The 56714-nt window shown below is 36.1% G+C and overlaps 4 protein-coding genes and 1 pseudogene across 5 annotated transcripts in view; 1 reads left to right on the forward strand and 4 right to left on the reverse strand.

The window, feature by feature from the left end:
• Positions 1–1288: 1288 nt before the first annotated feature.
• On the reverse strand, positions 1289–8303 carry LOC110712329 (haloacid dehalogenase-like hydrolase domain-containing protein 3). The gene is made up of 10 exons (XM_021890779.1): positions 7656–8303; positions 7417–7536; positions 5838–5920; positions 5017–5100; positions 4849–4924; positions 4672–4744; positions 4371–4444; positions 3208–3301; positions 2635–2716; positions 1289–2551 (listed from the first exon to the last, which is right to left on the reverse strand). The coding sequence occupies exons 1-9, from the start codon at positions 7777–7779 to the stop codon at positions 2650–2652; spliced, it is 795 nt and encodes a 264-aa protein (XP_021746471.1). The 5' UTR covers positions 7780–8303; the 3' UTR covers positions 1289–2551; positions 2635–2649.
• Positions 8304–8475: 172 nt separating this feature from the next.
• LOC110712336 lies at positions 8476–31570 on the reverse strand (annotated as a pseudogene).
• A 2434-nt stretch (positions 31571–34004) lies between these two features.
• Positions 34005–40167, reverse strand: LOC110712343 (cullin-3A). Its single transcript, XM_021890792.1, has 2 exons — positions 39281–40167; positions 34005–36601 (listed from the first exon to the last, which is right to left on the reverse strand). Exons 1-2 carry the CDS (start codon positions 39439–39441, stop codon positions 34561–34563), a joined length of 2202 nt encoding a protein of 733 aa, XP_021746484.1. The 5' UTR covers positions 39442–40167; the 3' UTR covers positions 34005–34560.
• Positions 40168–42583: 2416 nt separating this feature from the next.
• On the forward strand, positions 42584–46574 carry LOC110712352 (probable ran guanine nucleotide release factor). Its single transcript, XM_021890805.1, has 8 exons — positions 42584–42705; positions 42800–42889; positions 43002–43037; positions 43172–43309; positions 44207–44293; positions 45440–45487; positions 45593–45669; positions 46237–46574. The coding sequence occupies exons 2-8, from the start codon at positions 42815–42817 to the stop codon at positions 46376–46378; spliced, it is 603 nt and encodes a 200-aa protein (XP_021746497.1). The 5' UTR covers positions 42584–42705; positions 42800–42814; the 3' UTR covers positions 46379–46574.
• Positions 46575–50706: 4132 nt separating this feature from the next.
• The window catches only part of LOC110712362 (UDP-rhamnose/UDP-galactose transporter 6-like), a 10891-nt gene continuing 4883 nt past the window's right edge, over positions 50707–56714 (reverse strand). For both annotated transcript variants that reach the window (XM_021890825.1, XM_021890816.1), the window contains exons 5-6: positions 51886–52047; positions 50707–51294 (exon numbers count right to left, since the gene is read on the reverse strand). In XM_021890825.1, coding sequence (XP_021746517.1) covers positions 50977–51294; positions 51886–52047 — 480 coding nt within the window. In that variant the 3' untranslated portion in view covers positions 50707–50976. The remainder of the gene's footprint in view (positions 51295–51885; positions 52048–56714) is intronic.

Genomic DNA, 56714 nt, shown 5'->3' on the forward strand with positions numbered 1-56714 from the left:
AATGGATAGTCAAAGTAGAGCAGAATCTTCTTCTTCATCTTCCGAAACTCCTGGATTTCTAGTAACTTCAAGAATGACTCTAGGGTGACTTGCCTTAGTTCTTCCGAGATTTTCTGGACAACGCAGTCAAGTCTGAAAGGATATGCATAACCAAACATCTGCATCAGTTCTGCTCCGCGAGGTTCAACAAATAAGCCATTAGGTCCCAAAATGACTATCCTTTCTCCACACTCAAACATATGGTTCAGCATAATGGACGCAGTACTGTTATAGGGTGCAACCCACCAAGGGAGATTCCGCTTTGCTAACACATTGAGAAAATCCTGTTTAGCTGACTGCGGATCATGAGCCGTGTTTATTCCAGGAAAATAAACCAAGACAATCTCCAATTCCTTGCCATTCTGCAAACAGGCTTGTGCAATCTTAGGAAGCATGGGAATCATATGTCCTGAAGTAAAGAGATACAGCCCGACAAGCTTGGATTTGAGTTCTGAAATAGACACATTCTCCTGATGAAATGCCCCATTTCCTAGAGGAATCTTCCTGGAGACAATATCAAAGGTTTTGCAACACAAAAAAGTCCTCGAGAGTTGAGATTCCTCATAGCTTTGGTAGGGACAGTGATAGCACAATCTTGTACGCGTAAGTAACTTTCTTAGAAACAAAGGGAAAAGGGGTGGAGTTTGCCCAATAAATAGGAACGAAGGAAGTAGCATGTATACCGCCGGAAACAGGTGAGTAGAGCAGAACAGTTTGATTGGGGTCAACCATAAAAGTTACATCAGACTGCATCCCACCCAGAGACTTGCACACACGGTGTCGATGAGACTTAGCACGAAACGGGACTGCAAGGCAATTAGGTGGGAACCCGTCTAAGAAAGCAAGGAAGGCATCCTTATCACGAGTCCAACCACGTCTCATCCTGGCAACTATGACCATCTCAAAAACCGCCCTTCAATTTAGAGTAAAGATCATAAGATGCAGCTGCAATACTCCAGGTGGACGAGGAAGAATAACAAACAGGCAAGAAGAAACAGCAAACCATGACAAATTTCCCACTAAGATCCTCCGCTTTAACAACACGACCATCTCTACTAACAAGGTAATCGTTTGGGCGAGAAAACAACAGGGATTCAATATCTACAAACCCCCCGAGCTTGATGTCGCATTTAAATCTATAATTAGCATTACGACATTGATCATAAATAAAGTTTTCCAATTTTTTAGTAGAATCTATAAAATAAAAACAGATAAATATATAAATGGAAAAATGGTAAAAATTCAACTTTTCACCTTTCTTCCCTAACTCATAGGCTCATAACATAGTTGGGATTATTAGATAATAAACTTTAGTTGGAATTATAAGAAGTAATTTTTCCTAAGTTTATAGTATTATTTAGGCTATATATACTACGGAGTATATATATTCACACTTTTTGTATGACTAGGAATTCCGGCGTACGCGATGCGCACTATGGCCAGTGTTTGAAAAGAGCTTTTACAATTGGCCCTAATGTATTTGCATGGTATTTTATTATAATTATTTGCATACAAACAATAAATGTGATAGATGTTATATAATGGTGCAATATTTTTCGAAACTTTCATAGATTTAATTTAGATTTAGTGAGGAAGTGACAAAAATGATCAATTTCTAGAAAAGTAAATGTTTGATATGCTACTATCTTCTTCTTTTTTTTTTTTTTTAGGGATATAAATGTGAAAAGAGTTTTTACTATTGGCCCTAATGTTTGCATTGTATATTATTATACCTATTTGCATATAGCCAATAAATGTGGTAAATGTTGTATAACCGTGTAATATTTTTCGAAACTTTTGTAGAGTTAATTTAGATTTAGTGAAGAAGTGATAAAAATGATCAATTTATAGAAAAGTAAATGTTTGATATGCTACTATATTCTTTTATTGGGATATAAATAGGGACAAATAAGTAAACAAACATTTTTAAGGATATAAACGTCCACACATTATTCATAAGAACTCTCTTATACTTTTTAAAAGGTATGGATAGGGATATAAATGGGAGCAAATAAGTAAACAAACATTTTTAGGAGTATAAACGTCCGCACACTATTCTTAAGAACTCTCTCATACTTATTAAAAGGTAGGTAGGGATTTGAACTCGACACAGAAGCTCACTTAAATAAATTAAGAAATACAGAGTAACAATTTTGCTCTGAATGGTAAAAAAAAAAAAAAAAAAAAAAAAAAAAAAAAAAATATCCATTCCTATGTGAATAGTAAAACCACCCTATCTACACTTCCATCAAACATGGTAAGCTTTGACTAGAGTATACCATAGTTACATAACTAAGTAGCTGCTCAGAGGAAACATAAGGTGCTAGTATTGTGCGCGGGAGCAAGCAAAACTATTGCCTACTAATTTTTACATCAAAAACAAAAAAAAATGATCGCGGTAAGAACTAAGAAAACAACAAGAGGTCCATCAAAATAACAATTTTATGGCACACGAGTTTTCTAAAGCAAGATCTAGCAAAGCCGTATGTGAGGCAGTGAGGGTAGTCTCGTCCTACAATAAATGATAAAAGAAATCAAGATAATTGGTGATACAGGAGCATATGAATCCATAAATTAAGATGTGGAGCAAATTACCATCTTCTTCGGATTTTAATGGTTCATAACAAGGATACGGTCTCGTATATCTGAGAATGACTTGACATCCTTTCCCCATAACCTGCAAATTTACTTCGATATTATGCACTCATATCAAGAGTAGCATCACCATTATCAGTGAAGAACCACCCAAATTTATCATGTGAAAGAATTATTAAGTTCACAGATGATAGATGCTTTAAGAGGCGGGATTCAGGAAACACTGAACAAAGTTATCTTGTTTTGCAGGGATAAGAAAATGGTAAGGCTGTAGTCTTCAACAACTATTTGGATAGACAAATGTAATGCAATGTTTTATATTTTTATATAGCTTTAACTTATATGCTTAAAAAGAAATAGGTTGAGAGTCTTGAGACTAGTAATTTCTAATGATGTTCCCCTTCATCCAATATCCATTATTACCTTAATAGAAAAGAACAAGCCATGCAAGAAAAATACAACAGATCAAACATTAATCTGAGAAGCTAACAATTATTTCGTATGAATCATTTTTCTATGAAACAATTCCACAAGCAAGGCAGCTGAATACATATATAATCAAGATTAACTCACCAACAATCGATTCCAACTGCATTGGCTCCACTCTTGTCAGCCTGTTCGTCATCCCCTACATGAACCGCTTTCTCAGCATCAACACCAATCTGATCTAAAATATTACAAGAAGGTCTAAGTTAGAATCCCTTTCCATGCACATTTACGTAATAATATAGCAAAGTACGCCAATCTAATTCATGGAACTACATGATTGCTGTAGGACCAATGTTCTTCAATCTTCAAGATCCATAATCACTGAAGTAACATTGGAAGTGTCAACTGCAAAGATTTCTCCCCAGGGAATTCTCCCCATATAGTAAACCAAGAGCCTATGTATTTAGATCACATATATCAAGTCATAACTTATAACCAACTTGAAAATGCAGTCAAAGGAAGAACAGTGACAAATTTCTGAAGGTTCATTTGTTCCCACCAATTCTGAAAGTTGAGATCAATCTTCTACCAATTTGAAGAATACACTAGAACAGAGCTACCCCTCTAAGTTCATTCCAGCGTTTCTCAGGCAATTAAATTGTTCACGAAAGAACCAAATGGGGAATGAGATTCCAAGGTTCACTGCTGTAAGGTGGGGCTAAAAAAGCCAACATGACAATGACTCTGCAACATTCTAAATTTGGGCGCTTAATTCATTGCTTCAGAGACGCACACGATATTTATTGACAACAAAATTTTACTAATCTAATAATTTTATGATAGAAATGAATATTAAACTAGTAGGATTAAAAGTACATCACAAAACCCAACAATTAACCATTGATCCACTGGTTTTCTGATTTTTTCTTCATATATTGTGATGAAATGCCAGATTTGGGCCCCCTTATTTTCAGGGGGTCCGTGCAATCGCTCACCCCGTTCACGCTCAGAACTGCCCCTGCTGATGACTCATTGACTAGATATTATATCAGGCAATAGAAAATGAAGGTTGCAATGTGTCAAAGAAGTCCAATGATCTCTAGTTGATTTCTTTTCCATGACATGTGCACCAAAAATAAGGTATATGGCCTACATGCTCAAGCAGGACTTGCAGGGGGGATGGTGAAGACAATAAAACATGCAACATGATTTATCAATTTATGGAAAGGACACAATTTCACTTATGCTTATCACAAACTTCATTGGAGAACCAGATATAAAAGAATAATCATGCTGGCATAGAATACCTAAAGCAGCATTGAATATCCGTGCATCTGGTTTTTCAGATCCAACCTCAGAAGATACCAAGACAGCATGAAACCTATATAAAAATCAGGAAACCCGCTGTCAATATCCAAGTGGGGGGAGTTCAAAAAAAATTCCAGCAGAAGTAGACAAATCCACAACAAAACCAAAGAGGGGAGAGGAATAAAAATATGAATCAAATATCTGATTAACAATTGGCCTGGAGAAACAGCTAGCCTTGCAAAGTAAGTGTAGTTAGAAGCATAGTACGAAAACCAGAGAGAATGGTACATTGCCACATACAAATCTATGACTTCGAGTTCCTTCAATAGCTTCCTTAACCTGGTGTCAAAGTTTGATACAACAGCCAACTTAACTGCAATAAGCATGGTAATGTAAGAGACATAAACAGTTAAGTCAAAAACAAGTTTTTACTCCTTATTTGTAGCAAATTTGAGGAAAATACTTTATGACAATGACCTCCAGCATTCTTAAGGCACAACAATGTCTCTAGGGCCCCATCTGGAAGATGCCAAGCTTGACCATTTGCATAATACTGAGGGGTAAAATTAACTACTGTTAAGATTTGAGATTATATCATCAGATTCAGAAACAATCATAGCTAGTTCTGATGTTTAGGCAAATAACCTCGTAAACTTCATTAAAGTAGCTATCATCAGCACAACCAGTAGCTTCAGAAACAACAAGCTTCCAGAATGGTCTCCCATCACCCTGTGGTGCAAATTGAGAAAATGTATAGCTTGTATAAGCTTTATTTTCAAAAACTCTCTTCAAAGAACAGTTATATGGCATAAAATCATCAGAACACATTTAGCAATGATCCAAGTAAAATTGATAACCTACTTCCAAGATAATATGATGTATGATCATCAATATCTTTTTTAAAGTATTTTTTTCTTATGCAGGCTCTATCATCTATTACCAGTGATAAAATGTGAGCTGGCTGGACAATATTTTTTACAACGTGCAGGCCTGCAAGTGGTTTTGGGACAGGCAGATGGTCAAGCCTACACTCTAAATAACATCTTCAAATCTCTTCTATTAAGTTATCCCATCCACAAACTATTCTGAATTTGTCAAATAATAATACTAATCCCTTGTACAATTAAAAAGAAACCAAAAGAAATATAAGACATCACTGCTAGCTTCACTTCTAGAGAAAAGATCTTAGGAACAACTAGTAGACAATATACAAAAATAAAAATCACACTATCCAACAAATGCTAACATAGTAATAGTCACATAAAATATAAGAATTTCTGTTTTGGATGACCAATAACTACCCAGTAAAAAGCTTATTGTTCCATTGAATATTGGGATTTTTAATGATTTGGATGGAATTGTCTTCAAGTTTACATTTGAAACATTGAAGGAAGAACAGACGCCATTGCTCCCATTAATCATGTGATTATAAGAGCATTTTGCAGATATTCAAGATTCAAGTTTACCTGGTAGCGAAGTTTCTCAGGCCATGGAGCAGAAAAGGCTCTCTTGAATCCTTGCTTTATTTCAGGTGGAGTTGCACTCAACCCTGAACATTGCATCATATCAATTCGTATTATATAATATTGACACATAAAAGACATGAATCATGAAACCGTACTTTCTGATGATCACAAGAAAAGATCCTAAATAAAAAAAAAAAATGGAATAACAACCAAACAGAAGGTAGAAGGGACACTATAAACTAACTCCAGGAAGCTCTTCTTTTTAACCAACTAAATAATCAATGTTTTTATTGAATTTATTTCTTCAGTTCCTCCTGCTATAACCAAGTCAATAATTCAACCCACTTTCTATTTTTTGTACTTGTTCAATTACATGAAACCCTTCAATCTGCTAGAGTACTTCCCTATTCTCTGGAAATTTCCCTCTTACTGTCAGTATTTTATCGTGCTTACATTGACTCTACTTCACATTCTTATAACAGTTTTTAAAAGTCTTAGAAAAGATGTAGTATCATCCATTATGGTGTATGGCCGAAGATACACCATGTGGAGTTGAATGAAATGGTTCTAATTGGTTCTTATTATAGTTGCAAATTTCGATTGTGTATAGTAATAGAAAAATTCCTGATTACAAATCAAAATAATAAGCTTTGTACACCACTTTCTTGTCCTTCATTCCTTCATTTGCTTCCTGTTGTGGATTGAGCTCTCTATATTCATTATACACCAATCTTTCGTACACACAACGAAGTGAATGAACACATGATGAACTATCCACTGAAGTATCTTATTGACATAATAAAACGTGGAATCATTTGTCACATCCGTAACCCCTCATAATTAAGATCATAACATGGTTTCACTTCCAGCAAAATGACCATTTATAAAATTTAAAATCATAATACCCAAGATGATGCTCAATGATGATTTTAATGTGATTCCCTTGTTTAGACACTTGAGTGATGAGTAGAACTGTAGAAGTTTCTCTTAGAAAATTGGATTTAAGGTCTTAAGGATTTGGATTTCCAAAGGAGCAATTCGGATTAAATGAGTTTAGATTTCTTAAGTAGAAAGTGGTGCAACATTAAGCGAACCGTAAGATGAGATTGAGTCGGATTAATGACAAGAGTTGTCTAGTTCTAGTGCATCTCTTGTTGTGAATGATCCAACTCAATTTCGAATTTTCCTCTTACAATTCATTTGATGTTGCACCACTTGTTATTGCCCTCCACTCTCTTCTTTTAGTCTTTACTGCCTTTTCAAGTTCAATGTTCAAGGGAAAAGAGGTAGAGCTCTCTGTCAAATGGCGCCGTGGGAATTGGTGTCCCATCCCTATATTAAAGTGATGGCACATTGTGTAACCTATTCAAGTTATAACTCCTTATTCGAATATGTAACAACTTTTTCCGAACATCAAAAACATTAAAGTGACTCTTATTTCCGGAACAAGAGGGTAGTTTAAAACTATATACAAACAAACCACATTGGAACAATGATTTCCCATCTCATAATCTGAACATAGCTTGTCCATGAAAACAAACAAAACCATAAAAAATACAAAGGTTGAATTTTCACTTACCATATTTCTTTCCAATTCTAGCATAAGTCTGTTCAACAGGCTCTGAAAGCTGCAAAAGTGTACCCCCAGCATCCAACAACAACCCATCATATGCTTTCTTTTTCACTGAATTTCCGTTCTCTGCAAATTCAAAACCCAGTTCAGATTAGTTAATCAAGACTCTAATTAACCCCACAAATTGACAAATTAACATAAAATTAAAATTGGGAAATTGTAAATTGATGATTTTAAAAACCCACCTGTATAATTAGCCATAGCTGAAGATCGAAGGTTAAAAAGAGGAAAGTTGGAGATATTTTTGGGAAGAAGACGATTAAATTTGAGGGAATTATAACTGGAGCATCGGAACAAAGTTGCCTCCATTATAATTATAATGTTGAATGAATAATGTAAGTTACATTAACCAAGGTTGTTGAACCAAAATGAAGGGTTGTGAGAGTAGAAAGAGGAGGATGGAGGAGAAAAGAGAGATATTCATTCCCAAAAAGAAGTATATTAGAAACCAGAGCACCAGCACCTTTGCCTCGTACTCAACCAAGCTAAGGTTGCAATGTCAGCTTCTAAGTTTTAAGGCCACCCAACAGGTGTAAGTAAAGTGTGTTTGTTTCGGGTTTAAAGACAAGGTTAGGGATGTTAACAAGCCGAGTAGAGAATTTTTTATGTTAAAACGGAATGATTAATCAAATTTTATTTAATTTTTATTGTTCAAGTTGGGATATAGTAACTCAAAATTTAAAGAGATTATGAACAAGTGAAGATTATCCCAATGAAATAGGAATATCAAATTTAATCGTGAATATTGTTAGTTTATGTAATTATTCACAATAAGTGTGTCAGGGAGTTGCATAACCCTTTTAAGTACCCTTGAGTGTCAGGGGGTCTATAAACTAATGACGATAATCAATCAAACATGTCCATGGGAAGAAAGGTTGATTCCAGAGATTAGGTTCAAGAGCAATTAATTAGATGTGCTGATACCCTCTGGTGCATTGGTTAAATCTGATGCTATTCTAACTCTTGAACTTTGCAACCATACCTGTGTTCAAATCCTTACAAATAAGTCGTGCAACTATTAAAGAGTTGTGTATATTATACTGTAAATGTGTTTAAATTGCTCAAAAGTAGTTCATAGACTTCATACCTTGTAATACTACTGAAAATGAAACATGAAGATGTGTATAAAAAACAAAAGTTCAGTTCAAATGCAAATCATACATTTCGTTTTCATTTGCTAATGAATATTTACAGCACCAAAAACCCTTAAACTGCTTGTACTTGTTCCCACCTATACATTTATATTTTGAGTACCATACATAAAAGTAAATTGATACTCACCAAAATAATATAAAAAATATAAAATAAAAGATCCAGATCTAAAAATCACACTATTGAGAACCAAATATGAGTATATGACAGTAAGAAATTATTTGAGTATATGATATATCCGAGAATTCCAGGGAACGTTATGTTTTACTGGGACTGTTTTTCTGTTCAGCTATACGTAGCGTTTCTTTTGCCATGGATGAAAATGTTTGAGCGTTATCCTGCATCTCTGTGGTTCTCAAGTTGATACCCTGGATATATCAATAATAATTTCAGTCACATTATTACAGTTAGATCAAAGACTCAAAGAAAGTATACTTGTATACTGCAATTCATAAATCGAGTCTGTGTTGAGAATGAAAATGAAGGTCGAGATTTCAAAACTGAGACTAATAGCAGGCTACTAGGCTAGAACGTCTTGACGTCTAGGGTTTCTCTAATTGTAGCTCTCGTAGTCTCTAGCATAGAATAATGTGAAATTGCCTCGACTTTCAACCAAAGCCATACATGTTTTTTGGCAAATTAGAAGTCTTAGAGCATGGAGTGAGGTACTTTTTGGTTAAAACTCGAAAACATGGTGTCAATTGCCAACTGTTATTTTTACTTTTACAAATTAATAACAGAAAACGTAGCTGTGATACAGTTCTCAGACTCAAAATCATATTTTCTAGAACGTTATTCATGAATAAACATGAAGTTGGATAAGTACATAACAGCCTATACCTGTAATTTCTTCACATTCTCGGTAAGCTTGCTTTCAATCATTTTGGCAACACCACTTGGTTCCTGAAATCAGAAATGTGCATTAGTAATCATCAGATAGATAAGTATACCCTAGCTTCTAAACACTGTTATCTAATACGTTTTATATGCCATCCCAGCATAAATCCCGTGAGATAAGAGAAAGAAAAATAAACGACAATTATGTCTAAATCCACAATCATAAACAATCACTTGTATGCTGATGAGGATCATTAAGTAAACTCACTATAAAGTATAAACTAACACAATTAATTTCAGAAGCACGACACTGCATACTTGACTATGACATATGAGAACTTTTAAAACTTCTATCACGTAGCAGTAAAATTGTGGCACACCTAATACAAAGAGTGGATAATAGATTATTAGTTAAGGAAAAATGATTTCATACGTGGCTCTCAGCTAGCCCAAAAGTATAATATGCTACTTGCTAAATAGCTTTGACTAAAATCATTTAGATCACTTTGATCAAAAGGAGCATTACTTAGATATGATCTGTGAATTAATTCATTTCAAAACAGGAAAATCAGTACATTTTATATATGACAGTTAAACTCTCTTGTCTAGCACCATGCTACACATAAATTGAGGAAAAAAAAGGTTGGACTCTTACATTACTGGTATTAGATGATGAAAATCCATATCTCTTCTTTATTTGATCAACTGTCTCGGCCTTCTCAGATTGAGGCTCTTCATGCACTGAAGGTTTTTCGTTCTTAACTGTCATTTGCTTCAGTTTCCCTGAAAATGGCAGTTTATAATGGGAATAGAATTCATTAGCTACATAAGCACCCCTGCAATTAAATATGCTTAGGTAGTGGGTACTTTTACATTTGGCAGGAAACAAGACAGATGTTTTTTTTTTCAATATGATAATGATACTGGCTGCATATAACTAATTCAAACTACCCAACATGAGAATATAGCTAAAAACTGTGAGGCTATGGAGCCACTACAGCTCAATACACATGATTTTTATGCTAGCCAAAAACCTGCTCACCACAAGAAGTACGTAACATGCACTTGTCATGAAAACTACTGCTTCCATTGGAAATAGAATCACTTAAAAGCCATGTGTATCACACCAGGTGATTTTTATGTTTACTTCGTGTGATAAATTAGGTAATATTCTGTTTATGCGAATATATTTGTAACTATCCTGTGAGTATTAGGTTTCCTCTAGGATTCTTGTAATACAAGGTAATACACAACTCACAACCAGCGTACTACTACATTCTAACATGGTGTCACAGCCCAGAATAAAACCTTAAAATTCCCCTCATTCTTTTCCCTCTAGTCGTACACCAGAACACCACCCTTTCCCAACTCTACCGCCACTTCCACTATGGGCAAGGATGATGAGGTCCCCCCTCTCTTACTCTCTCATCTAACACTTTTCATCCCAATCTAATTAGCAGAATCCAAACCTTCTAAGTAACATTAAAAGATCATTGTGCTGACCTTTAAACGAATTGAACTTGCTCGCAAATTTCTGCTTATTAAGCAATCCCATCACATTGTTCCCTTTTGGCTTGTCATCCTGATCATCAAGATCAATGTCATCTGCAGAAAGATTCAAGTTCCTTTCATGCATAGAAAAGAGACTAATAAAAAGGGCTCTAGAAGGCCCGAGATGGATATGAATGACATTTAACATTTGATCCAAGAAGACAAATACATAAAGCATAGCATGCCTTACCAATGTCCAAATCATCATTGTCTTTTTCAACTGTGACATTAGCAGAAGTTTCCTCTTGAGTAGGAAAATTAGAAACTGCAAAGTTCTTTGAGAGTTCTTCAGAAATTGCTTTCCCATCTGTAACTTCAACATCAGCTCCATGATTTGTTTTACTTCCGGCTACATCTTTGAATAAAGTGCCAAACATCCCCTGTTACATATAAGAAAACAGAGAACATTCAGTCATAACTCATAATACTTCACTGGAAATGGAATCGAGAAGCACTCTGATGATATTACCTTTTTCTTTTGGACTGAAGGTGAAGCTGCTCCATCTTCCATTATTGAAAGATTTTTATCATATACTCGAGAAAGAGAGTCCAAGTGTCTAGTACAATCAAAGGAGCAAGTCAATAAATTACCCCAAAAATCATTATAAAGTCAATCCTCAGTTTGTAAATTTTCTATGCAAATAATCCATTTAATTAGCATTCAGTAATAACTTGTCACTAGACGGAAAAATAAGTACATTAACAAGATAACAGTGGTAATATTCATATTCCTGTCATGAGACTTCTAGCAATAGAATGTATCATATCGTAATTAATAGCTTTCAAACTTAATCAAGATCAATATTCATCTTTCAGTTAACCATTTTAAGGCACGATCTAAGAAAGTAAATCCATTACTATCATTCACCAAAAACTGAAATCATATTGCATTAGTATCACATTGTTCCCTTTTGGCTTGTCATCCTGATCATCAAGATATGTGCATCTCATCACTATCATGTTATCATGCACATTACTATCATTCACCATGAGGATATGTGCATCTTATTATTTTATTTTTTTAAAAAAGTTTATATTGCATTTGGTGGAGAAACAATTGGAATAGCAAGTACATACCTATACTTTCCATTTTGAAGAAACATTGAAGCCAAAGCAACTTCTTGATCACTCCTCATCTGAATCAATTACAAAACCAAGTGGTTGGTATAAACACTAATCGAGAAGCACAAATAAGAGAAAATTTCTAAGCACTATACCATTATAACTTCTCCATCTGCAGAAGAGCATATGAAGTAGTCAGGTAATGTGTTTGGCTTCAAGGGCGAGCATATGAAACTTCTTAGTGTAGTTTCTTTCACAAGAGATAAATCTGGAAGGGACCTACAATTTCATAGGGAAACACTTTAATGACAAATTGACTATAACTTCTACCCTATTTTTTACTGGTACATTTTGCAAGTTAAACATGTTATTTTGCATACACCTAGGAGGCAATAAGCAGATAATCGTCATACGATACATTGACTTGAAAATTTGAGTAATGCACAATTATTAACATTTGAATGCTTGTAGAAATGGCATTGTCCAAAATTTACTACAAATCAATTCAAAGTATTTGAGTTCGATTATAAGTTCCTAATGAAGCCACAAGTCAACCATTAAAACATACTAAGTATTACTTAAAATGGCATCATAACCATTACCATACACAACATATTAAGTATTTAAAAGTACAGAACAATATTATAATATGTTTGTATGAGTAACAATAATCATAATGTTATATTTCGCAGTACTGAAGAGGCAAATCAAGATTTTACCAACCGTATTTCAACTTTTCCACACGAAAAGAATAGTACAAGTCCTGTGCTAGAGGTACTGCAGATTGTAGATGCCCAGTAGCAGGAGGATGAATTGAACTTCTTTTTGTAAAAAACCTTCTTAACCCCTGAACTATGTGTGGTAAGGAATAAATATATACGGCCTTCTCGGAACAAAGCAACAGCTGCTGCTTTTGTGCTGTTTCCTCTGTAGAAGATCCCCGGTTTGGTTCTGCTACATTCATTTGGTTCATTACTCCACTTTAAACTGTTGTAATAATATCTCAAATAAAACCAAATGACAAAAATAAATAAGAGATTTGTGTTACCTAAAGTCTGCATAAACAGAGCTCTGGATGGTTTCTTAGGGTGCACTACACTACTGCTCAGTGTATTTCCAGTATCAGCATCAATTGCCAATAATGATGAATCGTTCGTTGCGATGACCAATACATTCTTTTCGAAACCATGAAGATCAGATGATTCAAAATTCAGAGATATAACATCAGAAGACAGTTCAGTCCCAATTTTTTTCTGATGCAACATGGAGGAAACCTCTACATCAATGACTGAAACCTACAAAGACAGTAATCCAAAACCTGTAAGATGAGTATCCGTTGGCAATGGCTTTTCAATTATTGTCTAAATTAAGAAGCGGTAACATAGAGATGAATCTATCGCGTTTTTTCTCTGGTTTTCTCTCAAAAGATCCCTCATGACATTGTTTTCTCTCAAAAGCTCCCTCAAAAGGTTTTTCTAGAGGAACCAAAGGCAGCCTAGACAGAAGCAAGCATGACATTGCAACTATACATACATGCTACTTAGTTTTAACTCATTATTTATATATAAAATTACTTTAACATGAGGATCCCTTGATGAAATGAGAATATACTATTTCTACACTCAAACAACAGGCGATATTCATCACAGAGCTATATTTAAGAAAAATAACTGTAATCTTCAACTTCTATTTATAACTTTTTATTCACAAATACTTGTATAAGATTTTGAATGAGTTTTACTATTTTAGTTCATAGCTCAAAAGGTTCCAAGGATGTTGATGCTAACAACTCTCTAGCATACTAATGTTGAAGCATTTTTTTTCAAGACATAGCTTATTGGTTTAGAAGAAATTATCCTTGTCAAGTTGTCATAGCTCGAATTAGTTAGATCTAAGTTCTTGAACAGGTATAGGAATTTATGCTAATCCTCTTTCCTTGTTTGAAAAAATATGAGTATATGACTCCCAAAAACAGGCAGCTGGTGGCTAAGAATGGAGAAAGTTCATGTTGGGGAAATTGGTTTACCGGGTCACAAAAATGACAACGAAATCAGACAAATTAAACACTTCGAGACGTGAACAAGATCACTTTCCCGAAGTAATATTTCGACCCTATTATACACATCGGGTATCACGAAATTACTAGGAGATACAACGAAGATAATCACAACACTGTGTAGTATGTTTGTGATCTAATGTAACCAAAACTATGATAATTATGATGATGATTATTTAAAGAAACAAGCAAAAACTAAGAAAATGGAAACAAGAAAGTCACGAAGAAACTGGCTTCTTATTTTCTTCTTTTTTCATCATATGTTCATTAACATATATATACTAGAAGACAAAATAGCCAAACAATGCCTAGAAACTGACATAACCGTCATTCACAAAACAGAAACAGCTCGCACCCGATTAGACCGGCGACCGCTCGATCGGGCCATTCTGGCCGACGCAAGCAAGGAGCCTGCCGTGCGGTGGAGCCAATTGAGTCTCGCGCCTTATATGGTTGTAAAACCCAAATCTAGGTAGCGAAGCTTCTCTATTCTTCTTCCTACTTGCGCCCAGTAGGGCGGCGGCTGCCCGACCGGGCGGCAAAGCAGCGTCCTAGAACCATCCTCGCGCCCGGTCGGGCGAGCACCACCCAAACCGGCCTGCAGACCATGCTAGTTGAGGGCTGCTTTGTTTGCTCCTTTCGTTACCGAGTTTGTTCCCTCTATACCAAGGTTATTTGCTTCTAATTACTTTGCTATACTTAATTAAACACCTTCACCAATTAACACCTACACCTTTATTAATTAAGCAAAGCAAACATGAATATTGTCTACATACTCTAAATTACTCAACAATCCTCCCCCATTTAGAGTATAAATTAGACTCATTGCAAAAACATCATCATCATAAAAGGCAATCTTATGCATAAATGAAAGTGTACAAAGACTTGAACTTCCACTTAGTGCAATACACATTCCAAGAATCCGTATCCAGTCAGTGTCGTAAAACGATTGAACCACAAGCAATACATATTGGATTCATGAAGATATTACACACACAAGATAAATTACGTGATTATATTAATACTTGACATGTAAAGCCATGTGTCCCTAATTTTTCGTAATTACTTCAAAGCTATGCCCCAATAGCTTCTTGAAGTGGCTAAACTTCGTACTTATATAGGTAGATTCCAAAACATGCTCACCAGGAACTCTATTAAGTTAAAACAACCTCTTTTCATCACAGAAAATTGGAACTTTACCTTGGATGATTAAACAAGTTCCCAATCATCAATTAAGAGAATTGATCTCATTGAGCTTAAGACCCAGCGTCATATTAGGCGTTAAGTTGAAATTCCCTTATTTGTGATTATCATAGGGCTTCAATCTAAAATTGATTGCCATCATTTATTAACATCTCTTACCCATGCTTTTTAAGCAACTGGTGAGATAAACTTCGTATGAAACAATAGTGACTACACTATCCTTATTAAGTCCTTGGATGTAACAATACTTTACACCAATATACCTTAACTTACCATTACTCACTTAGCTGTATGCCTTAGCCAAGATTACATTGTGGATCACAATTTACCACTATCAGTGATATTGTCTTTTGCAACAAAGGGATCTCATCATGCATTAAATCCCTTAACCATTCTACTTCTTTACCGGCGGAATGTAACGCAATGAACTCCGATGTCATTATTGAATCCGCAATGCAAGTTAGCTTCTTTAATGCCCATGAAATGGCACCTCCCCCATATGGATATACCCATCCACTTGTGGATGAACGATCTCTATTTGAGATCCAACTTGCATCCGAATATCCTTCAACAACTGAAGAATACCCACTATAGCACAAACCATAATCCATGGTTTTCTTCAAGTACTTCAACAAACAATGAACTGTTTGCCAATGTAGCATACTAGGATTGCTAGTGAACCTGCTCAATTAACCAACTGCATAAGCATATCCGGCCTAGTAATTATCATGGCATACATCAAACATCCTATAACTCTAGCATATTCCAGTTGTGAAACTGCATTACCTTCATTAGGTATCAACTTTATGCTAGGATATCCATAGGTGTTGAATAAAGAAAGGTCCAACTTTCACTAACATTGAATTTCTTGAGCACTTTCTCAATGTAATGAGATTGTGACAAGATTAACTTCCCTTTTTCTCTCTTTATTCTTATGCCCAAGATGACATCTGCTTCACCCATGTCTTTCATGGAAAACTGAGAACTAAGGAAGGATTTTGTCATTTCAACTTGTGCCAAATTTGTTCCAAAAATCAACATTCATCTACATGTAGGCAAATTATGACACCTTGACCGTTGAACAATCAACTTAAAACCATTAGACAAAACTACCTCATCAAACTTTTGATGTCATTGCTTAGGTGCCTATACAGTGATTTAATTAACTTGCAAACTTTTGCCTCTTGGTCTTCCACAACAAAGCATCATATAAACCTCTTCTTCCAAATCTCCATTAAAGAACACAGTCTTGACATCCATTTGATGGATCACTAGATTCTTAATTGCCGCAAGTGCAATCAACAATCTAATAGTTGAGATTCTAGTTACAGGTGCATATGAATCAAAATAATCAATACTAGGCTTTTGTGTAAAACCTTGTGCCACTAACCGGGCCTTGAACTTTTCAACAGTTCCATCAATCCTCAATTTCTTTTTGAAGATCCACTTGCACCCTATTGGTTTAAATTAGGCGGTAAATTAGCTAACACCCAAGTGTTGTTCCCCATGATGAATTCATCTCATCATTAATTGCTTCCTTCCAAAATGGAGCATCCCGAGACTTCATAGCCTCGTCATAAGTTAAAGGATCATCTTCCACATTAAAAATGTATTGATGTTGTGTTCAAACTTCATCCCTTGATCCTTCAACCAAGTACACGTGACAATCCGGGCCAAAGGATTTTTCTTTCCTTGCCCTCTTACTTCTCCTAGGTTGTGATGATGATGTATATGCCTCCTCTAAATAGGTTCGGTCATCCACCTCTTGATCAATTAAAACTTTGAGCATTGGTATTTGGAGTTATATCCTTCAATCTAGGAATTGAAGAAAATCTATTTTCATCAAACAATGCATCCCTCGACTCAATGGTGGTGCAAACCAACCAAAAGTCATTTTGCTCTATTACATAGAACCTATAGGATTTTCTATGTTCCGCATATTCTATAAAAATGCATTCCACTCCTCTTTCACCTAACTTTTTACGTTTAGGTTCCGGTACTTTAACAATTGCCCTACAACCCAAACTTTGAGATGACTCAAGTTTGATTTCCTTTTGTACCATAGCTCATATGGGGTAACATCCTTCCTTTTCATGGGAACACGATTTAACACGTAACATGCCGTTAAAACGACTTTACCCCAAGATCCATCACTTAAACCCGAATATAACAACACAAAATTAACAATTTCTTCTAGTGTCCTATTCTTCCTTACCACTACACCATTTTGTTGTGGTATAAATTCCATTGTAGTTTCATGTACTAAACCTAAAAATTGGAAATAACTTGGCTTATAGTATTCACCTCCTTTCTTGGTTCTCAACCTTTAAACTTTCCGTTAGCTTGCAACTCTACTATTCACTTAGTAGATTTTAAATTTGTCTAGGCTTCATCCTTAGAATACACTAAAATAAACATAGCAACACCTTGAAAAACATCAATGACAGTTGCTAAACACTTCATATTGCCTAAGGAAGGTGTGCTATGAAAATTGCATCATAGTCACTATGCACTAAATCAAGCAATGAATTAACTTATTCAACATGGATTAATTAGAGAATTAAACATAAAACAAACAACAATAATTAACATGACAACACCAATGAAATAAAATAAATAAACAAATACGTCATAACTTAGTTGGCTTAACCGCAACATTACATGACATATTCAAACCAATACTTTGTCAACACATCTGTCCTTTCATCGTGATATTTTAAGAATTAAATTCTCCTCCAAATCATGGACATCACGAAAGATAAATTCATTTAATCATTCATCATAATGCAATGAGCCCACAACCACCCCCAATCACACTGGTGTACGGCAGGCGACAAAGAAGACAGGAGCAGCAGAGCAGTCCACCACCAAAACAAGCATAGGCACAAGCAACAATGGTTATCTAAATAGCAGGAGACTTTGGATTATTAGCTTTTACTGGTGGTAATCTCACTAGAAGACAAGTAGTAGTAAATGTAGCAATTACGGCCTTTGGCCACTTATGTAGTACATGCTAACTAGTATAAGTAGAGAATACCTAAGGAGAGAAATCAATCCAAATTGTAGTATGAACTTGGAGAGTAATGGCCTAAAGCCATTGACGCTATTTCGCAAGCTTTAAGTTTTATCGATCAACAACCATTCGACCTTATTTTCTTGTTGTATCACGCTAGTCCGTTGCAGTTAGTATCAAAGCAGCCATGGCACCGACGGCGCCAACGTTCACCACAGAACGAGTTGCAGCCCTTGAAGAACGATTGGAAGAAATCAACGACAAGGTTGGAGATGGAGAAAATTCTCCCCAACAGATTCTGATGAAGAACCAAGAAGAAGAAGCACGCAAAAACCGAAGAAGCCATAAAAGGGGTTAGACAAAGGCTGGAGGCCCGAGTCGACCGATTTCGCGATGATCAAAACCAGCAAATCGCCTTGATGAAGAGCAACCAAGACAAGTTCTTTGATGAAATTCGAACGTTGATGGCTACCTTGAAGGACAAGGACAAAACACCTATCACGGTGCTGCTGGCTTTAACGGCCTCAGGTTCGGCAATTGGGACCTCGGAGCCGGTGGAGGGGTTCAGAACCGCGGCGAAAACCACGAAGGACGAGGGAACTGCAAATATCTGAAGCTGGACATGCCGGTTTTCGACGAGTCTGACCCAGATGGGTGGATCCTACGGAGCGAGCATTATTTTCAATTCTACCGTCTATCGGAGATGGAGAAGCTTTAAGCCGCAATTGTAGCCATGGATGGCAACGCTCTACGGTGGTACTAATGGGAGAGTCGTCGCCGACCACATATAGGGTAGGAGGACCTTAAGGGGAGAGTGCTAAACCAATTCAGACCCATTAACTCGGGGACGTTACACAAGCAATGGCTCGCAGTGGTTCAATCAACCACTATGGTGGAGTATAAGAGGGGTTCATAGAGAAGTCGTCGCCTTTGCCGGACATTTCCGAAAGTCTGATGAAAGGGCAGTTTATCAACAACCTTAAAGAGGAGATCAAGGTGGAGATCCGAATGTTGAACCCATTCCCGAAAGTCTGATGAAAGGGCAGTTTATCAACAACCTTAAAGAGGAGATCAAGGTGGAGATCCGAATGTTGAACCCATTCCCGAAAGTCTGATGAAAGGGCAGTTTATCAACAACCTTAAAGAGGAGATCAAGGTGGAGATCCGAATGTTGAACCCATTAACCCTTGAAGATGCAATGGATCTGGCGATGCGAGTCGAGGAGAGAAATCGGGTCAACAACATTGAGAAAACGGGCGGGGCCTTTGCAATTCCGGGTCTATACTCCTATTTTAACAAGAATCCAGCATCCACCCTATTTGGAGCTGGTTGGCCCAAACTTTAACTACAAACAACCAATCCTTAAACCCAACCAAAACCAACCCACAAAATACCCAAACCTCTAAAAGCTCGGTTGCCTCAGTTAATTACCAAACACCCAGCTACCAAAACCGATCTAATCCTAGCTTGTCCCGATTCACGGCGAGGTGGGAAGGCTGACGGATAAGGAGATACAAGACAAAAGGCCAAGGGCCTTTGCTTTAAATGCGACGGTGGACGAGTCCCACCCATGTATGAACGGCTAAGGGATTGTGTGTTTTATTGGTTGAGGAGGAGGACGACAGTGGAGAGTTCTCGGCGTTAGAGACGCCGGTGGACGAAGAAGAGGAAACCCCTGCCAACATTTCGATGAATTCTTTGGTTGGAATCTCCACCCCAAAGACCATGAAGCTCATCGGCGAGATCAAAGGGCAACCGGTCGCGGTGGTGATTGACCCCGGTGCCACCCATAATTTTATATCCCTTAGGGCGGTGGAGAAATTAAAAATTCCGGTGACCGAAGAAGGAACTTTTGGCGTGTCATTGGGTAATGGAGAAGCGATTAAGGGGCAGGGGCAATGTCTTGGAGTGAGGTTGAAGCTCAACAAAAATCTGGAAATTGAAAAGGAATTTTTACCCCTTCAATTAGGGAATTCTGATGTAATATTGGGTGTGCACCGGAGAAACTAGGGGCTGTGTTGACCAACTGGAAACTGCAGGAGATGAGTTTTTGTGGTAGGAGGGGAAACGGTGAAAATTAGGGGGGACACGAGTCCAGCTCGACGGGGATCACATTAAAGGACATGATCAAGACTCTCCAAAAACAAAAAGAGGGTCTGCTAATTGAGTGTAGTCGGTTGGAGGGGGAAAATCAACAAACTGAGAGTGAAGCTTTAGAATTTTTGAAAGATGTATTGGAGGAATTTAAGGCGGTTTTTGAAAGCCCTACCGGATTACCACCGGAGAGGGGCCACGAACATGCCATAGTCCTCAAAGATGGCAGCAATCGGTGAGTGTGCGCCCTTACCGCTACCCGCAGTTTCAAAAGGATGAGATTGAGAAGCTGATCGGAGAAATGCTAGACACAGGAATTATACAACCTTCCACGAGTCCATTCTCAAGCCCGATTCTTCTAGTGAAAAAGAAGGACGGCTCGTGGCGGTTTGTGTCGATTATCGAGCTTTGGACAAGGAGACCGTCACCGATAAATATACACGATTCCCGTGATCAATGAACTCTTAGATGAGTTGAATGGAGCACAAATATTTTCCAAGCTTGATCTTAAAGCCAGCTACCACCAAATCCTCGTGAGACCGTAGGACACTCACAAGACGGCGTTTCGTACTCACGAGGGCCATTACGAGTTCTTAGTAATGCCTATCGGATTAACGAACGCCATGGCCACTTTCCAATCCCTTATGAATGAGGTATTTCGTCCCTATTTACGCAAGTTCGTACTTGTTTTCTTTGACGTTATACTTGTGTACAGCTCTAGCAAGGAGGAGCACATTGAGCGCTTGAAGGTGGTGATGACCACCCTTAAAAACCATACTCTGTTTGCCAACATGAAAAAGTGCGAATTTGGCAAGGAAGTAGTGGCATACTTGGGCCACATAATTTCAAGGGATGGCGTGGCAGTGGATCAAGAGAAGGTTCGGGCCATGGTCAGCTGACCCACTTCGAAATCTCTAAGGGATTTAAGAGGGTTTCTAAACCTTAAAGGTTACTACCGCAAATTTATTCACCACTATGCCCAAATTGCTCAACCCTTAACAACAATTGAAAAAGGACAATTTTGGGTGGTCAGAGATGGAAGATGTGTCTTTTCAGAAATTAAAAGAGGCGACAGCTCCGGTACTGGTTATGCAGAATTTTAAGAAGCCGTTTGTGATAAAATCCGACGCTTCCGGGTTTGGCCTTGGGGCGATGCTAATGCAAGATGGCAGACAGTGGCGTTCTTTAGTAAGGTGTTGGGGAGGAGCGGACGAAGCAAATCATTTACGAGAAGGAACTCATGGCGGTGTGCTTGGCGGAGCAAAAATGGAAGCACTACCTTTTGGGAAGGAGGTTCATTGTTCGAAGCGACCAACAGAGCTTGAAGTACATTACCTAACAGAGAGAGGTGGGTATGGAATACCAACGGTGGGTGAGGAAACTCATTGGGTTCGACTTTGAGTTGCAGTACAAACCCGGGGTAGCCAATCGAGTGGCCGACGCTTTGTCAAGGAGGGGTGAGAGTGAAGTTGAACCGGATATGGGGCCTTAGTCACGGTACAGGGAGTGGATTGGGAGTCCTTAAAGAGAGAGATACAAGGAGATGCTTCAATTCAGAAATTACAGGGAGAAGTGGAGAATGGAGAAGGAGGGCAGGGGTATACGGTGGAGAATGGATTACTCTTGTACAAGGGGCGATTAATCATTCCCCAAAATTCAAGTGTGAAGGAGGTTTTTCTTAGGGCGTATCATGACTCCCCGAAGGAAGGCCACACCAGCAATACCAAAACTTATTTACGAATGGCAGGGGAATGGTTTTAGGTTGGAATGCGGCGTGATGTGGCGGAGTACATTCGGAATTGCGTCACCTGTCGGCGCAATAAGCATTCACAACAATCTCTGGCACGGTTATTGCAACCGTTGCCTATCTTGGAGAAGGTTTAGGATGACATTACTATGGATTTTATTGAGGATCTGTCGAGATCGAAAAAGGTTAATACAATTTTGGTTGTGGTGGACCGACTGTCGAAATACGCCCACTTCATTGGACTCCGGCATCCATTCACGGCTCAAGGGGTGGCTGAATATTTTGTGAAGGAAATTGTTAGGCTGCACGAGGGGCTGTATGACAGACCGGGATCGCATTTTTGTAAGCATTTTTTGGCGTGAGCTGTTCAGACTACAAGGAACCCGGATCCGGCGTCGTACCTCGTACAACCCCAAAACCGACGGACAATCAGAGGTGGTGAACAAAAGGCTGGAAACTTACTTGAGGTGCTTTGCGGGGGATCAACCTAAGGCATAGGCAACTTGGCTCCCTTGGGCCGAGTATTCGTATAACACATCCGCACACTTGTCAACACAAGTGACCTCTTTCAAGGTGCTATATGGCAGGGATCCCCCTAGGTTGCTCCGAGTAAGATTGGGTCAGACCGCAGTTGATTCCGTGGAGGAGTCTTTACAAGCAAGAAATGTGATGCTCGATGAACTTAAGTTGAATTTGGTGCGTGGGCAGCAAGTGATGAAAGCTAATGCGGACAAGAAGAGAAGGGAAGTGGAATTTCAGGTTGGGGATCGAGTATTTCTTAAGCTCCAGCCATACCGTCGGCGCTCTCTAGCAAGAAGGCCATTTGAGAAGCTAGCGGGTCGATTTTATGGACCGTTTGAAGTCATAGAGCGTATGGGAAAGGTAGCCTATAGGCTGCTACTACCGAAAGATTGCAAGCTCACCCAGTCTTTCATGTGTATCAGTTGAAGCAAGCAAGAGAGAATGTTCCCAGCTCCCCCAATATACCCACGCAAATTACCCTGGAATTGGAACTAGTGGTGGAGCCTGAAAAGGTATTGGACAGAACGCCGAAATTAGGCTAGAAGGAAGGGTTAGATGTGCTCATTAAGTGGCACGGACTACCTGAGTTCAAGTCAAGTCAACCTGGGAAGATGCAACAGCTATCAAAGCTCGCTTTCCCCTTTTCCACCTTGAGGACAAGGTGGCACTTTTGGGGGCGGGTATTGCAATGAGCCCACAACCACCCCAATCACACTGGTGTACGGAAGGCGACAAAGAAGACAGGAGCAGAGCAGTCCACCACTAACAAAAGCACAGGGCACAAGCAACAATGGTTATCTAAATAGCAGGAGACTTTGGATTATTAGCTTTTACTATGGGTAATCTCACTAGAAGACAGGTAGTAGTAAATGTAGCAATTAAGGCCTTTGGCCACTTATGTAGTACATGCTAAGTAGTATAAGTAGAGAATACCTAAGGAGAGAAATCCATCCAGAAAATTGTAGTAAGAACTTGGAGAGTAATGGCCTAAAGCCATTGACGCTATTTCGCAAGCTTTAAGCTTTATCGATCAAACAACCATTCGACCTTATTTTTTTGTTGTATCACGCTAGTCCGATGCACATAAACCAAAATCAGTTTCATGTATAAGATTTAATACAACATTGTCAACATATATACAAATTTGACAAACTCCTTATTGCCATCAAATTTGTTTCATATACATATACTTATACAACTAACTTTACATGAAATTATTACACAAGACAACACCATAAAATGATAAAACAATATCATTGTCTTGTAAAATAAAACAATAATTTCAAAAGTTGAATAAATTAAATTATCAATAGTATATACCATACTATACATACTAAATTGTTCATGGCCTATCGAGATGGACATTACTTGAATCAAGACATCTAATTCACAATAAATTTATTCTAATATATTACCGTGGCCATTAGTCATAACCGCATGATCCATGAAAACTACAACGTACCTTTCACCATGCATAGACCAATAAAATACTTTATTAAAGCATAACTATTGCCACATTAATCACCACCGATAGTCATCCCATGAAATACAATTAGCATACATAAAATCAATTTACATAATCATGATCAATTAACATAAACATACATGTTAATACTTTCTATAAAAAGACATCATCAAATAAAATCATACTTGATAAATAATCCATGCTAAATAATCATAAAATAAAATCAAACAATGAATCAAACAATGAATCATTTCAAGCATGGAATAAAAATAATAATATAGAAATACTAACCAATTCGCCATGGATAAACACAATAATAAAATACCGCGAATTCCATTGTTTTGATAGCACCAGACAAACCATTCTCCCACTTGTTCCTCTTCCTTGTAGCCTCCAACGTCTCGTTTTCCTCCTCCATTAACTTCGGGGATGTGAGTACATATGCCACTCCGAGATATCACCAAAAACGTAAAAAACTTTTGCCATCTTCGTAAATCACTCCTCTAATTTGTCCAAATTTTGAAACTTGCAAGACAATTCTTACACCGTTGCCATCTTTGTAGGAAACTATTACTTTGGATTGTTGGGGAAATTGGTTTACCGGGTCACAAAAAATGATAACGAAATCGGACAAATTAAACACTTTGAGGCGTGAACAAGATCACTTTCCCAAAGTAATATTTCGACCCTATTATACACACCGGGTATCACGAAATTACTAGGAGATACAACGAAGACAATCACAACAGTGTGTAGTATGTTTGTGATCTAATGTTCATGATGATAATTAAAAGAAACAAACAAAAACTAAGAAAATGGAAACAAGAAAGTCACGAAGAAACTAACTTCTTATTTTCTTCATTTTTCATCAAATGTTCATTAACATATTTATACTAGAAGACAAAATATCCAAACAATGCCAAGAAACTGACAATAACCGTCATTCACAAAACAAAAACAACTTGCACCCGACCGGGCCGGCGACCGCTTGATCGGGCCATTCTGGACGACGCAAGCAAGGAGCCTCTCGCGCCTGGCCGGGCGGTGGAGCCAATTGAGTCTCGCGCCCAATAGGGTTGTAAAACCCAGATCCGGTAGGGCGGCGCCTACCCGGCCGGGCAGCAGAGCAGCGTCCTAGAACCACCCTCGTGCCCGGTCGGGCAAGCACCACCCAAACCAGGCGGCATACCGGGCTGGTTGAGGGCTGCTTTGTTTGCTCTTCTCTTTACCGAGTTTGGCTTCTAATTACTTTGCTATACTTAATTAAACACCTTTATTAATTAAGCAAAGCAAACATGAATTCATCCAGATTTTATGGTAATAACATATGTCCTCAGCCAGTCTGCAATATTTTCTCTAGTACCTAAACTTAAAAAAGAAATAGAGCAGAAGAATTGTAAGGGTAATAAGATAAAAATAACTTACATGTCCTTGTTCAGATCCCACCGCCAGATATCTCGAGCTGTACAGACCCATTGACTTTAATAAACTTCACACTATGAATGACATGACTGTTTCCTTTCTTTGAACTTCCTGAAGTAGATAACATATTAGAAAACTCAGTCAAGTGCATCATGTATACAATATGAAGTTGATTTTCTTCCCAGGTTACATCTCTTCCAAAAAAATTGCAAAACTACAAGGGAGCCCAATACTGCATCTAATTTAAATATTGATTTTCACCAATGCAACCGAGATGTCACATATGAAAATTAAGGTACAAATTCACATAGAACCTTTCTAATAGATTAATACTGGCATGTTAAACAACCTAAAAGTTTCTCTGGTTTATCCTCTACAGGCATCAATGAGTAAAATCCTCAACTTCATGTCTTTTATATGAAGCATTAGGTGCATAACATTATCTTCAGCTTTTCAAAATGGGAGACCAATTGCAAAATCAGTCACAACTTTCCGACATGATAATCCACCATGGACAAAGGTGGCTCTAAGACCATAAAAAACAGCCAGCACATAACTTTTACTACATTTCCACTATGATATAAACCTCAAATAGGTTCTAACGACGTTCAATTAGGAGAAAAATTGATTGCTAAGAGCTAATTCAAATTTATCAAATGCAACACTTTACCCTGATAGAACTTTATACAAATCATCATGCTGATAGAACTTACCTGATAAAGAAAAAAACCCAGTCTCAGTGGAAAATGGTTCAGGCTTCAATTGATAGATACAGACCTGTATAGCACATAAATTTTTGAAATGAACAAAGGAAGGAAAATCCAACAACCAATTAACATCCCTGACAAGACTGCGTAATTACCATTCCACTTTTGTCTCCAGAAACGAGAAGCCGTGATGCAGAACAGTAATGAATTGCTGTTACTGCTACGCCACTTTGAGACAAATCATCCTCATTCTACAAATGGCACCAAGACAAAAAGTCAGGATGCTGTAAGGCTGGCTGATAGCTATTTAAATTCTAATAATGACATAATTACCAGAAGCTAATTTTAAATGATTTTAACCATGTAGGAAAGTTTATAATGATCACACAAAAGGCCAAAAGAAATTTTAACATGTTAAAATCCTTGATGTTGAAAAGGTCATCTATAGTGATTTAAGAATTTCAGTCAATAAATAAAAATGAGTTCTTCTTGCCATTTAGGTTCTGAATATAATTTTCAGGTTATGTTTATCCATTCTTTAAAATTCAAATGTAGTGTCGGACCCTTTATTTCTCGTGTAAGTGTGATTAATCTCCCCAGCTATTCGGGATGTGGGGCTGGGGCAGATAAGTGTTAACCAGTTGCTAGAATCACTAATCTCAAACTCAGCAGCTCAACCCTCCTCCACACCCCAACCCTGGAGAAGCATATTTTCTGCTTATTTGGAAATTACAAGGTTAGCTGACATCATTATAATTTATAAACAACACGATTAGATTTTTTGTGTGGTTATTAGCTTGGCATTCTGCATTCCACAAGGAATCAAGGCTAAACAATATCCAGCAATGCTCTAGCATTAATGTTCACTAAATTTGTAACTTAATGCAGTAAACCTCGAAACATAACAATACCTGTTGTGTTAATGATAGAAGTGGGATTAAGAGAGGGCATGTAACATCCCAAAAATTGATGGTTCCATCACTATGCCCTGTGATATACAAGTTTCTAATCTTTGCAAATCCAGTAAAGTGAGGTGAACTGGTGTTCTTTGCTTCAGAAGGAAGAATTGATGGAAAATTTTTCGCAACTGACATGTAGCCCTGCATAATGGTTACAATACATTATATAACAATGAAAAAGAAAGAACCACATCTAGAACTAAATAGAGGTATTATTACCTCTTCATAATCTATATTGTTGGTTTGATTTGTGATAAATTGAGCAGCAGTAGTGGTTGAAGCAGATATTGGAAGCTTTATCATCAATTCGTTTGGCAGTGATGCTGATGATTTTGATTGAGATTGCAACAAACACTTCTCAATAGAATGATCGTCATAGGCATACATAAGACCAGATTTTCCAAGCAAAATAAGAAACTTCTGCTTATGTTTGCTTTGTTCATTTAAGCAAGAGATAATTTCTATATCAAGACATGGTTCAGGCAGCTGAAGCCCCACTTTAATTGTCCGAGATTCGGTGACTTCATTCAACAAGACCACCTGCAACACCAAAGTTCAATTCCAAAATACTTTACAGTTTGATCTTGTCAACCCAATTAATTCAAAAGCACAACCATCAACATGAATGTAAATTTTGATAAAATTAGATAATATTGATCCAAATACCTGAACCAAGTTTGGGGATGCGGCATCAGAGGCGCCAGTAACATATAACCGATTAGCTTTCCCATCTGAATAAACCCACTTTAATGATGCAATAGGAATTTTTTCCAATCTGTACACTAGATTGATCTTAGAAGTTTGAACAATTTGGGTATTGCTGGTGTCACTACTCACCGAAGACCCATTGCCTATGTCAGAATTTGAAGGGATGCTATAAATTAATATATCCCCAGTGTCGTACCCAACAGCAACTTTACTGCCAAAGGGGCATACCCAGCATGCAGAAGTTACTCTCTTAGTTTCCTGAGAGGACATAAGAGCCATGGCTCCACCACCACCCATTGTAAAAACAGCTTTGCTTTCTTGGATTGCCCACAGCGTGATCAATCCATCAGCAAATATAATCAGAATCCTTCAGTTGGAACAGAAAAGATGCAAGAAGTGATGAGAGTCTAATAATAAACACGTTATGTGGTAGAAGGAAGAGTATAACATAGATGCACTACCTCCTGCTTTCTGCTGTTGGTTGAGGCAATATATACTTTACAGCATGATCAACTGGATTCTTATCGGGATATGCTGAAAAGAATAAGTTTTTGCATAGATGTAAGCATTAATCACCCTTGAAACACATACAGACGTTCACATTGAAAGAAAGAGGGAATCATAAGTATTATCAGAGCAAACTAAACAAGATGGGAACCTATGCATCCTTGCTAATAAGTTGCAAAAATGTACTATGTAAGACTTCACCAACTTAAATAGCTTTAACATATTTCTTTCAAACTTTTGCCATTAACAAAGAGAGATAAGTCATGCACGAGAAGAGATACACTAATCAAATCAGCTACTAATATAGTTGAGGACTCTCCTAGAGTAAGCATCTATGAAAGATTCTTATCTCTTTAGAGTCTGAACATAGCACCATCAGCATGAGACTAAAAACAAAGGGGAAGTAGACAGGTTGTCAGGTGGAATTTGAAAGTAGACAGCAGCCATACAAGCACCCATATCATATTTACCCTCCCAAAAAAACTCAAGACATTAGATTGACAATAGATTGTAAATCATAATCAATCAAAATTCGGACATTCTATGACTAAATCACTTAATCATAGCACAGAATAACAGCTCCATCTTCAGCAAATATTTCTAAGGTCAATAGCATTAGAGAATACAGTAAAAAAAAATAAAAAAAATAAATAAATAAATAAATAAAGAAAGGAGCAATAACTCACCGTGTGAAGCTGAATAAGGGATCCAATACTTCATTTTTTCTATCTGGCCCAATTCATTATCAAGCTTCCACACTGTGACATTACCAGCACGATCTCCTATAAATCTGCCATTGCAAAGAAATATATTTTACCAATGTTCTCTTAGTTCAGCAATTTTGAACTAGGAGTTTGGTTACATCTTGTTCCAAGATAAGGGAATTCTTATAATTTCCATACAAATACAATAATGAGGTACTTACAAGAAGGAACTCAGCTGCATTACTGACATAGATGTGATCTCTTCTTCGAAATTATGAACATGAGACAAAATCTTCTTATCTATGTCCCAAACCTAGTTATGAGTCATGCCAAACAGTAAAATATAAGTGTAAAGATAATTAGGGAAAGAAAAAAAAAAAAAAAAAAGTTAAGTAAAAAAAGGATACAATTCAGCTACCTCGATTTGATCATTGGATGTTACATTCAAAAGAAAACCTTGGTTGTGAATGAACTACAAATTTAAACACCTTAAGTTAGCTACTTAGCTACAGTTCAGTGCCAAGATTAGTAAATGATATCACAGCAAAGTGGTGCAAAAATGAGCACCAAGATAAAGTGAGGGGTTTTGGTAGCAGAGTTAAAAGAACCTGCAAAAATTTGCTGGGCTGCACGTCATTGAACTCCAACAGGGTTTGAGTGTTATCTTTTCCTAACAATTTAATCTGCCCATTCCTATAGGAAAGAAACAAGACCGTTAAAATCATAGGAGTAAACCAAGTCTATATTATAATTGAAGTAATCTTTACATGAATTATTGATCTACAGTGACAGAACATCTTGTAAATTAGTAATAAGTTAGGCTCAAGATTTCATTTGGTGATTGATAACCAAGAGAGATTCATCACAGCATCTTGTAGCACAGGTATACTGATTCGTAATGATGCAAAGCAGTCTTCTTACAGTATTAAAAACTGGGCTTATTAACTCTAGAAAAGTCCATGTATATGAATCAGACTACTGTTGATTTCAGTACTACAGATACGATTATGCAAAACCACATAGAAACACTTGCATTTAGGAAAATAAAGGGAGCAGCTACAAGGGACAAACTTTGTTGATACTGCAAGTATCTTTTGTATTGGATCATATGCAAACATAGCAGCTGAAGGTGGTAATCCATAATGGAAAGCTAGACGAGGATCAACATCTTCTGGTTTCAGACCATCTGAGTTCTCCCCAGGCTGCATCAGAATTCAAGCATTGTCAGTGTTGAAGTACCCAAAATTTGCAAATGCTTTCAAATCAAACATACAACGACATATTCACAGAAATAACCTTTGATGCCCGGAATTGTAATGAAAGTCATGTTTCCGATTTTCAAAACATGGAAATAATAATAAATCAGAGCTTAAAATGCCTCTTTGTTAACAATTTTTAATGAAAATAAACAGGACAATGTTAGACTCTTAAGCAACATCATTGGTTTATTGCTTTAGTGAATTTACGCGTTTCTAAAAACCCATCATTCACATTATCAGGTTACAGCAACAATTATCTGCAACATTACTAAACCAATTGTGGAGTAAGGCTTGTGACATTGTCACTACTACCTAAGCAACTCTTACCTTAAAATCTTCTGAAAATAAAAATATCAAATATGCTAATCGTAAACTAAAAAAAATATCTGAATCACCAAATTATCAACAACTTAAACAGTTGAACAATAATCAAAACCACAAGATATTTTCCTCAATCCAAATATCAAAAAGTAATCGTTACTTGTAAAAATTAATCAACACCATCACAATTTTACAAACGATTGGATTTCATTTTTAAACCCCAGGAAAAGCTTGTCCTCACTATCAACTACGGAGTACTCCACAGTACAGTCCGTAATTTATAACGTAATTTAAACTAGTAACACGACAACTAAATGTCTAAATCTGATGGAAAAACAATGCAACTGACGATCATCGTCCAACTTATTTAAAAAGCAACGATTCAAGTTGATGCAAAAAGCAAAAAATCACGAACTGATTAACTGAGTTTAAATTTGAATGTAAATGAAACCAAATCAAATCATATCAACTAATTACTTTGGATGATCAAATAAATTGCGAAGTACAGTAACATATAACCAATATAACATATAAATAGTTCAATCAACTTTTCTTTTCAAAAAATAAAAAATTACAGTAAATGGCTGTACAAACCTTCTTGGTTGCCTTTTCTACAAGCTTTTTAACAAACATTTTGATTTTGAGAATTAATTCAACCCCAAAAAAAAACCAGGAAATTAGATAGAAAGAAACAATTTTTTTCAGAGAGAGAAATAGTTTTTCTAGAGAGAGAAACAATTGATTGATTCACGTCAGTTACATGTTTAAACTATAACAACGAGAAACTTGACTGTTCAGGGGAAAAACTGACATTCAATGGACCATTATTTTTTATTTATTTATTTCTTCTTTAGTATTGGGATATGGTCGGTGGTTTTTTAAATATTTGTATTTTTTTTAATTGTTTTGGATCAAGTAATAATGTAGTATTTCGTTAAAAAAGATTTGGTTGATTGACCCTTAATGATGATAAACGTAAGTAAAGTGGGTGTGATTGATTTGATTTAGTCGACGTCATTAGGGCAAGGATTTGGAAGACTTTGAGCATATCATGCCATGTGTTGTGGTTTAGGAGTGTGACCACCTTAAACTTATGGAGGATGGTCGTGTTTGGCAAAATATAATAGTGGAGGTAGCTATTAGTTGTGGTAGTAATTGAGTAGTTATCTAATAGCTACTTAAAAATTAGTGTTGAACGCGTTTTATATCTCTTCTGTAGTTCTCTATAATACACTAATACTAGTCATTAGTGTTTGTTTGGTTGATACTACGTACAATACATGCGATATGAAATTTTGTGGAAGTGAAATTGTGGAAAAATGACATTTTTTTTTTGTTTAGGAAAAATGACAAGTTCATTACGAAGTATTTCACAATTGACAAAATTATATGGAATACTTCCTATGAAGTATTTTATTTAATAAGCTAACATATTTTTTTCTGTTTTACAATGCACTATTTCAATGATTGATATTTTTTTTTTTTGGTTTATTTTTTACCATTATATAATAAAAGATAATTAGGTATAAATTCTGTTTTGAGAAGCGTAATCATCCCCCATATTGTCACATTAGAGAAACGAGGGTAAATTTTGGAACCAAAACAGAAATAACAAATCACAAAAGTATAAAAATTCAAGGTTCCATAATGAAAAAAAGCAAAGAAGATATTAAGGCCCTGTTCACTTCACCTTAAAAAAATAATATTTAGTAAAAATAATTTCAGTTCAATGAATATAATTCAGTTCAGCAATAAATTATTTCAGTTCAGTAAAAATAATTTAAGTTCATCATAAATAATTTAAGTTCAGTAAAAATAATTTAATTTCAGCAAAAAAATAAAGTTAACTAAACCGGGCCTAAATCTCTTTTATATAAAAGATGGGTAGATTATATATATTAATATATATAGTGTCAACTTAATTTTAAAACACAATAACTACTCATGTCATGTCACAATGTTAACATTATTAATAATACCAACCATTTATAGAAAGTCTATTAATTTATTGATTTGGTAATTAATAGACACAATTAAATGTAAAAATCATGGTTATATATGGAAGCAAAAATAATTGACAACCTACGTTTTGATCTGATACAAATTCTTTGCAAATAAGTTTAAAAAACATTGGTCAAAATTAAGTCAAGTGAATAATGCGCACTAAAAAACGGAGGAGTACCAAAGTAGTGAATCGTTATACGTCACCCACATTTTACCAGGTAACGCTCGCATTTTGATATGAATGGACAAAGTTACCCTCACGTGCCTTTCACTCCCGTAACTCACTCTTACATTCTCTCCTTCCAACAAACCACCATCGACCACCACCAGCCAAGGGCAAGGTCATTGCCGATGAAGAAGTTAATTTTTTTTTAAAAAAAAAAAGAAAATTATATCACTAGGAAACGTCTAGAATTTTCATAAAATTTCTAGTAAAAACGCTGGGATTTTAAGATGGTTATATATAAAATAGATTAGATTTCAGTCCAAATTATATTTTTTTCTTAGTATTGCTTAATAAATCACAATAAGTGAACTTAAGCATATCTTGTGAATAGTTTAATAAAAGACTATTTTAATTAGCATTTCGTATTAGGTTAATATGTCACTAACACTTTATTTGGATTGAAGGAATCGGAGGGAAAGGAAAAAAAAGAGAAATGAAAGGATGAACTATCTTTCATTTGAATAACACATTAGGGAATAAGAGAATTGGAAGGGGAGAGAAATGGAGGGATTAAATTGAAAAAATTGATGTCTCCAACAATGGAGAGATTTTAAAGGAAAACTCACATTCTTCCCTTCACTTCCCACACCTTCCCTGGCCTCACTCCTCTTATTTTCCTTCCCCCTTCTCTATCCAAACACGCCGTAAAGGTTGTGTATATATAAACTACGGAGTACCAACATAATAAAGTTTTGAGTAACAATGAAAACACTACTCATAAACCTATGTTCATAAAAAAGGAACGAATATGTTCATAAGCCTCCTGCTTGTGAGCAAGGAAACAAGATAGTCTTTGTTAAGATTGGCATCCTGGAAAATACTTTCCTTCCAACCTAACACAACCACTTGAGGGAATAACAGAATGACCAAATGAACTAGAATAACATAAAATTCGTTTTCCCTAAAAGCGAATACTCGAAATAACCTATTAAAACAACATTATGCAACATAAAACTCCCTTCAAGAAAGAGTATAATTGCATTATGGTAACGACACAACCTTAAACAAAAGAAAATGTGCAACATTGATAAGATTTAATAAACTTTCAGCAACTAAGTATCACCAAGTTCGGCACCTTTCATAATTTAAGCATTATGGTGTACGACATCCCACAATTGATTAGCTTACAGCAAGCTAACAAATTGCAATGGGCGTACGCCATACAACAGCAAACTATACAAATCAAAGCAGCTCTTAACATAATTGAAGCAGCAACATCTAGTCAAGAAAAGTAAACGACTTCCCATCAAAGAATAAGGGCAGTGAATCTTTTGATACGCACAAGGATTTTCAAGACAAAATGCGACTCCAAGCCGGTTCTTCCACATTGTGTTTTGAAGTGGGTTGCCTTCATCAACTTCCTGGGACAAATCAATCATCCTGCCAAAAGTTCCTGATCAAGAAAGACTAGGGTATTTAAAAGGGATACCCAACATTGAAGGAAACCTTGTAAATCCGAGCTGAAGGAATTCAAGAGCAATTGGCTTACTATCAATTTGAAGTACATCATTCAATTCCAGTTTTCAGCACTAAACATGAAAAACACTAGTGAATGCTAGAAAACTGATCCATTAAGCAAGGTAGCGATACAACTTCCTGTCAACACTATCTCTTTCCAAGAATTCACGTTCTATGAGTGACTCAATACGCTTCTTAATCTCCACTGGGTTTGGCAGGAAACGAGATTGCAGCTGCTTTGTGACCTCAGCAATAATATTGTTATGATCTAGTACTTTCCTGGATTTCATAATTCTCACTATTGCAGCCTCAATCTGAGGCTTTCTATCCTCCTCCACCCTTTGTCTAGTTTCCTGTTTTTCAGGTTCTGATTCTTTCTGTGCAACTACTGTTCCTATCTTCACCTTGTAAAATTTGCTTGAGAACTTGTCATTGAACAAGAAATCATCGTTCTCACCGATATCCTTGCTCATGGGCTCTTTTCGAAGGACATTCTTTCCCTTGACACAAGCCAGTGATTGCAAACACCTCTTCAGCTCTGGGGCAGGAATCTCAGTCGCTTGTTCAATCTCCCGGTAGCTAAGTCTGTCAGCATTATTGAAAAGCATAAGTACACACATTTGGAAGGTTGAGACATTAAGCTCGTGCTTCTGACCCTTGCTGAAAGTTGCTTTTATATCAGCTGTACCCATGTTAGTTTGCCAGGATAATCTTCTGCCTGTATGTGTTCCAAGATAGTACGAGCGGAATTTTTCACAAAGTAACGACAGCTCCGCAGGAAGGTTGCAGGGAATACTTGGTTGAGTGGGCCAGGACCCAGTTGTTAAAACCTGGACAACCAGTGTAGGTCCATCCCCTAGCTCAGCACCATGATTGGTGTAAAAACCTTGTATTGTATCCTGAGAAGTTTTCATATCGGTGAACATACCCTCTAGCTTGGAAGTAAACTGATAACCACATTCTGTCTTAAGCTTCACGATCAGGCTTCTCTCTGCATCATCAGACACAGTCTTTCCTGACAACAGTCTCTTAGCCAAGTGCTGTTTATAGTACTTCTCAAACACATCTTTCTCCTGCAGATATCTGAAAAGCATCATCACCTTATCTAGTACGACCTCCACATCTTCTTCACTAACACCCTTGAGACCTTTACGAAGCTTGTCATCCACAAACAGAGAGATAAACTCTGGAGAACGGGCATTCAAATTGATGAAGTACTCAAATGAGGAATTCAAGGCATTCTGGAAAGTCTTGTCATTGTTAAATGCAGAGCTTATGATTTTATCATATTTGTCTTTCTCATCTAAAAGACGCTGAACGAACTCTACAGGATCCTTCACCCTTTCGGGATCAGTAACAAGCTGCTTACCAACCTCTCTGATGTGAGAAGTCATCACATCTCGAACAGTGCTGAGACCATTATCCACCCGACGGAATAGATTATACATTCTCCCCAAGTCTTCATATTTATCATCAAGAAGCATATTCACTAGGCCTGAATTATCCATGTGAACCAGCCTTGGCATGTGGTTAGCAATCATCTCCCTCTCCACTACCTTTGTTATCTTGGCTTCACTTCTGACATCCAGATAATGTGAAACTCTCTCGATTTCTTCATTCAGACGTCTCTCGGCTTTTTTTAGGTAATCACCACAATCACAGCACTCAATGAACTGCTGAGACTCAACACGATAAAAATTAGCAGAAACATCAAGAAATGGTTTCTCAAAGTCCTCTTGATAAACAGATGCCCCTAGATCCATTAGCATCTTTATTACGTTTCTCATCAGCCCCCTGTTAATAACCTCCCCGGTTCTCTCTTGCTGAATCCAATCAAGGAGAGTGTTTAAAAGCCTTGTCTGAATACTGCTGGCATGGATAACATTATCCCTCCACAAATTCAAGCCAAGATCATAAACTGGAGTTTTATGAGTGCTGGGAACAAAAGTTCTGTCCATGTACATCAGTATGTCTCGAATCATCTGCAACGCCTTATTATGTTCAGCCCATTTTCGATTCAGCTCTTCAAGAAAAGCGTCTCCCTGAGCAGATTCTATGGATTTCGATATATCTTTCAAATGTGAAGTCATTGTTGTCACAAGACCCGAATAAAGCTTCTCACCATATTTGTGCAGAACCATGTTGTAAGCATTTCTGTAAAAGTTAACCGAAATCAGGAGATGAACGGTGTACCACAGAAAATTCTATGAATTTTGAGGAACTCCAGATCAAGAAGCAGGCAGATAATTTGAAGAAAATTGGATACCAAATGCTGAAAATGAAACTAGATAGGTTAGCCATAAAGCCATTTCAACAAGCTTGTGATAATCAGTTGGCATCTCTTAAGATTTGAAAACTCTTCATTCAACACTGGCAGGATTACAATATACAACAACACTCGAAGATGTAAAAACTGGCATAATTTGAACTTCTCCTGTGAACCACCACGGCTTTAAAATAAAGTTAATAGTTTTTGTAAGAAATGCCAACAAAATTTTTGTAATAGCCGTGCTTCTCAATAATTACAGTATCTAAAAAATGGTTGCAATTAAGGCAACGTGATCTAGTCAGAACATTAAATAAACAATGAATGTGCAACACAAATTGAATTACAAGAGTTCAATCGATATATAATTGCAGAATCTATGACAATCATGTCAAAAGCAACAAGAAAATTCAGTAGATCAACCAGGGTTCAACAAAAAATATAAGAAAGATCCTTTCTGTAATATCCACACAGTAACATATTGGAAAAAAAAAAAAATTAATTCAAAAAAATATGGAAAACAAAAGAAGGTGAATGGGAGTTGTGCCAAACAAATTCATGATATCCAGAAAGAATTTACAAGAAAAGAATAACAAATGCAGAAAAAAAATATTGGATTTTGTCATCATAAACTTAGTCTAACATAATAAGAGCAATGCCCAATGCAAAATTCCAACAACTTGTGAGACAACACAATATTTTATCACTGCCACTATACAGTGATATACATGGACCAGGAGAAATTTTATAAAGGAAACCATAAAAACAATCACAAGCTCATTTAGATAAATACTCCAATGTCAATAGTTATTGCAACTAAAATAATGAAACAAAGTAATGCGTTATTTCTCCCTCCATTCTTTTATGTCCCACTACTACTGTAAATACATAATTTAAGAAAATTGTGAAAAGGGTGAGAAGGTGTAAGATATAAATCGGAGTCGAGAGTGTGTAAAAAGGTGGGTTGGTGTAAATAACGGTGATTAAAATAAAAGAGATAGTATCAAAAGGTGTAATTACTGTGATAAGAGGGGTGAGATGGCAAAGGGGGTATGCCTAAAGTAAAATTAACCAAAGAATGGACAAAAATGAAAAGTGACTGGAAATATAGGAAAAAGCCTGGTTAAATGACTCGTTGATTCTCTGAATACTATTCATAGAACTCCACGTCACAAGACATGGGATAAAGTGAAAAAAAAAAGTTGTAAGCTGCCATATAAATCATCCAATGTCAAGAAGTTACCAACGAAATCAACAACAAAAAAACAGAAGACAAAGGGAACAATTTTCGACATAGTATCATTCCAAAGAGTTGAAATAGGGCGTCAATAAGGCCATCATTCGAAAAACAGGCATCAGCAGTTCAGCACTTATCTTGCACTTTTTATCTTGCATAAACCCTATTTTCTGCAAAAACAACCAATTACATCCTAATTTGCCTTCAGCACTTGTTACTAAAAAGTAGCTATCCATTGCCCATATAGTAAATTCCATCAATAAATTATTGCTAATATTACAACTTGAAGCATATATGTATGCAAAATCAAAAGTCAAACCCAACATCTTACGTTCCATTTGGTAGCATATCAATTGATGCTTATCCAATCAAAGGTGAGAAGCCTCCATATTTGCCTCCAACAAAATACACCTATTCCCTCCATTTCTTATTGTTTCCCCCAATATCAATTTAAGGTCGTCCTTGAAAGATCACCCCATTTCTATTTATGTCCATGAGGGCTAAAGCTTTACTCTCACATAAATCACATTTGACCCCACCATTTGTCTCTCATTAACTCCACTCAACCAAAACTTACCTAGCCATAGCCCATAGAGTCAATCCCATCAACAAAGTATTGCTAATATAATAACTTGAAGCAAATATGTATGCAAAATCAAAAGTCAAAACCAACATCTTACGTTCCATTTGGTAGCATATCAATTGATGCTTATCCAATCAAAGGTGAGAAGCCTCAATATTTGCCTTCAAACACTCCCTCCTTATAAAAATAACCATTTAAAGTCGTCCTTGAAGATTACCCAATATCAATTTATGTCAATAAGGGCTAAAGCTTTACTCTCACATAAATCACATTTGACCCCCACCATTTGTCTCTTACTAACTCCACTCAAACAAAACTTAACAAAGTAAAAATAGGCGGGAATACATTTCAGCTGAGAGCGCACTCAATTCATGGTTTTGGCGTGATCAATTATATTCTCATTATTCGCCTGCCCAAATTCCATTCCCTCCACCACCACCTGAATCATCCATCCTTATCCGTCCTTAGCTACTAAAACAAGGCTCAATCCAATTTCAATCACAAGCATCACAACCTGATATAATTCTTACAGCCATTCTCTTTTCTAAACGCTTACAACCATTCTTATTTCAAAATGCTTACAATCATTCTCATTTCGATATGCTATCAAGTTAGCCACTACCTAATCATTAAACTCTAAACAGTAAATAGCTAATCAAGATGCTATAATCAACATATAAAGCACAACAACATAATCAAAACAAGTAACAATTACAATTAAAAACCAAAATTAACAAAGAAGCAAACCTGTAAAGCTCCTCAAAGCTAAGGCCACTAGCATTCTCATTGTAAATCTCCTGAATAGCATGCTCCAATATTCTCCAAGTCTTATCAGCATATTTCGGATCAACCACCACCCTATGCTTAAACGCCTCTATCTGAAATGGCTTCCTCCTTTGATTACTCATTTTCTCTCTCCTCTATCTACCTTCAGAATTCAAACCCAGAAACGCAAAGCTAATCTACGAATCAAGGAGAAAGCGATCACCCACAAAAACCCAGAAATTCTTCTAAAAAGGGGGAAAACTACGACAAAATTAAATTAAAAAAATATTCGTTCGAAAAATTTGAAAGGGTGTTCTTAAGAAGATCTGGGCACGAAAAGTAATAGATTCGAAAGGAAAAGAGAGAGATTTGTGCAAAGAAGAAGAATCGAGGTGGATGAAATTGGAACTAGGGTTTCTTCGGATTGGGGGTAAGATGATAAAAATTAGGGCAGAAATTAAAGAAAAAAAAGAGAGAAATTATGATAATCTGGAAATTGGAGATGGTATTTGTTAGAGGTTTCAACGAAATGGGGGTTTTGAGAGGAGAGAGAAAATCAGGAGGAAGGGGAAGAAGGAGAGAGATGAGGGCAAATAATGATTTTTGGATTATTTTTCTCTCTATCTAGTTTAGTTTCTGAAAATTGAAGAGGAAGAAGATGGATAGCTCCTCTCTTTTTTTTTTTTTCTTCCTTTTTTTTCGTAATTACGATGGTGGATAAAAGTGACTTACATTCGATTATTTGAAAACCTAAATTGTTCTCCTAATACACTTTTTAGCGAATGTGAAGTATAGAGTGTATTTTTCTCTTATGTTCTCCCTTTCCTTCCAAATAAATACCCTAATTTGACTGGCACATAAAACTTATACCAATTAAATCGTTAGTTTTTTTTTTAATAGTAAAGTTAATTTATTAATAAAAAGTCATACGACATCTACAACGATAATCGAATTTGACAAATACACAATTTCAATCAAATAAAAATTTTCCTTCATAAAAACTACGATCGTCAAGCAAATCTTGCAATGTGGAACATCTCATTACAGCCTTGTTAGAGAGTCGATCTAACGATCCCTTGTAGTCGTGAGCATGATTTCCATCGGATTCATCTGACCGTATTCGAAAAATTAAAATCCTTTGCGATCCCGCATAATTTTTCACCAACGAAACAATTTCACGGCAATCCATCAAATCCATTATCCCGAATTTTAACCTAAAGAAATTCCCCCTCAAAAAGAGAAGAAAAACATTGTTTTTAAAAGGAGATTGTAAAACCTTGTCTTTCGAATATATATATATATATTTTTTTAAATGATATCCAAAAATTATACGCTACATTGGTCTTATCTTAACAAGTAGCACAAGACTATGTTTAATCTTATGCATAAAGCACATATTGAGGTTAAAGTGGTGTCTATGAATAGTGCAAATGTCAAACTGATGCATGTATTTTGAAACAACAATGCGTTTTCTATGTGGTTGGTCATAGCGTGTGGACGATTGACATACACCAAAACACTGATCGGGGTAACCCCTGACTGACCGAGTAACCCCTGACCGATCGAGTAACCCCAGACTAACTGATGAGTAACCCCTAAATAAGTAACCCCTAACCGACCCAATAACTCCTGAATAAGTAACACCGGTCACACGGTGTGGCTAGCCGCATATGAAACTTTGTGTTGAAACAAGTAGGATAAATAATCAACATTGATTAAAGTAAACTATATAAATAGTGTCGAAAGTCAAAATAGAATACAGTCCAAAAAAAAAAGACGAAGAGTGTAATACTCAAAACCATACAAAAATTTTATACCAAGACAAAGTCTATGACGAATCATTGTATTATGTTGAGATTCATATTGTATAGATATTTTGAGGCCGCGAAAAGCATGGGGCCAAAATCCGTTCGGTAAAATCATGTATGTAGACATACTCGACATCGTTGTCGACGAAGAAGATGATTAAAATTAAAAAGAGCTTTAAAAGATGCAGAGAAAGAACTAAAAAAAGGAAGGAAAGTGGGAAACTATGTAAGAGAGCCATGGAGCTAATGGAAGCAATGAGTGATGGTAAGGAATTCGAAAAAGCATTGAAAGATGGCAAGCAACTGGGAACAACTTAGGCGCAAAAAGGTAATGTCATATCCTAGGGCAAAAGTGTCGGAAACAATACATGTAGGAACATGCACTTCTCGCTTTTATTTAGATAAATAAATTGATTATTCTTTTAAATTGACCATTCCTTCTTAAAAATGGGCACATGTTATAGGCTCACATGTCGTGTTAGCGTGCCACGCGCTCAAGCGGACTAAAAAATAGACTTGTTGTACTAGGCTCTTACCGAGCTTTTATAAATTGAGCTCAATCAAAGTTGGCTCATGTGTCATATTGTGCTGGATCATGTCGCGTTAGGAGGCCGCTTAATAATTTACGGACTATATATTATTTGGTAAATTGGTCAAAAATATGCGGGTTAACCCGTCAAGCTTTTGTTGAATTTTGAAACAATGGCTATGTACGAGTTCATGGCACATTGACGTGTCTCTCGTGCCGCGCTTAGGAAGGGCTCGTGGCAAGTCAGATCATTTTCGTGGCGTACCTAACTGGCCCTTGTCCCTACCCGACTCATATAACATCTCAATTCCTTCTATACAATGAGGCATGAGAGCTTTGATTTAGGAGTATGTACAAAATCAAAACTTTACAAGAAATTAACAACAAATTAGAGTGTCGCAATAGAACTTGGCTCTAATTAACAACAAATTAGAGTGGTCCATAACCTACAAGTCCCAAGATTGAAAATTGGCTCTAATATTTGATGTTATGACCAAGTCAGACCAAAAATATGATCGGATTAAAACTTTAATTATTATCATTTAATTTTTGCTTTAATGAAATTACATATTTGAATATATAATAAGTCTAATCTAACCGGATTTTATATATTAGTATAGAAATCTGATTAAAATTAAGTAAAATTAATACATCAGCTTAAGTTTGCCAAGAAACATTAATATTAACCAGATGACCTTGTTTTAGGGGAAAAGAAAAACAAGTCATTTTTACGAGAAAATTCAAGTTTATATTCATTATAAACAAAAAAAAACATTTATCTAGTGATTTTTCTATAAATAAATCAAAAATTTTAATTAAATGTAGACTCCACTAATATTAATTTATTTACATAGAAATTGTGCTAATTAAAATTTTATGTTGATTTATTTACATAATTACCAATTTACCACTAAATTGTAACGGAGTATTTCAATTTGTTTTTTTTTTTTGGTTCAATAAGTGTTTTGCTTCATATTTAAGCTACAAATGAATAATCCATATTTTTCTCTACATTTAATCCTTACTACTTCAAATTTCTGGACTTTCTGGAACATTTTATCACATCCAAGGTGAGCAAAAAACAATCTTTATATTCATGGTTTAATTCATCGTCTTCCCTTTAAATTGGTTGATTTTTGTGTTTTCTTTTTGCTTGAAATGCAGTTTTTGGCTTAAAATATGGTGGAAAATGCATGTAATGAGCACCCATTATTTGGCGGGGCAATATCAATGACCTTTCCTGATAGATTCCAGGTTTAACATGCCAAATTTCCCAATTCTTGCTTTTTATTTAAGTTATATTTGTGGGAAATTAACAATATTTTGGATTTTCTGTTTTCTGTGCAATTTTGGATTATATTTATAGGATTTGAGCAATGTACGGGAAGTTCCTGATCATCAGGTTGAATTTTAATTATTTTTTTTAAAATGTTTTTTTAGGGGTTCTGACTTATTTGTAGTGATAGCCTGATAGGTTTTGTGGGTGTTTACAAATTAATGGAAGGGTCAATGTGGTTTTTGTTTCTGTGTGTATAGGAAGCGTTTGCCGACCCTAATCGAGACGAAAGTCTCATTGTTGAATTGTTAGAGTTGAAGCAAGAGGTTGCTGATGAAGGTAGTGCTGTTTGGTTCCTACAAGACCTTGCTAGGGAACAGGATGCTGAAGGCGGTATGGTGAGTTTGTCATGTTTCGTTTCGTTTAATATCTTTGATGTTGGGTGAATTTCAATTGCGTTGCTCTTATTTGATTAATTTTGACAGGGTGTTAAATTTGATAATTGACCTATTATGGAATTTGTTGTTTATAAATGTGAATTAGGATTAAGGGGTGAGAGAAAATTCCTCTGATAAAATATATCTATTCATGACAGATTTAGTGACTTTAGAAGCTATAATTGTATGATGAAGACCTAAATGATGCTAGATATAACACTTGGACTTCTGAACTAGGATATGCAAGGAATCTGATTATCTGAACGTGGCAACTTAGTTGTCCAGAATTCAAAGTGGTATATTGCATTGAAGATTATGAAAAACAGATTTAAAATATGACCTGTCTTTAACATTGAAGCCACTTGCAGATTGACGAAGTTGATCATTAACATCTTTTGTTCGGGTGAAACAGGTGTTTAAACTAGATATCATCATATCACCATCAGTTATCTACTTCCTGCCCTTAAAATCTGCTGTTGAAATATGCTGAGTCATGCAGATGAGTTGTTTATGACTCAAAGTCCTATGTGCATGTAGCATATGCTTATATGCGTGCTCTTGAGCAGTAGCCATGCGTCTATGCCCCTTGAAATACAGTCTTTGAATTGAATTGTTTTATCATTGAGCATATGGAATTCACACAAGTTTTAGTTCAATAGTGCCAAAGTTTTCAGTGGTTCTGGTACTATTCAAATCCGCTTGTTAATATTTCAAAATGCCATTAGATGGATTGTTCATGATCTGTATTTTTGGTTTATCATCATTTGATCTTTATTTCCTATCTGGAAATTTTGTTTAATTTCCATTGTTAGGAAAACTACTAAAATATGTTGATGATTGATCTTGTTTCAAGTACAGATGATTGAGCAATCAGGAGTATTAGAGGTTCCGGGATTGTGCTACAGAAGTATACCTGCTGTCGTCACCAGTGCTGTTGGCCAAACGGTGTGCAATTAAGTTATTATTTTGTTCAAGTTTGCTTCCATTTTCAGTTTTAGAAATGATGTCTTTGGTTGTAGGACAATCTTCAGATATTAAGTAACACTGTATTATACATATGCTTAGTGACCTCATTTCAGTTTTGGCCTTTAGTACTTTTGTATGCTTAGTTTTACATGTTCTTTTTAGTGTCTAAAATATTGTTTGATTCTGTTACTCTTATTGCTGCAGTTTCCTAGTTTTGATTTTAAATCTAAGAAATTTTGCATTGAATCATTTATATTGGATCTACAGTGTGCAAAGCAGCAGTCCTATTTATTCATGTGCAGTCTTCTCTGTTTAAATTATTATGGATCTTTTTTTAGATGCTTAAGCTTCTAGAAAATAGACAACAAAAATTGTATGTTGAGAAATTTGACTACCTTAGTCAAATATATCTATTTTTGGTGAATCAGCCTTTTACCCTAGAGCACCCCCAACTAATGCTCTTAAAATCTTGGTATGCTGTAAGGAATATGATATTTTATGAATATGATATTTTATGGAATATCTTTTAGCCTCCATGTTTTTGCATATTTTGTAAGTTATAATACTCATGCTATCAGCTTATTGTCATATTTACTCATGTAATAACTTTTCTAAACTAAACCAAATTACCAATCATAATGTGCTAACACTGGATCACCTGTCCACAAAGAGTTCTATTGCCTTTGTCTGAGTTCTCATGACTTAAGGTGCCAATGTAGCATGTAAAGTCAGATTTACTCTGTAGTCTGGCATGATATTGAAAAAACATAATCAGATTAGTTATTGAAAAAGTTTTTCTTGGTCGTATTTTCCATGTTCACTCAAAGGTTCTTTCTTTTTTTTTTTTTTGTCAGTTACTGGCAAGTACCCTTCCTTTTGCTGCACAGTTCCTGCAGATATTCTATATGTCAAATATGAACTGAACTTTTGAGCTTCATTGCAATTGCATAATCATATTCAGATGTTTCTAGGATTTAGGATCATGGGCTGCAATATTCAGATTCAAGGTGGTTTGATGATTGTTAATGTGAATCCCTTCTTGTATTGCTGAAAATGAATGACAGACAGGCTTTGTAATCTCTAAGATCTAGATTACTAAATTCTAGTTTTGTCATGATTTTGCAGGCCATTTCTAAGGGACGTCAAGGAAGAGAGGCACAAAATATAGTAAGGGTAAGGGATTCTATCATTATCGTTTTATAGTTTATTTCTTTGTCCAATGTCAGCACAGATCTACAGTTCATATATTATTGACGATTTGTTGTGTGGCCTATTCAGGTTTATTTGGCCAATCTGCGTCTTAAGGAAGTTGGCACAGATGTCTTGATCACTGCCTATGAGCCTGTTGTTATTAGGTAAGCTTGACAAACCTTCATTGTATATATAGGAAGTATAATTCATTTATCTTCCTATTGTTCCACACACTCTGGGAGAAACACCCCAATCTCTTATACTCTTTTATTTAGCTGCATCTGAGCTTATCTACCTTTTATTTAGCTGCATCTGAGCTTACCTACTTAACTAGGCAGACACCAACCTTTACTGAACAAAATATGCTTTCCAGTATATTCTGACACTTATCTATAAACCTCAACTGCCAGCCCGTCTCATATTTAAATCATCTAAGCAGATATCATTGTACTGTGCTGCATGATCTTGTATTCTAATCGAAAGTTCTGTTATGTACTTTCTTGTTGGATGGAACTTCATATATACTGGCTTCAAGGGAGAAACGTGATTTACAAGAATAGTATCTTGAAAGTACTAATTACAAATTATTTTGGGACGTAGTACACCCATGACTTGGGATCAAATCTCACCTCCTTCACTGCCCTCTACCAAAATTAAGACAATAGTATCTTAACTGGTTATCTGGGGGTCTTGTTGTAACTGACAAGAAATTTTAATTTTTCATATTTCAGTCCGTTTAGTGAGAGTGCTGGTACTGTTGGTGCTGGAGTAGTATCGCCTGCTGAACAATCTGGATGTATGCCAATGGCTGAGGTCTTCAAGCTTTCTGTTTCTAGCTTCAAAGTCAATGATTGGAGCCTCTTTAGTGCTTGAAGATGTTATTTTTAGTAAATAGCACTGGTGCACTTTTGTACGAAGTAGTTTGTAGAAGTGAAATGATAATTTGTTCGATGTCATCAAATAGAATTTTGCTACCAGAAGGTTAATACTTGGAAATTGTCAATCATTTACCTCACATCTTGGATAATAAACTAACAGCCACAAAATAATACAGGGATTGTTTTGCTCACTTCTTGCTCGTACGATCTAAATATTGTAGCTGTGTGTATGTTGTTGAAACGGGAAAGTAATCTGTTATATATGCTCATCCTGTCGAAACAGGGAAGTTCCTACTTACTGGATAGCTGATTATTGTTATATGCAGCAGCTGTTGCTGCTGAGATATTGACCAGCTCATTGAACTTAGTTTGAGGACTATACAGTTATGAAAATGATCTTATATATCAGTGTTCAGATATCTGAGATGTTTGCTTTTGCCCTAGTTACATTAATCAGAAATCAGCAAAGATATTTGCTTGAGCTTAGTACATTGTTTAGTTTTTTGAGGGACGTAATGATAACATGACTGCGAAATATAATTTATGTCAAAGATGGCAAATTCTCAAAGAAGGAACGAATCTGATAATTCACAAAAGACTACATAAAATCATTGCTTTGTTAGCTATTTCTTCCAAAATTTGAAACATAACTTGAAATCGTACAACATTTGAGTATATTTGAGAAGGTTGAACATCATCATTTCCTAACTCATCCTTCTACAACGTCAACTAAAGGGAAATAAGCAGGCTTATATAGGATTATTGTAGGAATAGGTCACATTTGCAACGATTTTCCTATATATAAATGCTAAAATAATACTTTCCCAAATGCTTGTTTTTTTAAAAAGAAAAAAAAAAACACTTTCTAGACATCGCTTATGTCTACTTTTTAAAAATACTTAAACTCTCATTGAAGCACCCTGAGCTTTCCTCTTGTAAACCACCATTTTCACCGTCATATTTCCGAGCTTTGTTCAATGAAAATCCTACACTTAATGCAGCTTATATCAATTTTCACCAGTTAAAGCATAGACTCTGACGCCATTCATGGAGGTGGACTTCAGTGTACCTCCATTGTAAGCCATTCTAGTCTTTTGGAAGACTCATCAAACGGTTTAGCATAATATCATACAAACCTTAAGAGACAAAAGCTACTTTATTTAGAGCTAAGAGAGTTCATTTTATGATTCATACATAAACAAGAATTAAAAATAAAACATAATTATTTAACAATAGCATAGAGTGATTGTCAGAATACTACTGACTCAAACAGCTTCAGACACAAGCCTGCTATGTGCTATATCCACCTCTGGTTGTTAATAAGAGCAGGAAGGTACTCCTGCACAACAAAATCCACATGAAGCGCGATCTCTATGGTTATCAACTTGTGGTCTATCATTCTTTTCACCTCAGCAACCCTCTCCTCAGACTTGTTCACAAAGTTGTCATTCAAGAGACTTAGCAATAGCTAAATCCTCGTCATCCATATCTACAAAGGTACGAGACTTAATCACTTGAGCATTGAGAGGGTCCTCAGCAGACTCCAAGTGAACGTGTCTAATCCCCAACCACTTAATGTCAAGTTCAACACCAGAAAAAACACCACGACATCTCCTTCGGTATCCACCTTTCATAGAAGGAGAGAAGCTTAAGGGAAATGGGTTCATAGTCCACCAAGGCAAGAATTGGAACGCACCACTCCCTCTTGAGCAGCCTGAGAAAGTAGCAGGTGCACTCATCTGCAGTGCCCTTGAGCAAGAAAAATTTGTGTCTAATATGGCAACTATTGGAAAAAAGGTTGACAAAAGTTTTAGCGGAATCAGTGAGCAAAATGAAGTGTGCATCAGATTTCATCTCTTTAAGCTGTTCCGGCTTCAGTGGCTGGGAATTAGGGCCGCACCAAGGAACACTATAATATATATTATAGAAAGCATAAGTGGCAGTTTCATTGCGTGAAAACATGGGTACGTCGATGAAATCAAAGTCTTTCTTAGGAATATCAGAGCGGGGATACACAATAATGCCATCATTGGTTCGGTAGATATAACCTTGATCACAATCACCACCAGAATCAGAAACAGAATCAGAATCACAATAAGAATCAGAATCAGAATCAGAATCGAGATCGGGAGATATAGAAAGCTCGGCTAAGGCTGAGGCTGATATCCTGAATCTTGAAAAACCTGCTACTGAAAGAAACACAGAACATCCAGTCAGTACGCGTACTACATAGTCTTTTACAAACACAGAACATCCAGTCAGTCAGTCAGTCAGAACAACCCACAAACTCTACTCCCTCCGTCCAAGCCTATTTCTCTGTATTACGTGAGTAATAAATATTAAAAATAGGGTTCTAATAAAGGGACGGAGGGAGTATCATACAACATACTCTTAATTGAAAAAAGGCTATCTAACTAATACTCCAGTATTAACACAATGATTATTGTTTCCAACACCAATGAATTGGCTCAAATATACGAGGTCTAATTTCATACTTCAATCCTAACATTAAAAGGGTTTTGCAATAATACATTATTATCACATAATTTTAGGGATATGTGATTCAATTAACAAATTTCTAGAAACATAATCTATCGCTGGCTATCATCTTTGATAATCTTCATGAGTTCATGCAAGCATAGTTATCCAACCATATATACTTTGATCTTTTCTCCACACATTCCTAACAGATTACTAAAAGAAACAGCAACGAACTTAGCTCAAATAATGGAGAACGTCAACTGCGATGTTGAATTTGAATGCGCTTCAATGGAGGAGGAGAGAGAAAGAGGAGGCAGGGCTATATAGTCCGGTTTTTTTTAAAGGCAAGAAGAAATAGCATTTTTTTATTTTTTTTTTTCCACTCGTTTCACCCACTGGGTTAATCCGGATTCAGAGATCAATTCTGGGTGGTTAGGTTCCAATCCCCTCCCAACTGTTGTTGTGGGGGATCGAACACGGAGAAGAAATAACATTAGGAAGATATAGTTCGGTTACGTGCTTTCATTCTCTGTTCGATGGAACTTCATAATTTCATATATACTATTAACCCTTGTATTAGCTTCCTTGAGAAAACTTTTTTTTTTTTCTCCTTTTCTTTTATCTTTTTTCTTTTTTAAGTCTTATTCCGCGTTTCTTTTTCTTCTAATCTATATCAAATAAAATATTACCTCCGTTTCATAAAATCTGCAACAAACTTGGTTGTACATTCCCCAAGACAAAATTTCTTAAGTAAAGATTAGTAAAAAAAAGGCCAAGTGATTAATTAGACGAGAGAGAAAATAAACACCACCAACACCCACCTTGTAACCACCATTAATATCTTAAACCCCACCACAACCATCCAAAACCCATCCAACCAACTCGCACCACCACCAATTGAAGCCCCATGTCACCAGCGACCACCAACGAACCCACCCAACCAACTCGCACGACCACCAGCGACCAGCCGACCACCTTACCAGCTCCAACAAACCGAAACCCCAACTAACTCACACGACCACCAACGAACCCACCCAACCAGCTCACACGACCACCAACGATCAACCGACCACCAACGAACCGAAACAACCACCTTACCACCTCCAACAAACCGAAACCCCAACAAACCACCATTAATTTAGATCTGAAACCCTAACTTACCACCACCAAGGAAACGAAACGACATCCCACCTCACCACCACAAAGATTTGAAACCCCACCTTACAACAACCTAGGGGTGAGCGTAGCAGGGTACCCTGTGAAAATCTTAGGACACGGAACCGGAACCTGTTGCAACAAGTTCTTAAAATTAGGAACTGAAACCAGAACCTGTTCAAAATTGAGTTCGTGGATTTACAAAGGTTCAACATGTATATGTTGCTTTGTTCATGTTCATTTAACTTAAGCAAGCTCAATTCATGTAGCCATGTAGGAGGTTCATAAATGACTCATTTATTAATCGAATCGAGTTCATACACAAGCTTTTCTTATAACAATCTTTGAACTTGTGAACTTTGTATATCTCAAGATTCAAAATAATAATCAATCCTAAAAATATAGTCTGCCACTTTAATCAATAGCTTATTAATACTAATAATTGTGGACAAGTCAATAATGCCTACTCCATATTAAACAAAATTTTCGAGTTCTTATAAAGAAGCATGCATGTTCACGAAAATAACTTTAAACGCTTTTGAGAGGGGTGACACATGATACTACAAAATTTCTTTGCTTTGAGTTTAGAAACATTATAAAACAGAGATGTAAGTATGAAACAGTCACTCAATTAAAAAGCAAAGACTGGCACAAAGAGATGTAAAAGAATAACTAGTATTTATAATAAATTACGAAAACAATCAATTAATCTGTTCTCTTAAATCTGACACCGTAATTCAAAATAAAATCATTTAAATATGTGATAATGAAACTACAAAAGCAAAAATAAAACAAAGGGTGTAAATCTGCTAAGAAAAATCTAATCACAGGGCAATTTAAGTTCTACTTGAAATCTACATCTCATATCATATACGAAGTATATCATTAAGAATCCCTGAAGTTCGTCTCATGTAATTGTTCCACTGTGAGTGTGGGTGGGTAAAAGGGAAAAAATGGTTAGACCTTTCCATCAAGTTCTGTAGAATCGGTTCCACTCTTTTGCTGCTTAGGCAACGAAAGACTTCGACGTTCTTTACCACCAGGTTTTGAGGAGGCATTGCCATACCAGATCATTCCTGCTACAGCTATGATCATACCCACAACCACATGTAAATTCAGACCCTCTTTTCCAAAGAAGATGAAGCCAAGAATCAAGACAAGGATTGTCTTCATGTGGCCGAGAACTTGAAAAGATACAGCTGTGAATCTGCCGATGCAGATAAACTGGCTAAGGTTTGTACCAATAGCAATTGTGCATGACAGAGTTATAAAGATCTGTGAAGACAAAGGAGCATATCATTAGCCAGAGAAACATATTATATTATGTAGAGTAATTAAACTAGCAACATCGCCTCTCATCATCTTTATTCAGGGAGACAATTGTGATTGTAAAATAACCAAATTCAGGGAGACAAGCTAGGTACAATTTAGTGGTGGCAAACATATTGATCGAAATACATCAGATTAAGGTCATAACAGGTGATGAGTCATTTATTTCAGTTTTGGATCAGTTTGGGTCAAATGTCAATTGGTTTATTATAAAAAAAAAAAAAAAAAAAATCAATATCAAGTACATTGGTTTCATAATTGGGTACATGTGCGGGTCAAACTATCAGGTCTAATACTAATGACATTCATAATTAAAAACTAGGCATGCTTTGGGCTTCAAATTTTCTTCAGTTGTTCAAAGGCAAGCAAGGTATGCCCAGAAGTGGAGAAGGATCCACTGTATCCCACACTCGAAAGCTGCAGGTTCAAGTCAAACACTCCAACAGTGGACATTGCATATAGAAAATCAAGGCACCGAGCAAGTTTCAGACCAATAAGGGAGACATGACTGAACTATAAAAGGATTATAATCCTTACCACAGATGGTAAAGTGTAGTTGAAAGCATCAATTCTCTTATTTGTTAACCAATAGTCAACGAATGGACCCAGTAAAAGCAGGGATCCAGCCTGTACTGGTGCAGTATGACCAAGCAGATTGAAAGAACTCAGCGAATACTTCTTTTGAAGATGATGTACATACTGCAACATAAGACAATAATAATCAGACAAAGCAAAACAATTTATAAGGTCACAACCACTATGGTGCAGCAACCAGAAAAGGTAAGAGGGGGCACAAAGATTTTAAGCACACTTCAATAGGTATCAAACACCTAGTTCAGCTAGAAGTGTTTCCTCTTATTGTTTTCCTCCTTTAATTGCCTCAGGATGGAAAGTGGGGAGAGGGCCCAATCTTAATTGCAACAAGTTAATATATTCAAAGTTACAGGATCCACTTCATTTCTACCAATATTATGTTACAAACTTACAAATATAAAGAATAAGCCGATGCATGAAAATCAAGAAGAGATAAACAAACCATGTAATATTTTCCCTCATATAAAAACACTCACCTAACTTATTGTTTTTGTGGACTGACAAAAGATTACTGTAGACTATCATACAATCAAAAAACTTTAACAGAAAAATATCTACAATATAGGTTGAATTGTTAAAACCAACCAAAAAGGTTCCATTAAATGATTTTACACCACTCCAAGGTAGTAATCCTACACCTCTATTTTATCATAATCAGAGGCTAAGAAACCTACAAAGCTTTGCAACGATTCTAGTCACTTCTCCATTGTTCATCCAAAGATAAGTCCTAACATTTTTATCAACCAGACAAAATCGAATGGGCAGTTGTGCCTGCATTCTTAACTAATATATTCCCACCCAATATTCAACATTCCAAATAGACTCCACATAACATAAGCCAAAATGAAAGCTAATTTTTTACTAAATTTTGTGAAACAAAATATATTTGTGATGTATAGTGCTTGAGAGGTTGAGATATAACCAAGTAGATGAGAAACATACAGCCAGCCAAATGCCAAACACTTGATTTCTGCCTAGCTTTGTTGACAAAAGGTTCAATTAATGGACGAAGGGGTGTTTTTGGATGATGTGCTCAAAGGATGGAAGAGCAACTCGCGGATATGTACAAGATGAAAGCAAACTAGTAATGAATCAAAAATCAATAGCTCAGAGTCATAGCCCCTTCTTCCAAAGTGCAGATCATTTTTGAGGATTATAAGAGGTTCAAGAGAAACATTTAAATGCAAAAGACTAGTTATGAAGTACAAAATAGCATACTCGCCTTCAGAATGGGGAGGCTGCATCCTGGAAAAGGTCACAAGTATACCACTAACATCTCAAAGTAAACTGCCAAAGGCTTGAGGTGTTTGGAAATAAAATGCATATAAAACCATTTTCACATTATTTTCATGAAAAGACACCTTTTCATTGAATGAACAGCCTCCATTCAGGTTTCTACTTATTCCAGAAGTTCTTTTGGTTTTGTCTTTCAAAATCACATCTTAGAAAAAAAACAACAGATCTCACTTCTTCAATCATAACATTAAACAGGAAAATGATCCTACCATCTTGAATCTCTTCATCTTATCAGCCAAGCTGAGGTTACAAATAAGAATCATCCAGGCCACATAAACAAAATGAAAAGAGTTGGAGATTATGTTGGTGTCACCTTACGTAAAAGAAAAAATCAAAACAGACCACCGGCAGAACCACATATATTTCATCCTCATCAAAATTACACCAGGCTCCTAATCTATAACTGAATGTCCAGGTGATCCTTCACCAGTTTAGAGTTTTCTGTACTCAAGTGTTGCAACATTGCAGGCATGTCAATATAAAAATTCAGTCCCAAAAGGATGGTTGTTACTGAAGATGACCAAACTATGAAAATTAAGGGAAATGCATTGCTTCAATGAGGAGAGACTGTGGCATGGCCTGTAAAGTCCAAAGAACTCGAACAATCAGACTTACGCACTTATCTATTCTTCTTTTTGGAGGTTTCAATGTGGGGAGGGTGCTGAATCTTGATGTCATAGCAGATCTGCAGATGAGTAAAGTAGAGGAAGGTGAAAGGAAAAGGCTGAATGTTATTCCAGAGGAAAAGAGCCGAGGAGAGGGGGGTGCACAATCCATAGCTTTCAACAATCCTATTGAAACTCTTAAAACTGTCTCATTTCAGATGAAAACCTCCTCTCTTTAACTTATGGCAAAGAACACTTCAGTTCTTCGAGAAGAATAAAAGGCTGAAACCACTACACCAGAATGGTATTTAGTTTTAATTTATTTTGATTTTGATTTGGAGCTAATGTGATTCAATCAAGAAGAAGAAAGCATTCTAAAAGTTATGATCAACTGGCATTGATAAACCAAAACAAAAGAAGATATGATGTATCATATGACAGGAGATCGGCATTGAAACTTATCCTCCATCCTTTCATCATTGAAATTTGTTATATAAATAAGAAGAAACGCTACATGCCTACATAAAATAGGGGGAAAGAATGGGACAGACAAGTATACGAAACTGATAAACAAACGTCATGCTAGATTCTTATTTAGAGCAAAATCTTCCAATCAGACTCACTTTACTGAGAATTAACAACAGTAAAAGCTGAGAACCTAATTACTCTAGAGATCATTAATATGCTATGTAACTTGGAACTTGAGGTTTGAGGCCAAGGATAAGGATCAGAATGGGAAAAAAAAAAAAAAGAAAAGAAGAAACATAAAACCAAAGCCTTAGTCCCAATAAGAATGGAGTGAGCTTCAAGAACTACGAATTCATCTAGTGGTCATCCACACACATCCTCTTCCTTCATGTGCTCTATATAGTGCTACATGCTCTTGCAAACCCACTTCATTTATGTCATACTTAACTCTCTCTCAATCCAAGTCATCTTTGGCCCATTTTTGAAATCTCTATTATGAATCCTTCCACTTCCTTACCAGATGCAAAGATGTGTGATTATTTGCATACATGAACATATGTGTAATCTTTAAATTGTAAGATATCAAGAGAGGTTTATACTTAATAGGATTAATAAAGGGACTAGACAATCTAAAGATAATATAGATTTAAAAAAAGAAAAAGAAAAAAAAAAGAAATTTAATTAATTTATCATGAAATTTTAAAAGTATGTACTGAATTGTTTTTATAAAAAGTATATTCTTCTACAAAAAAAAAAAAAAAAAAAAAAAAAAAAAAAAAAAAGGGTAGAAAATTGCCCCCTCTCCCAACTTATAACATTCCACCTATTTTTTCCCTAATCAAAAATTAAAATGCATCAAATTCAGGATACATGTATCATGTACTTCCTCTATTCTTTTTTAATCGCAGCGTCTGAATTTTACACTAGTAACACACATTTTTATCATCTTTTGTGATTTATATGTTCGAAAAAATAGTCATGTAGAATCTTCTTCGATTTGTCTTGAAATATACGAAGTGCTTTCAAAATATCATCTTTTTATATTTTGTACTAAAATATAATTTAAGATACAAATGTTATTAATGTAACGTTGCGATTACAATAGAATGGAGGAATCATTAACTTCTTGAACATTACAAGTCATCATAATTTAGTGGGACCTCAATCTTGCGCTTTTGACAGCAAGAGCACACATAAAACCCTATCCACCAATTTCTTTTCCTTCCTTTACCACTTTATGTACAACCATAATCATAGAGAGAGTGCTAGGGCTAGGGAGGACTGAGGTGGGGGGAAAGAGATCCCAAACTTCATCAAAAACCCTTTAACACAAAATAAAACCCACACACAATTATGCAAATAAAAATAGACCCATCTCGAATATACAGACACCAATGTCAATGTTCAAGTCAAAAGTTAAACATCCATTATTAATAAATGGGATAAAAACACTAAGATCATAGGTTGTATCCCTCAATTCTAGCTGCTTACCATTCAAAGAGTAATTCCTCTTAGACTAAAATCCATAAGATAATCTTGAATTTAACAACCATAGTAAGGGGGTATGGTGGTATGAATGCACCTCTCATCATTAATGCTCCTCTTTACTCTGATTCTGTTGCCCTAATTAAAGTCAATTTCCCCTTAACCGTCATTTTGGCTGACTAGTAGTTCTTTATTTACCTCCTAAAACTTTTCCTGTTTTCCATACCAATCAAACATCACTTATGTTCATCTAAAAAGCAAAAGTATTTCTATTCCATATCTAGCTACCTATGGAAATGAAATTTTCAACATTTTACAAAGTATGGGAACTAAAGAAAAGATTCTCACAAGCATAGATAGCAATGCCGGTCAATATATTTTGTTTTTGTATTGCATGTCATAAAACATTAAGGGATTAATGTATTCTAATGGATCAAAAAAAATTGTACAAAAGTCCAATATTAAAGCATGACAAGGCATCAACAGACGGGCGTTGAATCAAAAAAACAGGCCTTATGATCCAACTCAGGGATTTTCAACCAAGCATCCAGTACGTTTTAACCACTATAAATATGTAAATTGCACAGAAGATGGGCACCATATGAGCTAGTTTAAACAGAGTGCCACCTAATGAGATTTCTGATTACATTTCATTCTAACACTAAGAGGCTTTCTTCATCATTCTTGTTCTACCTAAATCCCTCTGATGTACACAAAAACGTCTAAATTCTAAGATAAGCAATCATTTTCTAATTTCCGCGTACGGGAATGCTGAAAAGGCCGCCTAAGACATAAATATCAATTAGATGCAACACACACAATAAAACAAGTACAAGAATTACAGTGGTAATAAAGTGAATATCTATCAAATCCCCTTTTCCTTCATATAATCTTTAAAGAAGAGCTAACTGGAAAATA

Source organism: Chenopodium quinoa, unplaced genomic scaffold (assembly GCF_001683475.1).
Source record: "Chenopodium quinoa cultivar QQ74 unplaced genomic scaffold, ASM168347v1, whole genome shotgun sequence".
NCBI lineage: Eukaryota > Viridiplantae > Streptophyta > Magnoliopsida > Caryophyllales > Amaranthaceae > Chenopodium > Chenopodium quinoa.

What these genes read in the sequence shown, in the direction of transcription:
- LOC110712329 (XM_021890779.1), bottom strand. Translation starts at nt 7,779, where the DNA reads ATGGAGGCAACTTTGTTCCGATGCTCCAGTTATAATTCCCTCAAATTT. An exon ending in ACTTTAATGAAGTTTACGAG is followed by an intron (nt 4,925 to 5,016) that starts GTTATTTGCCTA and finishes TTTACCCCTCAG; the next exon opens with TATTATGCAAATGGTCAAGC. An exon ending in GTGCCTTAAGAATGCTGGAG is followed by an intron (nt 4,745 to 4,848) that starts GTCATTGTCATA and finishes TGCTTATTGCAG; the next exon opens with TTAAGTTGGCTGTTGTATCA.
- LOC110712343 (XM_021890792.1), bottom strand. Translation starts at nt 39,441, where the DNA reads ATGAGTAATCAAAGGAGGAAGCCATTTCAGATAGAGGCGTTTAAGCAT. An exon ending in AGCTTTGAGGAGCTTTACAG is followed by an intron (nt 36,602 to 39,280) that starts GTTTGCTTCTTT and finishes TAACTTTTACAG; the next exon opens with AAATGCTTACAACATGGTTC.
- LOC110712352 (XM_021890805.1), top strand. Translation starts at nt 42,815, where the DNA reads ATGGTGGAAAATGCATGTAATGAGCACCCATTATTTGGCGGGGCAATA. An exon ending in GGGAAGTTCCTGATCATCAG is followed by an intron (nt 43,038 to 43,171) that starts GTTGAATTTTAA and finishes CTGTGTGTATAG; the next exon opens with GAAGCGTTTGCCGACCCTAA. An exon ending in TATGAGCCTGTTGTTATTAG is followed by an intron (nt 45,670 to 46,236) that starts GTAAGCTTGACA and finishes TTCATATTTCAG; the next exon opens with TCCGTTTAGTGAGAGTGCTG.